Genomic DNA, 71450 nt, shown 5'->3' with positions numbered 1-71450 from the left:
CAAGGGCTGCGCTTCCCCAGAAGGGAGGGGAAAGAGGCATGTTGCAATACACCGAGAACTGTACACTGAGGTCAGATGTTTTCTGGGCTGGGCACGTGATCCCTGGATAAAAGTATAAAGAAAGATGCGGGAGAAGGGCTGCCCAACTCAGAAGTTTCTCAGACTCTGGAGAGGAGGGGAAAAGAGACAACGGATAACACAGAAACAGGAGGAGGGCAAACAGGACCATGGCAGAGAGGTAGGTGTGGGTTTGGAGAGTGAGGGGGGGATAGTGTGGGATGCTGCGGCCACCTCCTTGACAAGTGGCACCTCCAAGACGAACACTGTGGCTCAAGCATTGTGGCTCGAATATTGTGGCTCCAGCTCGCCAGATGAGATGCATCCCACAATAAAGCTTTGGGTGCAACAAATGTGCTTGTTTTTAAGCTGCCACAAGACTCTTTGTTTTGGAAATATGAATTAGGACTGGGGAAAATGGAAGAGTACCTTTTACTCTGATCTAGATGACATTATTAACACAAAGAAGTGTAATTAATTATATTAAGAGATTATTGTAAATGAAACTTAACTGAGATATAAGAATAATTAAGATCAGATCAGATCACGATGGGATAGAATACTTTATTAAGAGGCGGACGGAGGTGATGGGGAAGTCAAAAAATTTTCCTTTATTTTTTATTTTTATTAAGTACTTAAGTAATTACAACAACATTAGTTATGATTTAGACTTTCATATTACCTTCATTGTTGTTTGTTAATATGGAAAATTTATATTATAAAAACCAATAAAAATTTTCACCAAAAAAAAGACTTTGTTTTGGAGACAGAATGAGAAGTTGGTTTTGCGGAGGGGAGGGATTTGAGTTTGAAAGGAACCTTTTCCCGATTTGAGTTTGAAATGAACCTTTTCCCCCCCCGCCTGGAGTTTGGGGACATTCCGACCCCTCGCTAGGCAAGATGCTCATGTTTCCTTTCCCCCAGAGTCTTTGTTTCCACATAGACTGCCAGATTCCTCATACAGAAAAGGCACTGGAGGATGCTTCTGAGTACTGATGTGTGTTCCCACCACCTTTTCTCACCTACCCACCCCCCTCCAGAACATCTCAAGATCTGTCTGAAGCCCTGAAGGAAACCACCAAAGAGGTGCACGAACAGGCAGAGAACACACAGTTTATGAAGAGTTTCCAGAGAGGGAAGGTTTCTCTTCGGGAGTTTAAGGTACATGGGTCCTGACTTGGCCGGGGATGACTGGGAAAGGGACTGCTAATGTAAATAATTGCTGTTGGTACTAGTAAGCTGAACCAGTTTAAAATCCTCAAATGGATGCAGAAAACTGTGTGTGTGTGTGTGTGAGAAACTTTGTTGTCCATCTTCTGCAACTCCATGTATTCACTAGCTTTAATGGGGTCAGTTACACAGTGGTGTTTCATCGCCGCCGCCCCCCCCCCCCCCGCCGCCAAATTGCAGTGTATAATCCAAGACTAACTTTTCTGTATATACCTGCTTTCTGAAATGCTAAAATTGTTGATTTACTATAATTAATAATTAACAGGTTATCCTGGCAAAAATTAGCCATAGCACAAAGTATACGGTTCAGCCCTACTGTCATGCAAAATAATAACACAGCATCATCTGCATACAATAAAATTGGCCGATGATGAATATTCAATTTAGGAAGGTGAAAATTACTGTGGTTTAACTTGGGAGGGAGACCACGTAAATACAAATTAAAACGATCTGGGGCCAAAATCCAGCCCTGTCGAAATCCTTTCTTTACTGGAATTAGATAATGTGATGTTGTTGGGGCCATTTTTGTCCCACTGTCACTGACGTGATGAACTCTCCCACTGACATCAGTGGGACTGTTACCCCAATCCTAAAAATTGTTTATTTGGAATAGGTTTCACCGAGGTTTTTTTCTAAGCAAATGTACTTAGGACTGTAACCTTTAAGGGCTTAATACTAGATTGTACCCAGCAGTTGAGGGAGATATTCTGGTAAGGCACAAAGGAACCCAGGAAAGCTACATACTCCTATGAACTGTTTGCTGCTCTTAAGGGGTTTGGATCCACTGGACAATTCTGCAGACAGGAGCTGATTTTCACCAATTTCCTCCCTTTCTCACTGCAGACCTCCCCCCCCTTGATCTAGAGGGTCTCCTGTCCCAAGAAGCAGCATTGGGGGGCATTGGGGGCTGCAGCAGGAAGGTATGGGGAGAAAGCCATGTCCGTGGACAGAAATGCCTCCTGTATGCGGAAAGCACCAGTAGATCCAGTGTAGGTTTTGTAACTAATCTGAAGAATACGATTGCATAGGAAAAGTTAAAAGACTGGGAGTGGAGAAGAATAATTTAGAAAGTGCTTGGGTTATATAGCCAACACTAAAGAGGGAAACAAAATTCTGATAAAGATAAGAAAAAGATTCCCTGGCAATCTGGCCTGCTAATGCTAGTAAATGCCACAGCTCCTTGGAGGCTTGTTACACATTATGCAGCAGAAATCCAGGTTTACCTCCAAATGTGTACTTAACAGGGAGTTAAGCCAGTTCTGGTTCCCCACAAAGTTTTCCTCTATGATACCTGTATTTTCAAACACGTGTTTGTCATATTAACACATTACATTGTAAATCTACACATTATAACTCAAGTGTGCATCTTTAAAAAACCAAGCCGCATATAGCATCTTGATTTCTGTTGGATTGTTCCATCTCAGACCTTTTCCACATGGTTTGTTGTTGTTGTTTTTCTGGCCCCATACTTCTTTGGTTTATCCCCTGATTTCTACATGCATGTTTGTGCCTTTAGTTTTTACTTTGGATTTTCCCCCACCTTCACCCTGTTTTCTTCCCTGTTCTTCTGAGACCGCTTTTATCCTGATCTTTTCCTGGAAGCCGATTTTGTGTTGCCTTTTTCCTTGTGCGTAATATTTCTGTTGATTTTCTTTGTCCCGCCCACTCTCCCCACCTCCAGCCCGCTGTTTGGGGATTGGACTGTCATGATCAAACTACTCTCTCTCCTTCCCCCCACCCTGAAGATGAATGATTTTTCTTTTCTTTTTTTAAATGGCACTAAAGTATGATATATCGCTGGAGCATGTTAACAATGGGCCTGTGTGTGTGTGAAGTCGCAGCCGACTTATGGCGACCCCTTTTTGGGGGGGGGGGTTTCATGGCAAGAGACTAACAGAGGTGGTTTGCCAGTGGCTTCCTCTGCACACCAACCCTGGTATTCTTTGGTGGTCTCCCATCCAAATACTAACCAGGGCTGACCCTGCTTAGCTTCTGAGATCTGACGAGATCAGGCTAGCCTGGGCCATCCAGGTCAGGGCAACAATGGGTTTAGCAGGTTATAATTCCCAGCTTTCTTTCTTTTTTTTTAAAGTAAGTCTCTAGCCTTTTCCCTCATGGAGATATAAGGAAAAGGGCATATCTCTGCAAGGGAAGGAGATAGAGACTTAAAAAAAATGCTGGGGAATCAGAGAACTTGCTAAACCTGTTGTTCCAATGATATAATGATAATTTAGTGCCATTTTTTAAAAAGAGGGAGTGCTGTGATGCCACCAATGACGCCAGTGATGACAACAGCACCCACCCTTGAAAATCCTCATTATTGGAGGCACATGTGGAAGAAAACAAGCTGACTCCACAACCATGAAAATGCACAGGGAGGCGGGCATGCAGAAGAACCATGGCCAAACTGATTCTAATACCCTCAAGAGGGGAGGACACGACACCCCAGCCCCTTTTCTGAATTTGAGCAGATTCTGATTTGTAGAAGTGTGCCGGCACAAATTGTACAAGCTAATTAAATACATGCTAAGCAGCCAAGCATTCTCTGCCACAGTCCAGTAGAACCCGTTTGAGATAATAAATAGGTGTTGGTCTGGATGCATAATGGGGTGCTAGTAAGGACCCAGATTCAACAAAGTCAACAGGAAAAAACAGAGAGGCTATTTCAACAATGGTGAAATTCTTGAGAGACAGGTTCAGGGGACCAGTTTATCACCAACCAAATGACGTTTAATATTTCCCGAAGATTTCCGTTAAAAAAAATTAGATTAAAAAAAGCAGCCCAAATGGATGGGAGGGGAAAGCATGACAAGTGTGGCATATCATGAATGAGTTAGTAATCTATCTAACTCGAAACCAATTACAGATACTGTGGAAGCAGCATTCATTTGGCACAGTAATGAGCGAGAGGTTCAAAGGGAATATCGAATGTTGGCAAAATCTTTCAAGGAGTAAAGTGAGGTGAGGTCTCAGGGCCAAATCAGATAAGACACGGAGAGATTGATTGATTGATCTCTACAGCATTTTACAATGAATAACTGTTGTTGCAGATGGGAGTCTTGATTCAGATTTTGGGCAGTGATGCAAGAGGAGAGTAGGTTTAACCTGTGGTGTAGCTTTGCAGTTGACATTGACCCCCTGCCTTTAATGTACACATACATTCATGGGGGAGCCAGGATTGGCAGTAGCCCCATTACATGCACATTCGGTGGTAAATGTGGCAGGGAAAAAAGACAGACTCTCTCTTTGCCTATCTTTTTCCCTCTTCCAAGACTAATTCTTCCAAGACTAATAATAGCACAGGGTGGTGGATAATAGATACATTCATACACCCAAGGCATGTACGTTTTTGACTTCAGAATGCAAAACTTGCCTCTGGCCAGGTTTTTGGTTGATTTATTCATCTGTTTGTGTGTGTAAAGTGCCATCAAGTCACAGCCAACTTATGGCAACCCCACAGGGTTTTCAAGGCAGGTGAGTAAGTGCAGTTGGTTTGCCATTACCTTCCTCTGCAAAGTCTCCCATCCAAGTCCCTACCCTGCTTAGCTTCTGAGATCTGACAAGATTGGGCTATATTGTAATATTCCACAACCCTATTCATTAATTTACTGCACTTTTATCCCATTCTTCCTCCAAGGAGCTTGGGGTGGCATACATAGTTCTTCCCTCCTCCATTTCTTCCTCGCAGTAACCCTGTGAGGTAGGTTAGACTGAGAAAGAATGACTGGCCTAAGGTAACCCAGTATGGCAAGTGGGGATTTGAAACCAGATTTCCCCAGTCCTCATCTAGCACTCTAACTGTCACACAATGCAGATTTGTGTAAGTGCAGATTTGTGTGTCTGAATTTTAAACAGCTTAACCTAAGGGGCTCTAGCTCACAAACAATATATCAATCAATCATTTATTTTACGGTCATTTGACCAAAAAAAGAACAGATCTAATCAGAAGTAACAGAAATGTACAATAAAAACAGTATCAATCAGTAAAAAAATGCACAAAGTAAAATATATCAATAAAATCCCATAACTAAAAAGACAAATAAGCTATCCGGGCTGTGTAACCGTGGTCTTGGAAGACCACGGTTACACAGCCCGGATAACCTACAAGAACCAATGAACTCTGACCGTGAAAGCCTTCGACAATATTTACAAATAAGCTAGTTTCTAAAATGTTTATCAATCAGATTTTATCTATTTATAAATTGCATCCTTTCGGGCCATATATATTGCAACACAAAAATTGGCTGCACATCACGTAACAGGTGGGATGGGGTAGAGAGCACTGTACTCAAGGACAAATGGATGGGGAACCCTTTAGCTTTCTGATGGGTGCATTTCCATGTTGTAATTCGATTACTCTGCCCTCTGCCGCCAAACCCAACCAAAAGGGCTTCCAAAAGATTACCGGTTAGCAATCCTTTCCAGGGTAAAGGATATTCACAATTTGGAGCAGCCTTTATCTTTGGGTTGATATCCCTCCTCATCTCATATGGAATTAGCAACGGCACTCTTTAACACATGAAGCTGCCTCATGCTGAATCAGACCCTTGGTCCATCAAAGTCAGTATTGTCATCTCAGACCAGCAGCAGCTCTCCAGGGGCTCAGGTAGGGATCTTTCACATCACTTACTTGCCTAGTTCCTTTAACTGGAGATGTCGAGGACTGAACCTGGGACCTTCTGCATGCCAAGACTATGCTCTACCACTGAGTCACAGCCTCTCCCCACTGAGATGCTCCTCTACTACTGATTCTGAACCTCTCTTGGACAGTAGGAGATAGCATGATGAGATGTACAGGAGCTTCTTAGTTATGTTGGCACCAAGCCCTCAAAAACTTTATATGTTAACATGCACACCCAAATGCAATCTGGGAACATCAAATGGAATTGTGGGCCTGTGCTGGTAGCTGCCTGAAGGTAAACATATGAAGAAATGTAGGGTGTGACCAGATAGCTGTTTAGAATAGATGTGTCTTTAATGCGTGTCTGTATAAAAAAAGAGATTTACAACATTTCGCATAGGATGGAGAAAGTGAATAAAGAGAACTTTCCCCCACTCTCCCATAATACTAGAATTTAGGATGAAAGGAAAGTCATTAAATTCACTGCCAGTGAATATTTGGTTTGTTCTGATTTATTAGACTTATAGGCCACCCTTTCCTGGTCAAGCCAGGCTCAGAGCCGCTAACAGCATTTTATAACAAATTTAAAATAAATCTATACTTTATATAATGTAGGGATGGTCGCAAGTATAGGCAGCTTCAAAATGGGACTAGACATTCATGGAGGGCAGCTCCATCAGTGGCTACTAGCCATAGTGATTAAAGGGAATCTCCATATATAGGCAGCCAATGTTGGAATACCAGTGCTACAAAGCAACATCAGGAGAACACCTTTTTATTATTTTTTTAAAATTAGATTTATAACCCACTCTCTTCCCGGCTGAGACCGGGCTCAGAGCAGCTAACAGTCCTTGGTCAAGTCACCATTATTACCTGAAATTTCAATAGAACATAATAGAACATTGGCTTCTGTGTGCTGTTTGCTGATCTTCCAGGGGAACCCTGGTCCCTGCATGAAACAGGATACTGGACTGTCTGGACCACTAGTCTGCTCCAGCAGGACTCTTTTCATGCCTCAGCCACAAGACACTGGTTGTTTTGAGTCCTACCAATGTTTCTGTTTGCCCTATCTCTGTGCACTGAAAACACAGGTTACATTGAGCCAACATGGGATGAACAAGCATAGAACTGAAACAGTTGTGTAGTTATATAAAAGACCCCAAGCCGGAGGTTTGCAGGTACCCCCCACCTTCTTTGCACAGGCATCAAACCTAACCTATAGAAAGCTGCTATGTGGATATGCCATCAGCCACAGAATGGGAATTATGTGGACAGATGGAACTACTGGTCATGATGTATACCTATTCTCTCCAGGATCAGAGGAGCATGCCTATTATCTTGGGTGCTGTGGAACACAGGCAGGATGGTGCTGCTGCAGTCGTCTTGTTTGTGGGTTTCCTAGAGGCACCTGGTTGGCCACTGTGTGAGCAGACTGCTGGACTTGACGGGCCTTGGTCTGATCTAGCAGGGCTTTTCTTATGTTCTTATGTTAACTTTTCTGTACCCCCAAACCTAATTATAAGAGAACTTCTTTATGGTTTCCATGTAAGAACATTGTGTCTTGTCACTCTCACAATATTTTTGCCGAGGATTAGGCAGTATTCTGGACTGTCATCTTTCCTGGAACTCCCTTTAATGCTTTAAATGAATCTCTGTGTTTGCCTTGCGCAACCCAGTTTGATGACCGAAAGCACAATTATGTAAAGCAGCAGTGTAGCAATAGCTGCTATTTCCTCAGTGCAAGGAAGTGTCAATGAGTTGACAAAGTCTGATCGACTGAAAGTGTTATGCGTAATGACGTAGCTGGGGAGAAGGTTGCCAGGTGGCTGTGAGAAAAATGTCCTTTAATAGAGGTTTAATGAATGGAAATGGGCAGTTGAAGCTTTTCATGGCATGGAGCTGAATAACATCACCAGATAATAATTGCTTGCAGGTTGAAATTATATTAAAGGGACAGATAGAGGGACCCATTTAAAAGCTGGCAACCCTAGGCGCAGAGAGTCCCAGGGTGGGGGTAGATGCCACTGTCTGCTGCTCTTGTAGCAAGGACACATTTTTGCAACCATGTGTGGAAGCAGCCCCTACTGGATGGCCACATTGAATGCAGTGGTGGCAGTCCCTTGAGTTTAAATATGGAACTTCTGTCCAATTCACACAGAAGGAGGGATGGAATCCAGTTTTAAGAGCCGAGGGAACATACATCTGAAGAGTGCAGAACCGTCCCCACACACGGCTCACCTCCCTGCACCCCCCAATGCTTTTGCCTGAGCTTCTGTATCAGAGCTAAGACATTTGGAGAGAGAAATTTCCAGGAAGGTCAACTATGAACTGGGTGAGGGTCCTTCCCTCTGAATCTGCATGCTTGTTTATTGTTAAACGTGGACCTCTCTGCCAAAGTGGATGGGGCAGCTCTATGTTTGAGTTGCTCTCCCTCCTGCAGGGAAGTTTCAGGATTCAAACTCACAACCTCACAGCTACAGATCTAGAAGCACTGCAAAGTCTAACCACATGACTGAGGTTTCGTTCAAAACAAACCACCATTTTTAATAACACGAACACACCTGTATTGAAAATGCTTGATCTTATGGGCTCTCCTTACCTGCACAGCCAAGGCTGAAGGCTTTCTGGTATAAGTGAACCACAATTTGCTATGACGCCCTAATTTGGCCTCTGTAACAAAATACGGTTTGTTTCCTTCACAGTAATTGGGATTCTAAATCAAGATGAAAGCCCAATTTGTTACAGTTCTAGAATTCATATGTGGTTAGATCACACTGTGGTTAAATCAAAGAATTCCCAGATGAGAAAGCCTTCAATCTTGGCTCTGAACTTGAGGGCAGAAGGAAGGGAGTGCACAAGCCCAAGGATTTCAAGCTCAGTCATGTCAGAGACAAACTGTGGTACTGGAAAACAGCCTGATTCATGTTCTCTGGGTTATGTGGAAACTTTCAAGCATGGAATCTAGAAATGCAGGAATGAGCTCTTGGGCTTAAGAAAATACTGTGAAGCACAGGCAAAATTGGAAAAGGGTTCACTCCTGGTCATCTGCTCAGGCGACCAAAATGATAAACTGAAAAATCCTGACCGGAAAATAAAATTCCTCCATACGGCTGTTGTAGAGAACTGCCATATTCTGATTTTTTCTTGATACAGGTAAAGATACATGTCTTTTGCCTTCATGACAGCACTTTTTAAATAGCATTAAATATTCTAGAAACGTTTTCTGCTTAATCTGGAGTTTTCCAAAGACTCTTCTTCACTTCCCACTGAGTGTTACATATAATTAGATACCAGTGTAAAACAAAACAAGAATTGTCCAAGGTGTGGAGAAATGAAGGAGCACTATTCTGTGGGTAGTAATTTAAGACTGGGCAGACATCAAATACTGTCCCACTTCTTTACTTATGCTGGCAGACCAATTAAGCAAATACAGGAAAAAAACAAGGTACATAATTATAAATGATAGAGTTACATTATGAGACATCATTGTTATTATTGAATGCCATAGACAGGAATTTTGCCACTGTAAGAGTCACATCAGCTAACAATTTGGCCACAATCTCTACCTCTAGAGCTGGGGTTCATTTTTGAATGCACATTGTGATCCACTTATCTTGAGCAGTAGCATATTTGTTGCAGTCAATAAAGAAATGCCAAGTTGTTTCTAATTTTCCAGATTTGCAATCACAAAGCCTCTCAGAGAAAGGGACCCCCGCAAACCCACCTGATAGTTCCCCTAGCGGTAGCACATTTGATTTTGCTTTAGAAAAAAAATTCAGTATTTAGGGACTGTTAGGAGCTTACAATATGCAGGTAAGGTCTTTGGGATTGAAAAATACTGTCCAATACTCTGCATTATCTGGAGCTAAAGACATCTGCTAAATTAGTTCTTACATGCCTCTTCCCACCTATCATTTTAATAAAATAGTGATGGTGAAATGGTGAATGTGACAGAGTACAAACTTTGCATGTATTGCAAATGTGTTTATCATGTACACAATAAGTATACTAATAATCACAGAACCTCTCTATGTAGGGTGGCAACTCCGGGTTGGGAAATTCTTGGAGATTTGGGAGTACAGCCTGTAGAGTATGGGGTTTGGGGAGGCAAGGGAGCTCAGCAGCATATAATGCAATAGAGTCTACCCTCCAAAGCAGCCGTTTTGTCTAGGGGAACTGATCTCTGTAGTCTGGTGATAGTTGTAATTCCAGATCTTCAGGCTCCACCTGGAGGATGGCATCCTTATTCTGTGCCACACCTTCTGAATTAAGGTGGGTGGTTTCTGGAAAAGGGCTTTCTCTATGGCAGTGGCCCTTTCATGGACCTTCCTCCCCACAGAGGTGTACCTGGTGTCTAGTTAGGGTTGCCAACCTCCAGATACTAGCTAGAGCTCTCCTGCTATTACAACTGACTTCCAGCCAATAGAGATCAGTCCACCTGGAGAAAATGGCCGCTTTGGCAATTGGACTCTATGGCATTGAAGTGCCTCCCATCTCCAAACCCCACCCTCCTCAGGCTTCGCCCCAAAAATCTCCAGGTGTTTCCCAACCCAGAGCTGGCAATCCTATTTCTAGTTCATCTGATCTGAGATGCTAGGTGAAGCTATTGCTTCTTATCTAAGCTACTGTTTGACTTTGTTGTTGTTGGTTTAAATTCCATGCCAACAGTGCAAACCTAAGAAAGCTTTCCTGGGAGTAGGCGCTATTAAATAAATGTCAATAGGATGCTGAGTAGACCTGCTTAGGATTGCTCTCTATTTGCCTAATTTTCAAGGGCAGGGGGTTCACCTTTAATGCTGCTGTTAAGATATTGAATTGTAAGGCTGATTTGCTTTAAGGCAGGCTCTGTTTGATTTTTATGTGTTGTGTTACTTTTTTTTTTTTTTTGCTTTATTCTGGTTTTATGTTATTTACTGCACCGCAGTGTCAGTAGTTGTCTTGTGAACCCCTATGGGTAAGGGAGCAGCAAGTTTATGAAATAAATAAATAATGCCTTTATGCAAAATGGAAGGTTAGTCTGCATGGTTAAATGGCAACCTTGAAATTAAGGCTTTCTTCCCGTCCCCCACTCCCTTTTCAGCTGTATTTAGCATCACTGTACTACATCTATTCGGCTCTGGAGGAAGAAAGTGAAAGGAATAAGGACAATCCAGTCTACGCCCCTGTTTATTTCCCAGCTGAGCTGAATCGCAGTGCTGCTTTGGAAAAAGACTTAGAGTATTTCTATGGCCCCGCATGGAGACGGGAGATCCAGTGTCACGAGGCAACTCAGAAGTATGTAGACAGACTCCATCACGTAGGCCAGCATGAACCCGAGCTCCTGGTGGCTCATGCTTACACCCGCTATCTGGGAGATCTCTCTGGGGGCCAGATTCTGAAGAAGATTGCACAGAAGTCTCTTAATCTGCCCAAAACTGGAGAAGGCCTCTCTTTCTTCAACTTCCCCGGAGTCACCAACATCAGCAAGTTCAAGCAACTCTATCGAGCTCGGATGAACACCATCCCCATGGACGTATTGACTGAGAAGAGAATCCTTGAAGAGGCCGAGAAATCTTTCCTGCTGAATATAGAAGTGAGTAATTGCCCATCTCTGTTCTCTTACCATGCAGGTTGCAGCGGCCTTCAAAGTTGAGATGACATTTCTGTTCATGATGCTAGGAGATGGTAAAAATTCCCAAGAGCTTCACTGAGAAATTACTTCTGTAAATTGAAACAGAGAAATGATAGTTCCTTTATAACTCATAATGAAGGCATCTTTCAGGTTTCATAGAACACTTTCTAAGGTTAAATGTAAAAGACTAAGAAGAGGCAGTAGCGGATGGGGAAATTAAAAAGTCCCAGGCACAAGCCAAGCTGAGCAGTCCCTGTGGTGCAACAAGCCAGCACTGCAGGGGCCACCTGGCTCTAGGGTTGCCAACTTCCAGGTAGTGGCTGGAGATCTCTCGTCATTACAACTGATCTCCAGGCGACAGAGATCAGTTCACCTGGAGAAAATGGCTGCTTTGGAGCGTGGACTCTATGGCATTGTGCCCTGTTGCGGTCCCTCCCCAAACCCTGCCCTCCCCAGGGTCCACCCCCAAAATCTCCAGGTATTTCCCAACCCAGAGCTGGCAACCCTACCTGGCTCTGATCCCGGCTAGCAGCAAATGCTAACAATGTGTCAGCTCACTCATTGCCTCCTCCCAGACCATTGCCAACTAGTTGTAGTGCTGGAAGAGGCGACAGGTGAGCAGACACTGATCATTGTGGCTGCTGAAGGGCCCAAGCCCAGTGGCCCCCACTGTACTAGCAAAGCAACTGGGGCTTGGCACTGCTTGCTCCTGGCCACCGTCAGCCCATCAGGGAGGGGCCATGGCTCAGTGGTAGAGCATCTGCTTGGTATTCAGAAGGTCCCAAGTTCAATCCCCGGCATCTCCAGTTATAGGCAAGTAGGTGATGTGAAAGACCTCAGTCTGAGACCCTGGAGAGCTGCTGCCAGTTTGAGTAGACAATACTGACTTTGATGGACCAAGGGTCTGGTTCAATATAAGGCAGTTTCACGTGTTCATGTGTGTTCAGGGGCAAAATATGCAGGCCAATTAGGGTGGAAATGTTGGGTGATCAGGAAGACAAATCAATCACACATTACATGTAATATGTAGTTTGGGTCTCGGATACAGTGTACATACTTTAAAATACCAACTCCCCCACCCCATTGTGTACTAGCTCATTTGCAACATCTTCCTACTGTGAGTTTCAAATTCATGTTTATCTCAGTAGGAAGGCTGGGAATGTTGGAGGATTTTCTCGCTTTCCTAAAGTGGTTTTGGCGAAGTCCCATTAGATCCAGTGAAACAGGTAAAAGGACAGTTCATAGTAACAAAACTAATTTGTTTTCCATCTTCCCAGGTGTTTGAGGAATTGCAGAGGCTTTTGAATCAAGGACAGCCATCAGCAAATGGCAACGCTGTACAACCAAACCTGGAGCTCCACGCAAGAGGAATCAACAGACCACACGGTAAGAGTTTCTAAAAGGCTCCTACTCTTTCAGTTGTATTGCTTACATCTTTCTGTTTAAACTTCTAATTGATGGAAAATATGACGGCTTCCTTCGTTTTCCTTATTTTTGCCAGGGCTTTTTTGTGTGAGGGTACTGACCTGTACTGAGTACTGGCACCTGGGATGGGGGGCTCTCCAAAATCTTGAGGGGAAAATTGGGGGAAAACAGTGCAACCTTACATATGAATGCTGGCACCTTTTTGGGGGGTAACAAAAAACACTGGTTTGGGGTGATTTACATTTGTTGTCTGATACTTTGGGGATGTGCTAAGCCCGTGTTGGCGAACCTATGGCACGCGTGCCAAGTCCGGCACACCGAACCCTCTCTGTGGGCACATGCGGGGGCTTTGAAGGGAGCGCGGAGCCGTTCAAAGCCCCCCCCCCCTTCCCTGGACTCCCTGCCGCCGCCCCCCTTGCCGAGCTGGGAGGAAGCCTCAGTATTCAGGTTAAATTGCTGTGATGGCACTTTGCAATAAATAAGTGAGTTTTGGGTTGCAGTTTGGGTACTCGGTCTCTAAAAGGTTCACCATCACTGTGCTAAGCAGATGGCTTGGTGTACATCTATGCTGCAACTATAAACTGCTCTGGTACCAATTTCAAACCACTTCAGCTGTCATGGCCTCCCCCAAAAAAGAATCCAAGAAACTGTAGTTTGTTGAGTGAGTTTGGGAGCATCTGAAAAAGGCCTCTAGTCTCTTCACAAAACTATATAGTTCAGCATCCGTTGGCGGAGAGACATAATAAATGGATATGAAATTTGTATACATTTGTAGTAGAGACCAGGCGAGATTACAGATGACCAATTTGCCATGCCTCATCATTTTAGCACTTAACAGGATTATACAGAAACCCAATGATTATATGGAATTATACAGAACAGTATTATATGGAAGCCCACAGTACCTCAGGGCAGAGAGCTCACCCTGGAGTGACACAGGAAGTGAGGTCCTTTGTAAAGAGGACATATTCATACAATCATCCTCTCAAAGATTAGCCCACAGCTACAAGTGAAGGAAAACTATCTTCCGCAGGGTGGAAGGGTTCTATTTTAAGAATCAAGTTTGGGCCCTTAGTGTGACTGGCAGAGATCGATTGCACTGAAGACACAAGCCAATCTCTAATGGAAAATATTTGCTGACCTGTCCTCTGTCTGGAAAAAAAAAACCCTTTTAAAGTTCCTTATCTTTCTGATCCCTTACCTTGCCACCAGCTTCCTGGTATTTCTGTATTACACAGCTTGGTTGTGAAATGTAGCATAATCAGAACAGTCACTTTGGTGGTTGACATCTTTGGAAGCTCTTGGTTTCCAGTAATTTCCATTTTAAGGTTTTGTTTAGCGAATGAGTTTTCCATACTCTTTGTGCAGCCTCTGTTATCCAGTTGGGCTGTAATATTATCTTTCTGGATCATTATCTGATGTAGCTGCTCTTCTGGCATCCAGTGATGTTATCAGTGTCACTGGAGCATCACAAACAGGCTAGAAACAAAACCTCTTCACCTGGTTTCCAGCCTGACAAGTTTTTCATTTCTGTCGATGTAGGTCCAGTTGCCACAGTGGAAAATGACCGGACGGAGATGCGGCATAATGACATGCTACCCAGCACACCACTCCTGCGCTGGGTCCTTGCGCTTTGCTTCTTAGCAACCACAGTGGCCGTGGGCTTGTATGCTTTCTGAACAAAAAGGACCTTATGTGTTTTTCACACAGCACCTGCCTTTTCCAAAACTAACTGATCTTTCCCTTGTGGAGGAAAGGCCTGCTTAGATTCCTCGGCCTAGGGTGGTCTGAGCATGACTACTCCCCTATTACTAACAATATAGACTATTTCATAGTTTTCAAAGAATGAAAACGTTTTTGTTGGAAACATTTCTCTCAATCATCCTGAAATGCCATGATCTGGCATGCCTTCAAACAAGAAGATGCAAAGACAAAAGAACTGATGACTTGCCAGCAGAGAGAAAGCTGGTACTTTGTCCGGTGTTTCTTTTATACAAATGTCTAATGCTATGTTGCTTGCTTCTCTTGGTGTCAAGATGCAAGACATTGTTTCAACCAGTTTAAAGATTGTACGTTTCTATTTTTGAAGCACATTTGTTTCCAGTTTTATTTCAGCAATCAGCTCTGGGGGAGAAATGAAGACAGCATCTTAATAATCTTGCATTTACAATTTGTCTTTATATGCACAACCATTAAAGCAGTGTATTACAGAAATACAACCATTAAACGTTCATGGGAGTTGACTGAATGGAATTTGTCCTTTATCCGATTCTGGTGTTTTCTTTTCTTGGTGACTATGCTGATTAATGCTTGAAAGGAAATTAGTGTTCATTGCTATAATAAATTCTTTTTTACCCTTTGTATAGAAACCAGCTGTCCCTATTTCTTGTTCCTTGTTCCTAGTAAATCTCTGTAACCCTTCTTGCCCCTTAGGATTTCCTTGTTAACCTATTGTCAATGTTAAGGCCTAGTTACATGTTACATCTCCCCCCGCCCCAGTCCTCCCAGTCAGACCTATGTTGTGAGTTTATGTTAGGAACTCTATCCCCTGGCAAAAACAGGCATCTGGATAGGAACTATGGCATGTAAGAGGAAAGGGCTTCAATCTTCCCACCATGCCACTTCCCTGACCTCAAACAAGTTGAGGGGAGGGAAGCCAGTTCTCCTGCTATGGCAAAAGACCTCCTGACCCGAGACCGCTGTTACCCAACACTGCTTAGCAAGGCAGAGGGCAAAAATTGGGGGAAGGTAATTTGATGTTGCATTGATGCGCAATGTCACTTTCTGCACAAAACCAGAAGTGATATTGTCTTGGGGCAATGCTCTAGGATTCAGCCGAAATTCATGGATTCTTGTGTTTCTTCAGAGCAGGGGTGGGGAACGTCAGGCCCGGGGGCCATTTAAGGCCCGCAGAATCATTTGGTCTGGCCCTTTGTGGGTCCTGGCAGATCTCTAGCTCAGAAGGATCTAAGACTGGTGATCCGCCCCCTCCCGCAGACAGGAATAGCCTCTATTCAAGGCGGATGTGAGTTTATTTTGCCGCGAAAAGGAACCTTTTTCCCCCTTGCAGAAGAGTCGTTAGCTATGGAGCTAACCAGGTAGGCGAGTGCGCCACCGGTTGGATGCCTGCTTGCTTGCCCGTGCCCCGGGGAGGTGTCATCTGGGGCAGCTGCCTGCTTGGGGCTTGGTCGGGTAATTTTTAAGTTGATAATTTTGTATGGCCCGCAAATGATGTTGTAAATAGCCAGATGGCCCTTGGCGGAAAAAAGGTTCCCCACCCCTGCTTCAGAGCCTTTTGTTTTACTATATGAAATCATGAAGCGTACAACTTTGCCATCTCACCCACTGCGTATACCGAGCTATATTTTGGTCTCTGCTTGCACTGTATCAGACTATGATCTCTTTATTGCTATGTATCATTAACAAAAGAGCAAACAGGTTTAACTTTCAAGCCAGTGGGAGAAAGGCTACTGCACGGAAAACAAATGCAGCTTACAGAGTCTGCATGATAGAGCTGCAGAGTATTGGCAATGATTTGGGGTATGAGAATAGGGGTTCTATGAGTGTGTCCTTCATTTTGCGCTTGTACATGTTTTCACTTGTACAAGTCTGGCTCTAGGGTTGCCAACTCTAGATTGGGAAATTCCTGGAGATTTGAGAGTGGAGACTAGGGAGGGTGGGGTTTGGGGGAGGGGATCGACCTCAGCAAGATACAATTCCATAGAACCAACCCTCCAAAACAATTATTTTCTCCAGAAGAACTGATCTCTGTAGTCTGGAGATGGCTGCTGTTTTTCCTGTGAGTGACCTGGCATTTAGGAGCAGGATTTTATAGCCTGGTGGGGTGTTGATATGGTTACCAACATCACTTCAGCTGGAAGAAGGGCCAGAAATAATGGGAGTCATTCCCTTTGAAAATATAAACATCAGCAATTCATCAGAGCTCTCCCCAGCCCACTAGGTGGTTAATGTGTCAGACAGGCAATCCCCACTCATGCATGATGCTCACTAACACTGCAATCATAAACAAAAATCACACCCTTCTAATCCTATTGTTTTCAATTGACTTCAAAGCATGTAATTCTGTTTAATATTATACCAGAGGTGACACTGAGCCATATACAGTGGCTTAGATCACATGGAAATTTACTACAGGCAATAAGATTTCCACCTGCGGAGAGCAAATTTGTTACCTCTGCCCTCTGGCTGCAGCCCCAAATGCCCCTGAAATTCTGTTCCCCAGAACACCATGAGGAGGGGACTGGAGAGCAACTGCAGGAGGGGGACCAGGAACAGAATTAGTGACCCCCGCCCTTGTGTACACAGATCTGTTAGAACTAAGGTTGCCAACTTCCAGGTGGAGGCTGGAGATTCCCGCTATTACAACTGATCTCCAGGTGATAGAAATCAGTTCCCCTGGAGAAAATGGCCAGTTTGGCAATTGGTCTCTATGGCATTGAAGTCCCTCCCCTCTTCAACCCCCTCCTCCTCAACCCCCACCCCCAAAATCTTCAGGTATTTCCCAACCTGGAGCTGGAAACCCTAGTTGGAACAGAATCCAACCCTGTATCTCAGCCTAACCTACTTCACACAGGATTGTTATGAACTTAAATGGGGTGGTTGAAGAAAACCATGCACAATGTCCTAAACACATTGGAGAAAGGGTTATAGGGTATTTATTTGTAACCAATTGTCTCAGCTTTATCATAAGGCTGCTAAAAACATACAAAGCCTCCTCTAACATGGTTATATTTCCATTTTTCGACCGAGCTTAAACCGCTTGCAAGGGGGCTGAGGCACTATAGGGCTAGCATTTTGTAACAGTTCTTCCTTAGGACAGAATGTGACATGTATTTATAGATCTTTCCACAAACATTACTTGGTGACTCTGTTCCCAGATGGTTAGTCCTTATGCATGTATAATTCAGACTATTATTTTTCTCCACATTTAACAATATTTGATGAGACTGAGGCAAAGCATGTCTAGATTTTATCCAAAACATTGTTTCACAAGATATTAGCAATCCTATTTAGGACCAATATTTCTGGATCAATTATTCAAGAAGCATTTTACTTTGAGAAAAAAATCCTCAAAAATCACAGTCTCTGAACTCTAGCATGTAATTGAGCCTATGTTTTTATTCCATCAATAACAATCCAAAACTTATTAAATGCATAATGTGCCAACTGGGAAAGGACCCAATACTACCATTTCTATTAAACTCTTCATCAAAGGGCGCATTCCTAAGGGGGGGTTAGGAGCCAATGTGACCTCATGGCAGCATAAGTGCTCATTTATCCCTTGATAATGGGATAATGGGTTATGGGAAAGAGGAGGTTGCCAAAGATGGCCAGTGAGACATGTCAATGCTTGCCATCACCCCCACCTAATCCTGAGATCCTGTTTCCTCTACTTTGTCCACCGTGTTGTACAATGCCAGATTAGTGGGTTGTTATCCATCCACCTCCAACAACCCAGACAGGAGATAAGATTGATCTGGCTTGTGTTACTGAGGCCTGGCTGGAAGAAAAAGATGGGGCATATCTGTCTCAGTTAAACCTGCCTGGCTATGCAGAAAACAACCCTGAACCAGAAGACAGGGAGGCAAAGTGCCTGCCATTCTCCACAAGTTTTATGTTTTTTGCATGTTTCTGGTGCAAGTTATAGTTAGCATTGACTGTTGGGGCCCAGGGATAGATGAGGCATTCTCCTTGGTTCACCAGCTGCCTAGTTCACCAGTAGGCACCCTTCTGACCTGGTAGAAATGGTCTTGGGCTTGGTGGTGGAGACCCTTAGCTTGATTGTTCTCTGGAACTTCAAAGTTCAAGCCCAGGGCACCTTGTCTGGGTTTGCTCAGGATTTCATGGCCTTCTTGGCCACCCTGGGTTATATAATTTAGGCAGCAGAAGTATCTAGTGCACAGTCAGGTCTGTTTATGTCCATTTCAATATAGTTGCCATGGGGGATGTCTACGGGATATTGTGGGCTGTGAAGGCCACCACTTATACTTTTGGTTCTTGGTCATCCCAGTTACTGAAATCTTGTAAGGGCCAGGTTAATGAACTCTGTCCATTATAAATCAATCATTTAAGGTATTTTTCCTTAGCTGCTAAAGGAGGTACTTATCCATTACTTATAAAACCCATTGTTGTGATCAGATACCAGCCAGTATCTAATCTGCCATTTTCTAGGCAAGGTAATTGAGAGATTTCTGGCACAGCAACTCCAGGTCTTTCTGGATGGCACATTTGCTCTAGATACTTTCCAGATGGGTTTCAGGATAGGTTATGGGTCAGAGAGGGTGTTGGTGGCTTTAGTTCATGATCTCCATTTGATTGTAGACAAGGGCTATGTTTTTTGTTTTTTTTTGCTGTTGTTACTGGACATATCAACAGCCTTTGACACTGTGGACCGTGGTATCTTGTTGAGAAGTTAGAAGTAGGTATCAAGGGATGTACTTTGCAATGGCTTAATTCATTCCTAACAGATCAGGATCAGAGGGTTGCTGTTGGAGACCTGTTGTCTTTAGTGTGGGACTTGTCCTGTGGGGTTCCAAAAGGCTCAGTCTTAGCTCCCGTGCTATTTAATCTCTATGTAATACCCTTGGGAAATATCATTTGTTTTGGATCTGGTTGTTACAGTATGCTGATCACACCCAGCTCTGCATTTCTTCATCTAGACCAGACATGTCAAAGATACAGCCCGCGGGCTGGATACAGCCCTTTGGGCCCTGTTATCCGCTTCACCAAGCCACCACCACCCCAATTCCAACTACCTCTGCTCCAGGCGGCAGAGCTTGTTTGCTGCTGCAGCCGAAGAAGCCTCCCAGTAGTCTTTTTCAGGGGTTGAGTGCATATTTAGGTGGAAGTGGTGGGGCGATGACGAACTGTGCCTCCTATTGGGCCAGAGTCACTTCAGGGGAGCAAGTCAGAGAAGCGGGAGTGAAGTTCTGCAGTAGTGTGAGAAAAAAAGGACAGAAAAAAGTTAAGCAGGAAAATACTGTAAGAGTATTACTGTTGTAAGCTTGTTTGTATTTTAAGTAAAAACTAATACCTTTAATTGACTTTGCCTGTGTCTTTTATGAAGTTCATATCTCCGGTAACTGGCATTACATTTTATGGTATTTATTTGATGGGGAACACATGGCCTGGCCCGACCAAGTGACATTTATGTCATATCTGGCCCTCCTAACAAATCAGTTCGACACCTCTGATCAAGACTGTGTGATGTAGGGGTCACTGGGGGTGTGGGTGGGGAGGTAGTTGTGAATTTCCTGCATTGGGCAGGGGGTTGGAATAGATTACCCTGGTGGTCCCTTCCAACTCCATGATTCTATTATTCTAGTGCTCCACTGAATGTGTAAAATTGATTCAGGCATTACACAAACAAATTAGAAAAAAAAATTTACGCGAGAAAATGTTCATAATTTATATAATTAGAAAACAGCCAGCCTTGTTAATTTTTCAGCTTTTTTTAAAAAAAGGAGAGCAATACAAACACCTGTCATGAGCACTAGGATTATACCGTAGGTTAAAACACATATTATTTATTCAAATGTTTACAAAAATAATCTTAAAAAAAAAGGTTTAAGGCTATCGACACAAAACATTAACATCAGTTTAAAAACCCAGAAATCAAACTCTAGACACCACAATATAAGATAAAAACAATTCACACACAAAACCCCAAATCTTAGCAATTCATTAAGAGGAAGAACTTTGAAATAAAATTGTTTTATATCCCTTCCTCAAAAATATACTCAGGGAAGGTGTATCCATACCATCAATGCCAACACAGTAGAAGCTCTGGGAAAAACTTCCTCTGACTTCATACCCCAAAATGAAAGAACAGCTCCCAGAGGAAGCATAACTGCTGGATAGGATGAATATGCATTGGGAGAGTCACTCCTTCAAGTTGTAAAGGGCTTAGGTCACAATAGGCAGCCAGTGTAATAGAAATAGAAAGTGGCTCGTCCCAGGCAGCAAAAAGGATACAACATTCTGTACCCAACTGCAATTTCCACGTTGTCTTCAAGGGGAGTCTCACAAAAAGGGCACTGCAGTAATCCAGCCCCGAGGTTACTGAAGCCTAGATCAGCTAGGGGTATATCAGCTGAATCCAGAAGGGAGGGGAATCTATAAACTAATCCTGTAGAAGCACTCCTAGCAACAGCGCAATCCAATTTTCCAATAAAAAGGCCGAGTCCAAGAGAATGCCCAGACTTTTGATCACAATCAGTCCAGTGAATACAGGATTCAAAATGACACCTTTATCAGAATTAACTTCCTCTCTCTGTAAAAGGCACCCAATGCAATTTACAATGAATCACAACAACAATTATCTGCTGAGGGGAGAAGAACAGTCACAAAGTATTTAATTGCAGACTGAGTGTCATTGCTTGAGAGAAAGAGCCAACTTTCTTCAGAAAAAAAGCATTCCTGAGATTTACTTAAAAAAAAAACTTTTCAGAAAATCTGTCAAGGATGGCTACAGTCTGTCACAAGAGTGGGGTGTTCTGATCCTAAAGATTTTTTAAAAGATCTCTTTTTTTCAACACCCCCCCAAATTTAAATCTCCAAAATGGTACGAGTATGGAAGATGAGGAAAGCAAAGTGCTCATCAGTCACGTTTATTCAAGCACTCAGAGGCATTAAAAATTAGGCCAGGATTTTTTAAAAAATATTGCATTTTGCGGACTGGTCAAATATAATTCCAGTGCACACACAAAAGGCATTCTGGATACCCTACAACCCTTAGTTAACCTCTTGGAACATTCATCACATGCAAACACAAGGTCATCTCAAAAAAGACACTAACAGAACAAGGTTTCCAGCAGACACACTCAATAGTTCTTTCAGAGCTGAAATAGCTCCATCTATGGACAGCTGAACATCAAGAAAACAAAAGTAATGACTACAGGAGAATTACACCGCTTTAAGGTTGACAATGAGGAAATTGAAATTGTTCGACTTTCTATTCCTTGGATCCACCATCAACCAAAAGGGAGACTGCAGCCAAGAAATCAGGAGATTGAGACTGGGAAGGGCAACCATGAAGGAGCTAGAAAATATTTTGAAGTGTAAGGATGTGTCACTGGCCACTGAGATCTGGTTAATTCATGCCATCGTATTCCCTATTACTGTGTATGGGTGTGAAAGCTGGACAGTGAAGAAAGCTGATAGGAAGAAAATAGATTCCTTTGAAAGGCGGTGTTGGAGGAGAGGGTTACGGACTCCGTGGACTGGCAAAAAGACAAATCAGTGGGTTATCGATCAAATCAAGCCTGAACTGACCCTAGAAGTTAAGCTGGCAGAAATTCAATACACCCACCTCCCCCTATCATTGCATCCCTTCTATGGCGGGGTGGGGGGAAACCTCCACCTATGGGATTGCTGTCTTACCATGCTGTTATTAACAGCACAGACAGTCGGGGTGGTGAATAAATTGTTACAATTGTGTTACATAGGAAAGGGAGACTACGTCCGGAAGAGCAGAGACCCGCCCAGCTCCCCACGCGCTTTCCAAAGCCTCCCTTTTTAAGTCTTCCCGCCCGCGGCATAGCTTTTGGGCGCCAAACCCTCCCCCCTTCGTATGGAACGTCACTGAAGGGGCGGGATCTCGCCCTGCCTCTTCCAATCGGCTTCGACGGCACTGACGTCTCCTTTCTCAGGTCCTCGAGGGGCGGAGTGAGGCCGTTTTTACCTTTCGACCCAATCAGGAGTCTCGTTGTGAGTTCGGACCAATGGGAGCGAAGAGTACACGTCAGAGGGCGGGCAGAGAATCCTTTTTTTTTTTTTGGTTCCTTTTTTCCCGCGAAAACGACCGGCGGTGTTCTTTGCGGAAGCGGAGGAAGTTTATTTTTGGGGAGGGGGATCGAGATTGCAGGTGAGCTGGGGCCGCCAATTGCGGGGTGGTGTCTTCTTGCTGAATCGGCCGGGGGAGGGGGACGAGCAAGGCTTGGAAGGGGCTCTTCATTCTCCAGGGGGAGGCTCCCCCCGCCCCAGCACAAGACAATGTCTGAAATTGACGCGTGCTCGGGCTGAAAGCGGCCTGAAAGAAAGAAACCCAATCTCTGATCTTTATTGGTTTTCATAGAATCATAGAGTTGGAAGGGACCACCGGGGTCATCTAGTCCAACCCCCTGCACAATGCAGGAAATTCACAACTACCTCCCCCCCACACCCCCAGTGACCCCCTACTCCATGCCCAGAAGATGGCCAAGATGCCCTCCCTCCCATGAACTGCCCAAGGTAATAGAATCACCATTGCTGACAGATGGCCATCTAGCCTCTGCTTAAAAACCTCCAGGGAAGGTTTTCTGCTGATCCTTGTTGAGGATGCCCCTGTGGGTTGTTGGCAAAACGTCTCATGGACCACGCTGTCATACAAGGGCGTTTAGGAGCAGCAGGTGGGGTTGATGGCTAGGAGATACGTCACCGACAAAATAAAATACTTATTCACATAATGTGTAGTTAAGTTATGGAACTCACTGCCACAGGCTGTAGCGATTGCCACTATCGCAGATATCTGTAAAGTGGTTAGTAGAGTTTATCGGTAGCCTACCAGTTATGGTGGTGAAATGGAATTTGAAGAGGTGGCCTTAAGTGTATGCAGCTGTGGAATAAAACTGTTAAGCCTTTAGTTTTGCTGCAACAGGCTAGCACGGCTAACTCTCTGGATTTTTCCCCATATTGAGAAGCCGTATATATCTCAGTGCCAGTTGCTGGGAAGCAACAGCTGAAAGGCTTTTGTGCCTTTGGGGCATCTGCAGGAGTAGACAAATGCTTGGTCTGACCTAGCAGGAACTTGCTTATGTGCAGTGGTTTTATTAAAAACAGCAAACTGTGCCTGCAAATTTACAGTGTGAAAAAGAAATAAGGCCACAAGAAGAAGGGAAAGGATATAAAAGCAAGAGGGGAAAAAATGAAAAAGTCAGTGTATACTTTATTATTTTAAAACAGGGTTTGTCTGATATTAAAAGAGCCCAGTGGCGCAGAGTGGTAAGCTGCAGTACTGCAGTCAAAAGCTCTGCTCACGACCTGAGTTTGATCCCGACGGAAGTCGGTTTCAGGTAGCCGGCTCAAGGTTAACTCAGCCTTCCATCCTTCCAGGGTCGGTAAAATGGAGTACCCAGCTTGCTGGGGGTAAAGGGAAGATGACTGGGGCAGGCATTGGCAAAACACCCCATAAACAAAGTCTGCCTAGTAAATGTTGGGATGTGATGTCATCCCATGGGTCAGGAATGACCCAGTGCTTCCACAGGGGACTACCTTTACCTTTTTAACCTGTCTGATGATAGATGGGCAGGGACCATTTTATATATGTTCAGTTGTACGTTCTGTGATCCTGGATTATACTGAAGGGTGGCTCATCTTAAGTCTTGGTGACTAAATATACTTGGTCTGTGCCTGCTTTGCTACTCCAGACTTCTCTTTCTACAGAGTGAGTCACCATGTCTGGCTTTGACGACCCTGGCATCTTCTACAGCGACAGCTTTGGTGGAGAGCCTGCAGCGGATGAAGGGCACATCCGAAAGTCCCAGCTGCAGAAACGTTTCAAAGAGTTCCTAAGACAGTTCCGAGTGGGAACGGACCGGACTGGCTTCACCTTCAAATACAGGTGCCCGTTGACATGGCCACCCTTGGCATTTTCTGCCGCTTTTCTGTCATAAGCAGTTTTGGCATACTGTATAACTTTGTTTGTTACTAATTGGAGTCCTTGGGTGTCAGTGAACATCTGTTAGTCAGCTTGGTGCCAGCAGGCATGTACTTAGTTGCCTTACACTGAGACAGATGACCGGTCCATTGTATATCAGTACTGACTTCTCCGTCTGGCAGCAGCTTTTCAGGGTCTTTCCTGGTGCCTGTTTTGGGAGATGCTAGATGGAATTGAATCTGGAACATTCTGTATGCCAAGCATATGCTTTATCTCTGAGCCACAGGCCCGCCTGTGTGTTGCATGTATTTTATTTACGTTGGTTGTAGCCCACCTTTCTCACTAAGGCAGGGACGTTGCCTCACAGTCACCTCCACCAACTGCTTCAGGGCTTCCTTTTGATTATGCATGCCTTATCTGCTCATCAGAGGTTGCCTCGTTCTCCCCGCATGTTTTGCCCATATTTTCCAGATGCTGGCTAAAACAGCATCTGGAAAACATGGGCAAAACGCAAGGGAGAGCGAAGTGCACTCTGACAAGCGGATAAGGCATGCATAATCAAAAGGAAGCCCCAAAGCAGTCGGTGGGGGTGATCAGGGAGAAACGTCCCTGCATAAAAGGGTAAGACTCAAGGTGGATTACAAAATTTAAAATGGAATTCAGACAGAATGAGACATCCAGTGAGCCATGTAGTAGAGCTAGGATTACAGAACTAGAAAACAATGCAAAGAACTTTTGATTTTATTTGCCTATTTTTGTTTTATTTATTTTTTACATTTTTATGTTGCATCCTCTCCTGCACAGTCTCGGAGCAGTTTAGAATAAAACACTCAACAATCAAAAATTTTTACCCCACCTTTCTCCTGCAAGAGAGGCCCAAGTGAGTGTACAATAAAAATCACTTTAAACAAACTCTAGTATAAACAGCACCAAAAATTGCACATGACATGGAACAAGTGTGTCATAGCCTCTTCCCCCCAGGCAAAACTTCTTTCAGGGCCTCAGGCACAGAAGAAGGGGGTATTGAGCACCTGGTCTCCCCAGCCTTGTCTGGAGCTTTCTCCCCACTCTGGTTCCAGCTAGTGTTTATTGGGAGGAGGATGCTGTGGGCAAGGAAGGCACAGTTCCTTGAACTTATCAGACTTTACTTCTGTAGGGCAGGAAACTCAAAGCAGAACTACCATCAGATAACCTCAAACACACAGAAAGGAGTGTACAAGGGAAGGCAATCCCTAACCCTCGACTCAGAGTACTTAGGATGGTAAAGAAAGAGCAGTAGGGACTGGATGCAGAAGCCAACTAGAAGCTGGTAGACCAGTTTAAGAATTATGGCACCAAGCTACCTGCAGCTGGCACTGCTTAAGGGGTGGATATATTTTTACTATCAGAAGCATCTGAATACTTTTTCCCAGACAGCCCCTTGCAGGATACATTGCAGTAGCCCACATGAGACATCAAGCAGCCCATCGCTGTCTTTCCGCTATACACCCCCCCCAAACTTTTGCTGATTCTAAATAGCCTTTCAGCCTTTGAGAAATCTCATACAACCGCAACAAACAAAGAACTGACTTAGGCATGTTTGTGTGTGTAAAGTGCCGTCAAGTCGCAGCCGACTTATGGCGGACCCTTTTGGGGGGTTTTCATGGCAAGAGACTAACAGAGGTGGTTTGCCAGTGCCTTCCTCTGCACAGCAACCCTGGTATTCCTTGGTGGTCTCCCATCCAAATACTAACCAGGGCTGACCCTGCTTAGCTTCTGAGATCTGACGAGATCAGGCTAGGCATGACCATGCCATAATACAGCAAGTGGGTCATAAAGGCAGAAGACGGTGCAGTAAAAGGAAAGCAAAGCATAAAATATTGCAGTATTTAAACTGCGATGCCTTAGGTGTCAGCCTCTTTCCTTTATTCCTCTACCTCCTCATTGGTCCCCCGTTTCTCACTGTGTTCCAGAGATGAGCTCAAACGGCATTACAACCTGAGTGAGTACTGGATTGAGGTGGAGATGGAGGACCTGGCAAGTTTCGATGAAGACCTGGCCGACCACTTGTATAAGCAGCCGGCAGAAAACCTGCAGCTGGTACGTGTGGGCTGGGGGCGAGGGGTATCACGAGCCGCACTTGGTTCAGCTTGGGTGTCAACGATGTGTTTTCCTTCTTTAAGCTGTGTTCTTCCCTCCCTAGCTAGAAGAAGCGGCAAAAGAGATCGCTGATGAAGTTACACGTCCGCGACCAGAAGGAGACGAGACGCTTCAGGACATCCAAGTCATGTTGAAATCGGATGCCCATCCATCCAACATCCGTAGCCTCAAGGTGAGCTGGATCCACTTTGGGGAATGAGAGAGGAGAAGCTGTAATAAAGCATGTGGAGAGAATATTGGGGGACAAATGAGGCCTGCTTGATGATTAATAGCATCTGTAAACAGCGGACGAACAGCTATAGTCCTGCAAAGTATGATTCCCCCTGCCCGTCTTTTTCCCACAGTGAAGTGGTCCTGGTTGTACTATATGGGTTGTTTGGTGTTGAGGCTTGTTGTTTTGGTAGGAGGTGGGTTAGTATCTCATTTGATGACTGTATTGGCCTTGCTATAAAATGTCAAGAGCGAAATCATATCAGAATCTGCTGCTCATGTGGAGGTGGGGGAATCAAACCCGGTTCTCTAGATTAGAGTCCACCGCTCGTAACCACTATGCCACGCTGGCTCTCCTTTCTTATGTATCGTTCTAACAGGAAATGGGTGTTTTCATTTCTTTTTCTCCTTCCTCTTAGGAATTGGGAACTCAGTGTTAAGAAAAATAACGTTGGGTTTGCTGAGCCTCTTGCTTATGGGTCTAGCTGCTTGGTGTGGGAGGGTTTCTTTTTGCAGTCCCATCGCAGCTGTGATTCCCTGCTGTTCTTTTGCAGTCTGAACAGATGTCGCACCTGGTGAAGATCCCTGGGATCATTATTGCGGCAACACCCGTGAAGGCCAAAGCAACTAGGATTACCATCCAGTGCCGCACCTGCCGCAACACCATCCCTAACATCGCCCTGCGCCCCGGGCTGGAGGGATACGCCCTTCCGCGGAAGTGCAGCACGTAAGAGAAGACACTCTGGGTGCCTTTCTTTTCTTTGCCTTCTAATGGCCTGTTGCTCGTTCATCTCATCTTGTTCACCTTCTTTTCTTTATATTAACCTGCAGACTGCATACATTTAGAATATCCTAGGCTATATAAAATGATGGCATGACAGTCCCTTCAAAAATATGGCAGAATAATGTCTTCTAACTAGGCTTGTTGGTGAGCTCTACAGAAGTCCCAACACCACAAAGTTACTGCTACCCTGACCCCTAAATCTGGAACATGCAAAGTCAAAGTTCCCCTTAGTGCCTTTCCATGGAGTTAATTGAAATAATCTGCATTTATAATGTCTCTGGCGTACTTAGGCTGCCCAAAAGTTAAAAACAGCAAACACTGCAACAAATAGTATCTAATCAAAAGGGGAGCTGAGGGGATTGGCTGAAGGAACTGCAATCTGCTAACCTGTTTAGAGATCCCCATCTGTACACCCTCAGATGACGTGGGAAAAGCAGATCTAGAAGAGACCTCTGCTTGGATCCCGCTGTCTTCCAGCATCCTCTGTGTGCAGGGCAGCTGTGGTCTCCTTTTCAGTCATGCCTTTGCCTTATTATGTTAATATTTATAAAATTTGTATCCCACCTTTCTGCCACTAAGGTGGCTAACAATTTAAAACATACATGATAAAACAATATTTTTAAAGCATTCAAATCAACCCCCCCCCAAACACACATCATTAAAATGATTAAAGAACAGAGTTAAAATACGTAGAAAACATAAAAACAGCAATTGCGATGTTGGTTAGAAAGGAGGGATCATTGAAGGAATGATTGTGTTTAGATAAGGTGTTGTTGTTACCCACTACTGTCTCACCCGCATCCTTCTTTCCTCCTTTAGGGAGCAGCCTGCCCTAACCAAGTGCCCCTTGGACCCGTACTTCATCGTTCCTGACAAATGCAAGTGTGTGGACTTCCAGACACTGAAACTCCAGGAGTCACCAGACGCTGTCCCTCATGGGGAGATGCCCCGGCACATGCAGCTCTACTGTGATAGGTGGGACCTCTCTAAGTGTCCTTTTTTCCATTGTGTTTCTTGTCTTTTAGAGTGTGATAGTGGTACCCTGGTCAAGTCCCCTAGGATTGGTACAGGCATCATTTCCTGTGTGGCTGTGGAAACTCAGTTGGAGCATAAAAGCCATCTGATCTTGGGCAGCTCTTCTTCCAATAGTTGCTTTACTGATCTCTTGTGGCTCCTTACACTCGTTCTGTGAGCCAGTGAGTCATTTGATACTGGGGACATGTGAAGAAGCAAGAAGCTAGCTTGAAACTCAGGGGAACTGGATTGTCCTGTTGATTTTGGAATAGTGTTGGTTGTCATTTAACACACTTCAGCCTAAAGCTGCTTCATGAATTGGGAAGGAGTCAGACCACTGTCTTGTAGCCCAGTTCCCTGCTAGCGGGAAGTATCCCCCTGCCCATAAGCAGCGCAGTCAAGATTGCTGCAATCCCCTCTCGCATTCTGTCCCTGTTTTCCGTCTTCTGCCCCACTTCTGCAGAACTTGAGGCTTAACATCTTTGAGTCTTTAGTTTGGGAGGACACGAAAGGGAACTTGTAACATCATTAGTCTTTTCTGCTTTCCTTCCTAACTTTTAACACAATTCCTCTTCCAGGTATTTATGTGATAAGGTCGTACCCGGGAACAGGGTCACCATCATGGGCATCTACTCCATCAGGAAAGCTAGCCTGTCGAAGAACAAAGGCCGGGACAATGTTGGAGTGGGCATCCGAAGCTCCTACATCCGTGTGGTGGGCATCCAAGTAGACACCGAAGGCACAGGTAGAACTGCTCCCGGGAAGATTTGGCCCTCGTTTCTGTGATTGTCATGCCTTGTTCATTGTAACATCTATTTCCTGCTATGGTGTGCAAAGCTACATATTTATCCAGTACAACGTTGTCTGCTCTGACTGGCAGTGGCTCTCCAGTGTCTCACGCAGAGGGGCAGGTTAGGTCTTACCCAAAGTTTCCCACCTGAGGTCTTCTGCATACAAAGTATGTGCTCTACCTGTCGCGGTCCGTGCCGTTAAGGTAACCCAGCTCCTAGAATTGACCCCTTCCTAAAAAGGGATCTGTATCTATTCAGCCCGTTACCCACTAAGCAGGGATCAACACTTTCCACCTCTTGCGAGATAGACTTTCTATTGAATTGTTCCAGTAAAAATATGAAAAGAATATATGAATAAAAATACATATATTTTATAAAAATGCATATACTTTATTTCACAAAGTATATGCATGTAAATGGTTACAGAAATAAAAACTATATTAGTTAGTTCAATAGGAACAATGCAAGCAATATTAGCAATATCAACAATCTCTATGACTTTATATGAGAATTTCCAAAGTATATATTTCATTCAGGAAATAATACAATTTACAGAAATCTTGTAAAGTTGGTGCATTGAATAAGTATTCGAATTCAAATTATTTAAATATAAGACATACTTTACCCAGTCATGTCATTGCAGAGTTTCTGTAAGGATTCTATAAGTTCACTTAGAGAATACCTGAAGGAAATCTAACTATTCTAAGTATTATTCTGTTATTTCAATGCTTTTAGTAGTTGATAGGAGAGATCTCTTTGGTTCCATAGTTTCATGTTAGAGCTGATACTATAGCTCTTCCAGCAGTCTGTTTGTGACTGAAAGCATGAGACCATAGAGTCTCTATATATTTGAGGTTTATGGGTCTGAAGCCCATGTTCAGATTAGAAAAGGCTATGTGAAAGCCATCTTTGAGTATGCATTGCTGTATAGCTAAGAGCTATACTGTAATTAATCAGTATTTGAAGCTATGTGTAAAACTTAACATTATGTGTAGAGTATAAACTCTTATTTGTAATCTCTCTGGCAGTGCCAATCTTAGAGAGATACTCTGAGTATAGTTCAATTTAAGAGCTTAAGGCTCCATGGATCTCCATCCATGTATTCCAATTATATGTATTCCAATTGGAGTAATTCTATGTGTTAGCCATTGTTGGCTGTAATGCATGTTTATGTATGCATGTGTATGTCAGACAGTTCTGTGTGAGACCTCAGTCTTCGAACTGACTGCAGAGTATATTCAGTGCTTCCTCCTTGTGTAGAGAAACCCCTGGAATATGCTCTGGTAGTGGGCTTCTTAGAGAAGCTGCATTTACATCTTGTCTGTCAGAACTAGGAAGTCTATACATAAGATAGATCTTATGAGAAGACATTAGTCTTGCTAGAACAAATGGGCTCTCAATGTCACCATATTCCTTAGAGTATAAGGGCCTTCATCACATATTCAGGATGAAGCATTGTACAGATAGTTATTCCAGACAATCAGTCTTCAGAGAGACCGACTGTGTGGGATGATACCTCTCTTTGTAAGAGTTCTCCAGAAATAGAGACAAGAATAAATGAATAAATTGTTCCTAATTCACACAAGAATCGGGTTCCTAATTCACGCAAGAATTAGGCTGCCAAGGTTTTACGTCTTTGGTAGATGGAGGCAGTCCATGGATCAATAGGTTTAGACCATCAGGAACCTCTCTAACCTGTAGTCAGAGAAAGGTCTCTATTTATACCTTCTCAGAGCCTTTATCTTGTAGATGTGCTGGAATAGGTTCTAGAATCCCTTAGCTAAAGCATTCTATAAATAAACAGTATCTTGGTCAGTCAGTAGTTTCAATCAGCATTATAAACAATACTATGCACTTGACTGCCATCTGCAGTAGTTAGTAGATATGACAGTGTCTATCATTTCTTGTCAAGCAGTATGTTTTGTTTAATCAGATAAGCACACCTGCAGCTGTGACCTTTATCCGTGACAGCTGTAATAAATGAGTATAATGTAATAAATGACTATACAACATAGCAAGTAAGCCTTGAGCTTGATACTGTCACAGGTGTTCCAGTCTATGAAGTGACATCATCTTTTTAACACATTTCTATCCTTATGAGGCCTAATGGGCCATGCTTTCAGACCAAAATCCTGGTCTCATATAGTTGCCTGCGCTGAACCATCCCTGCTCCCCTGGCCTTTTGCAGAGCATCTGGTGGGCCAATGTAGGAGACAGGATGATGCGCTTCCGGTCTGATCTAGCAGGCCCCTTGCAACTTAAGAACAAGAGAAGTTGTCGGGAAAATGCTCATTTGCCTACAGTCCTGAACACAGGATAGCCCGATCTTGTCAGATCTCAGAAGCTAAGCAGCGTCGACCCTGGCAACTATTTGGATGGGAGATCTTCAAGGGTTGTGACGCAGGGTCGTGACGCAGAGGCAGGCAATGGCAGACTACCTCTGAACATCTCTTGCCTTGAAGAACCCCACCAGGGATCACCAGGATCACCAGAGGTCAGATGTGACTTGACAGCAAAAAAAAGAGAGAGAAAGAGAGAGCCCAGGTGCCAATGCGAATCCAGACTTCCAGAAATTCAGATAAGCGTAAAGGCAGAGATATTGTTAACAAGCTTTGTTGGCTTTATTCAGAGAACCATTCTAGGAAGTTGAAGAGTTATTACCCGCTTCTAGCAGGCATTTATCTCCCAAGTCAGCTTTCCAGGCTACCCAGCTGTTTGTTTCATGGGGCATAAAATGTATAATACCCGTGGTTGTTTTAAAAAGAAAACTACTTTATTAAAACAAACAAAAAAACCCCACCAAGGGTCTAAAACACAAATTACTAATTACATCAACATCAAAATATACAAGCGCGAATAAACTGCACATTCTAGACAAAAAAAAATTTAATTTTTCAAACTTTTCAGACTGTACTCAGTTTACTTATATGAATAAACTCTGTTAGCTTCTCCAGCCACTCCTCCTTCTTCAAGGTAATAATTTTATTCCAAATTTGGGTAATGGTTAACCTTGCCGATGTTACTCATTAAGCACAAATTCATGGAAGGAAGAAGACCTTGGGGAATGGTAACTCTTTCCTTATACCTTGAGAGATCACCGTAGCAATCATATTCCAGTGTTCTACCGCTCTGCTGCATTCCCACCATAAATGTATAGAACACTTCCCTTTAGCCCCTTGATAAATTTTTGCCAATTTAGAGGGTGACGGTTGCCATTGGTACAGCATTTCTAATTAATGTCCTTTGGCAGTGATGTTTACAAGAATGCTAAACCACCTCTTAACACAAATGCCCAAACCTCTAGATTTACAGGGGCTTTCAGATCTTTTGTCCAGAGCTTTGCAATTTTTTTTTCTGCCATTTGTTATCAACCTCCAATGGATAATTATAAATCTTAGCAAGTATATTCTTTTCACTGGCTAGTGCTGATTTTTCAAAACCTACCAGTTGGGTTCTTATTTCCTCTTAGTAAAATGTATAATACCTGTTTATTATGGGCATCTTTACAACTGCTTGTACTTAACTGGCGAGTCCGGCTTTAACTGAGGGGTTCCTGTTGAATATGGGTGCTTTCGCTAAGCGGCTGTGGGGGAGACAGCTTGAATTTGGGAGTTCTCTGCTCCTGTTCTGAGCTACAGTGCAAATATGTCAATACAGCTTCCTTTGAACATAGCACAAGGCACAGAATCTTTTAAAAAGATAACCACAGTCCTGAGCAATTAAAAAAAAAACACCTTGGTATTGTGAACAAGAGCAGTCGTATCATTCACATTGCAGCTTTTGAAATATTTAAAGCCTAGCGTTTGAGCTCTTAGCTTTGGAACGCAGCCTCTCTTGAGCTTAAAGTGAGTGTAAAGTATCTAAATGTTCAAAAAAGGCTAACAGTTGACAATATGCACTATCCAAGATGGGTAGCAGCAGCGAAACAATACAGGAGTCTAGTGGGGTATTAAAATGACTAAAAACATTTATTCCAGCCGAAGCGTATTCCAGAACTCACTTCATCAGATGCACTGGAGTGTAGATTCATCAGGCCAGTTTATATACACAACAGAAGGGGGGAAGTTACGAAGAAAGACTGGTTCAAAACATGATGCAATCCATAGATTAATCAGTTCACTCAGCATAGGTATGAGACAATGTAAAGCATAACGTGTGGTGTAACGCGGTAAGAACATACAACTGGAAGCTGCAGGTATATTAACAAGGTAAGGGGTGGGAAAAGATACATAATGCAGGCTGATGTGAGATTACAGCCAAAGCTGGAAATGCTTAGAAAGTCGTACCCCTCCCCCCAGTTGTGACAGCAGTCCTAACGATTCACGCTTTTGGACTCTCTTCCATCTTTAGGCCGCAGCGCCACTGGCTCCGTGACGCCGCAGGAAGAAGAGGAATTGCGGGGTCTTGCTTCCATGCCCAACATTTATGAGATGATCTCCAAGAGCATCGCTCCATCTATTTATGGCAGTAGCGATATCAAGAAAGCGATTGCGTGCATGCTCTTTGGAGGCTCCCGAAAGAGGTATGATAGGCACCGAGTGAGGAGTGAATGGGCGGAAGTGAAGTGAAATGCCTCTCTTCCTTTATCTCGCAGGAGAGCAGCCTGCCTAGGTGGTTAATTTACAGTGCAGCACTGTTTATACTTACGTCCAGATTTACACCCATGTATTTCTGTGAACTCCAAAGGGTGTAACTCCCCTTCAAGTCATGCTGTCATGTTCCTTTTTGCCTTCGGTGTGTGTTGTGATTACCAGGGAGTGTACTGAAAGGAAATGGCTATTAGTCATGTTTAATCCTGTAATTTTTTTTTTAACTTAGTTGATTGATCGTCTGGTTATTATTAACTGTTTGATGGGTTAAATTTGCATACAACTAAATCGTCCTGAAGGAAAAACCGGCATTGTTTTGTTTCATAGCATGTGTGATTGCAGAAGAGGCATTCTGTCCTCTGCTGAGAAGGAAGAGAATGCCTCTTCAGAATGCCTCTTCAGAGAGGGCACCTGCCACTCATGGATTGAACACATGAACACACATGAAACTGCCTTATACTGAAACAGACCTTTGGTCCATCAAATTCAGTATTGCCTACTCAGACCGGCAGCGGCTTTCCAGGGTCTCAGGCAGAGGTCTTTCACATCACCTACTTGCCTAGTCCCTTTAACTGGAGATGCCGGGGATTGAACCTGGGACCTTGTGCATGCCAAGCAGATGCTCTACCACTGAGCCACAGCCCCTCCCCTTGCTGCCCATTCGATTGGAGGTTTCTTAAATACGCTTTTTAGATTAATCTGCTAAATTAGCTATCGGGGTAATCTTATGCAGCATTATTCCAGTCCAAGCCCATTGATTTCAGTGCACTTGGACCAGAGGAACTCGGTATAGGATGGCGCTGCAAACGCTGCTGCTCTGCTCCTGCCTCTTCCTCACTGACGTAGAAGGGGAATGAGCACTGATCCAGCACTGCTGCCTCCCTGCTTCCCGGTGATCTGAAACTTTTGGAGGCTGCTTTTGGCAAACTGTCCATTGAAAGGCATGCTCCTTTTCTTTATTATTAAGCTCATATGACCAAAGATCTTGATCAGGAAGAATACATAAAAGATAAAAATAACATTAAAGCATGATAAAATCTTAAAGGACCTAAAGCATTACAAATATAAACAATGAAATAGATAATACCTCCAGTTAGCACATAAGAAAATAAATACATAGACCCATCCAATTCGTATATAATCAGCAATAAAATCATTTTAATGTAACTTTAAAGAAACTGCTATGGCCAGATATTTTGCAACACATCTAGTTATTTCTGGGTCAGAGTCTGCTAGCAATTGTGATATCACCCATGGCTCAACAGGAAGCCGATATCTAGATAAAATAGGAGCAATCCAGAAAGCCCTGGGTGCAATCCGTTGATCACAGAATAGAAAAAGGTGATCTATTGTCTCTATTGCCCTGATACACAAACACAGAAGTGATCTGAGAATGGAATTTTATCAAATGTCCTCTCAGTTCTGCTGTCGGCAGAACATTTAATCTGGTGAGCATAAAAGTGCATCTAGAAAGAAATGCTACTGCCAAATAATACATTGGGGGTTACCGCACTTTGTATTCCCAGAGATGTATTAAGAGTTTGAAAATGTTATAAAAAACATCACTTTAAAAGGGTTTTTGGATACCACGGTTGGAAGACGTCTTCACAGCTAAAGGGGCCAAACAAAGTGCGAACAGTATTTTTTATAACGTTTTCAAACTCTTAATACATCGCTGGGAATACAAGTGTGGTAACCCCCAGTGTCTTACCCGCTGGTGTTTGCAAATGAGATGTTAATAGAGGGAGAAATAGGACTCCCATCCTCACAGTTCCAGGCTACTAGCCCTGACACCCAGCTCTCTCCAAGACATTTCGGTGCCCTTTTGAAAGGCATGGCTTTCAAGATGAACAACTCACCTTCTTCCCTTCCTCCGACTTGCTCTCCAGACTTCCCGATGGATTGACCCGCCGAGGAGACATTAACCTGCTCATGCTGGGAGATCCTGGCACAGCTAAGTCTCAGCTCCTGAAGTTTGTGGAAAGATGCTCACCCATCGGAGTAAGTGTCTACAAAGACAGGTGGCTACTACTACCCAGGAGTTTTTTAAAATAAAGGGGTCAGACTTCTGTGTGTTTGTTTGGGTCGTCTTATTATAAGAATTTACAACATGAATGTGATGCATTTAACCATCGGCACCCCAGTCCCTTCTGTTACATTTCTCATCTCTCGCACTCACAAGAACTCCCGAGTTGCATCAGACTCCAAGGCCATCTAGTCCAGCATCCTGTCCTGTACCCTATTGTTCCGCCCAGCCAAGCTTGAAACCTTCCTCCAGCCTGAGTTGTCCTCTTCCTGTTTGTGCCATTTAAATTGGAGGAAGACCCCAAAGGTTGCTGAGTGGCTTGGAAGGAGACAGGTCCCTGTTTCCAGGAGAACCCAGGAAGCTCAGAACCAGAGTTTGAAAGACACAGGCTTCCCTTTGTTGTTAATAAAAGAGTCCTTCAAGAGAGCTTGGTAGGTAATCTTGTATCATTTGTGGCCTTTAGGAAATGGACTTCCTGAGATGATGATAATGAAATTAGAACTCTGCCTGGGCATCAGCGAGAAGGCAAAACAGCCGTTAGCATATGCTAGTTTCTCCTAAGCAGTAGGTGCATAGAGGTCAAGAGTAATGAGTAGATGAAGACAGGGAGCTTGCAAGACCTTGTTAAGAGTTTCTGCCAGGCTTTATGTTGGCCTTGCAATTAAGGTTCCCAGAATTAATGGCACACCTGCCCAGACTTATTTATGGTGGTTGGTAGTCTGAAAGAAGACACAACTACCAATTCAGTGTAACTTGCAGGCTGTCTGGAAGTTGTTAGTCACTCACCTAGGCTGAGTAGTATTTAAAAGCCTGTTTTACATGAGCGGAGTTTAGTTTGTATAAGTGATGGGAGCTCAAGTAATTTTCACACCAGTTTGTGTCCTTCAAGAGTCTTGGTACATTATGTTTCAAATGCACACAACGTTGTCAATGTAGAGGGTGGTCTGAGCATGGAATCAAACCAGAAGGTGGATTTGGGCTAGCAGGGTTTTTCTCCAAAGGCTGAACAACTTTTGTAACTCTCATGATGGCATCTCGGGCAGTAATTTTTTTCTTAAGGAATACGGTGTGCCGGGAGCTTCTGTAGCTGCGCCCACCCTATCACAAGTGTCCTTGCTAGAAACAAAAGTGACCAGCTGATTATTTTCAGACAGTTCAGTTCTATAGGGATTCTGCTGTACAATAAGGACAAATAAGGAGCAAATGAAGTAAGAGTTTTTGAGTTGGAAATCCATGGTTCTTCCCCAGCTTGCTGGATTATTTTTATTGCCACAAGTACCAGCAGTAGTCATCCTTCCTTCCTGTTAATATTTGCCCTCCCCATACATGTCCTTTGTTTTGAATTCAGTATCTCTGGATTGACTCTTTCATTGCCATAGGGCAAGTGTTAAACCTGCTTGCCTTGCTTCCTACAAATAGGGGCATTCTCTCATGACTGAAGTTGTCTTCTTGGGTGGGCTGGTCCTGTGAATGGCTCAGAATGTGTACAGGTTACAATCCGTGAAGTCCCAGGCAACTCTACCAATAGAACAGAAACCTGTCGAGCTGTCATCTAGACTTGTGTTGGACCACTCCTAAGACCAGTTCAGGCAAGAGCTTCCTTCATGCACTTGGTTACTTCCCATCTTTTCTTCCTTACTGGGCTTTGCCTGTGACATAGAGTGACCCCCATCAAGATGCAAACTGAATGTTGCTGTCTCCTCCTCTTGGGTTTTGCTGTCTGTAGTTTCAGTTGACAAAGGCACGTTATGCAGAGCTTTAGAGATCTCCTGCGGCTGCCAAGCAGGCCAAGTGTGAGTTGCTCTGTCAGTATGCTTTCCTTGGCTTGTCTGCAATGCGTGACCTGCTTTTCCCCTTCTTCCATCTCTCAGGTGTACACCTCTGGGAAAGGCAGCAGCGCAGCTGGTCTGACAGCCTCCGTGATCAGAGACCCGTCTTCACGCAGCTTCTTCATGGAAGGCGGAGCTATGGTCTTGGCCGACGGGGGTGTGGTTTGCATTGATGAGTTTGACAAGGTACGGGCAGCGTGAATTGCTATGGGCAGCCAGTGTTGCAGAGGAGCAAAGGTGGAGGTCGCCTTCCCCATTTGCCTGAGGATAGCATAAAATTATCTTAGTAGGAGAAGGGCAGTGTATTGCTTTAATGATACTGCTCATACAGCCAATTCAGCTCTGAACACTGTCCTACTAAGACTAAAAGAAAGGAAAATATATTTATATTTATCTGCATAAACAGTAGAGAATTAGTCATTTTTAAACTTAATCAGCTCGGGGAAAGGGCAGTGTATTAATATCAGGTGTAAAGAAACGAGCATTGGAGTATCTTAGACAAACCAGTTAGTTATGGGGCAAGTGCTTTAACAGGCAATGGTTGACTTTGTGAGCTGTTCAGTGTATCTAAACTGTACAGAGCATTTGCATTGTATGCAGAAGGTCCCAGGTTCAATCCTTGGCATTCTTGGCTAAAAGGATCACGTAGTGGGCTCTTCCTAAGACCCTGGGGAGCTCCTCCAGTCAACAGTGATCTTGATAGACCAATGATCTAATTTATTATATGGCAGCTTCATCTGTTCATGAAGTGGTTAGAGAAGAAAGATAGTTAAGTGTAAGTATCCATGGGGTGAAAACCATGTTATCAAGATTAGTTGCATTTTGTTCTGAATGCCACCTTGACAACTGTAATACTAAACATGTTTGTGAGCACAGCACACAACTTCTTTGGCTCTTCCCCTCCCAGACTGTTTCCATCAGCAGCCTGGCTGCATGGGAGTGGGGGGAGGTGAAATGACCAGTCCTCCTCCATTAGCCTGCCTAGGTCCATTTGGCCCCTCCCTGCCAGAACTCTCTCCTTCCTAGTCAACAGTGATGAACTTCAGATTCAGACTGAAGCATCAGTCTCACTGCTGACAACGGCATTCTGTTGAGACGGCTAAGCTTTCTGCTATGGAACGTCAGTCTCACAAGTTCTAGATGTGGGAGAATGGTGTGTGTGGGGGGGCTGTTTTTGTCACTGGCTGGCTGCAGGGTTTGTGGGGGGGTTAGTAGGGGGTCATCATCCAATACCAGTTTCCTGTTTTTGAGAAAACAGGCAACAACAAACATTGTTTGGTATTGGTTCTTGTAGGTTATCCGGGCTGTGTAACCGTGGTCTTGGAATTTTCTTTCCTGACGTTTCGCCAGCAACTGTGGCAGGCATCTTCAGAGTAGTAACACTGAAGGACAGTGTCTCTCGAGAGACACTGCTATGTGTCTCGTGAGAGACACTGTCCTTCAGTGTTACTACTCTGAAGATGCCTGCCACAGTTGCTGGCGAAACGTCAGGAAAGAAAATTCCAAGACCACGGTTACACAGCCCGGATAACCTACAAGAACCAATAAACTCTGACCGTGAAAGCCTTCGACATTATATTGTTTGGTATTCTTCTCTACTTTCATTCCCATTCCCCCCATGTGAAACCTGGCGCTCTCATGGTTGAATTCCTTCTTTCTTTCTCTTTTAAAAGATGCGAGAGGATGATAGAGTAGCTATCCATGAAGCAATGGAGCAGCAGACCATCTCCATAGCCAAGGTGAGCTCTTGGAGCCTGTTGAGTTGGGCTTACTGCTTCCTTGTGTGAGTATCTTCAGTGCGTAGGGCAAACTCGCTGGTTTCTGGCTTGGGTCGACAACTTCTTGTCTGCTAGCTTTCAATGCTTTGTAAGGATGGAGTCACTGGCAAGTACCCTACCTTAGGCTGGAGCATGTTAAGTTGGAGGAAGACTCCTTAGACTGGAACTTCCACATGCCCAAATGGCTCTTCCTGGCATGTAGAGAGACATGGTAGGCTTCCACATGAGCATCTTATTCGGTAGGCCCATTCTCCATACAACAAGGGTTCAGAGAAGGCTTCATGTGTCAAGTCACTAACCTGCCTATCTTGCTGTCCCATAACACTTAACCTTCTCCTGACACGAGCATCTTCTCATCCTCGTGCTTATGCAGGCTGGCATCACAACCACCCTAAACTCTCGCTGCTCCGTGTTGGCAGCTGCCAACTCTGTCTTCGGACGCTGGGATGAAACAAAAGGGGATGAGAACATCGACTTCATGCCAACAATCCTGTCCCGCTTTGACATGATCTTCATTGTCAAGGATGAGCACAACGAGGAGAGAGACATGGTAGGTGGGCTGGGCTGTGCAGCTCGGTATGGAAGGGAGGCATCGGGGAGTGCCGCACCATCTCCCGCAGGACAAGTTGACGTATAATAATAATGGCAGAGGAAAGAGTCTGCCCTGCCTCCAGCTGGGTGAGAAACTTGGGTGGTTTTGTCTGTCTTCAGCATGGTTCTGCTTTCCATCTGTTCGCTACAGTATGGGGAAGAATAAGTCCGCTGGCCTTTAAGAGCGCGTGTTTTCTGATTTAACAGGTCTCATAAACAGTGTTGCTTCCTTGGAGTGTGAGATTCAGAGCCGTTAGTCTGCATGATCCACTGGTTAGGTAGTTGCACTTGGATCTGGGCAGCCTTGGATGAGTTGTCTGGGGAATATTACAAGCCTCCTGCACAGGCTGGTTTTAAAGATCTCATGATTTTAAAGATTGCAAAAGCACCTTGCATATAAAAATCACTGCTTAAACGTTAAATAGTAGGTATTGAGCACAAGAAGGAGACTCATGCGAATCATTTAAAATTAGCACTCTGAGACACCCCAGGTTCTCTCGAAAGTTTAAAAGAGAAAGTGGGCTTACTATCTATATGTACATATTTTTACCCTCTTGCTCTGTGACACCCCCAGACTCTGGCTAAGCATGTGATGTCACTGCACGTGAATGCCTTGACCCAGACCCAAGCTGTGGAGGGAGAGATTGAGTTGAACAAGCTGAAGAAGCTGATTGCCTACTGCCGAGCGTGAGTCTGTTGGGTGATGGTGGTGTGGGAAATGTCTCGGAATTCAAGCAGCAAGTTGCTACATAGACTGAAAACCAAGCTTGATGCAGTATGCAGTTGCATCAACCTTTCTCCTGCCTTCAGATTACACCAAAACTAGTCTCAAGAGGCTGAGATTTTGAGCAACAACAGTTGGGGTACTGCTGTAACATTCTTGAACAAACAAGGCTGCTGTACACTGCATCAGACCTCTGGTCTATCAAGGGGAATATTGCCTTCTCTGGCTGGCAGCAGCTCTGCAGGGTCTTAAGCAGAAGTATTTCATGTCACCTATTACCTGATCAGTTTGTTTGTTTTTTTAACTGGAGGTACCAGGGATTGAACCAGGACCTTCTGCATGCCAAGCAGATGCTTTGCTTCAGAGCCTCTTTTTTTTCTGGCCGGTTTCCACTCAAAATCCCCCCTCTCCGAATTGCTGTACTGTGGGCAAAGAAAAAGATACTCCCGCTGTCTCTCCTTCCTGCAGAAGAAAAAGTTCTGTGCGGGCAGGTTGGGGGAGGTTTGAGGTAGACAAATGACTGAGGGAAGGCATCCCTCAACCTCAGTCCTTCTGCTCAAAGTTCACAATTCCCCAAGACCACTTTTGGTTTAAAATGAATGACATCAGGGGAAAGAGGAACACAATTGAGTGCCATGTCTATTTAGGGCTTCCTAATAATTGTCAGGTTGGGAGTTGCAATGGCACTTGTGTGGTACTGCTTTGTGGTGTAGCAGTTAAGAGCTGTGGGCTCTAATCTGGAGAACGAGGTTCAATTCCCAACTCCACATGAAGTCTGACCTTGGGCCAGTCACAGTTCTCTCAGAACTCTCTCAGTCTCACCTACTCAGAAGGTGTCTATTTGTGGGGAGGGGAAGGGAAGGTGATTGTAAGGTGCTTTGAGACTCCTTAAAGTTAGAGAAAAGTGAGGTATAAAAACCAACTCTTCTTCTTGAGACAATGTTCAATTGCCGAATTCTATCAAGAAACAAATGGGGGGTAGCTTTCATGCTGGTAACAACTAGAAAAGAAATGATAAAGGAGAACAGTGGTGTTTTCCATCTGCTGTGGAAACCGATCTCTCTCTTCTTGCTGATGCTAATAAGGTTACACTTCTAGGACAGAGATCGCTTTTCACAGCGGATGGAAACAACAGTGTTGCATTAGAGCGTTGGGCCTTTAGAATTGTGTGGAAGAGGATGTGGACGCGGCATCCAAGACACTTAGCTGCACGGTATCGAAGATCCTTGTCTCACCATCTGCAAGAGCTTGGATCTCTTTGAGGAAAGTTGAAGTTATGTTTGCAACTTTCTCAGCTTGTGAAGTGTCTGTTTCACTTGGCTCTTTGGCCTCCCTCAGAGCAACACCAGAGCAGACTGCATATTGTACTTTTTTTGTTGTTGACATGACAGAAGTAACTGAATTCTCTGTGAGACTTTGTTAGCTGATTGTATCTACGGTTAGGAATTATGGCAGATTCTGCTGAAATTTTACCAGTGTAATGCATTTATACGCCATCTTTCGGTCAAGGCACCCAAGGCAGTTTACACTTTAAAAGACAAAACAATAAATGATGGGGACTGTCTCTGGCCTTTGGTTCTTTCGGGAGCAGAGCTCGCCGGGCCAGGCTTCTTCTCACCACCCTTTAGTTGATTACTAGACTGACATTGTGAATGCTTCTCTCAGCCTTCCCCCCACCCCTTTACTGTGCGTTAGTCTATTGTGGCACCTTAAAAAATTAGCAGTGGTACCGTGGTGTAAGTTTTTATGGGCCAGACCCAATGTGGTTGAGTTCATGGAGCGGACTCCAGTGAGACAGGTGGGACTTCAGCATTGCCTTTCTGTAGCTGTGAGTCAAGTGGGATGAGCCACAGAATAAATCTTTACACTGACCCCTTGGCTCACTTCTACCCTTGTTTCACCAAATGACTCCACCATTCACACTTCGAAGTATTGCTTTTTCACAATCCTACCCAGCAAAGCACAGCCCAGTCACCTGAAATTCCCTGAAGGTAGCCCATTAACTTGCATAAAAGCCATGTTTGTGGGAGGTGGCTTTGCCAGTTAGCCGAACTGGGTAGCGTGGAGCTCGATTTTGTGATGACATCTTCCTTGCCAGTGATGCTGCAGACAATTGGCCTGAAAGCATGAGGCTGATTCCCCCCACCCCCACCCCATGGCTCATAAGGATCCTGCAGTTTTCCCATATTTTACAAGTTCTATGGAGTGGAGAAGCCTCTGGTATCCGACTTACTGAACTCTCCGATGCCTCCTCTAGGAAATGTGGTCCCCGTCTTTCTGCTGAGGCTGCAGAGAAGCTAAAGAACCGCTACATCTTGATGCGCAGCGGTGCCCGCCAGCACGAAAGGGAAAGTGACCATCGGTCCAACATTCCTATAACCGTCAGGTGAGGGGCCAGTATGTGGTTTTGGGTTCAGAACAAGGACAATGCCGCGGAATGGTTATTAGGAGACCTGGGGCTATGACCGGCTCCTTTAAGTGAGTCTCAGCCAGCTTGCAGGTTCATCACGACAGTGGCTTTGCTTCAGAACAGTTGTGGAAGCACTGGGAGCTCTGATCCATCGGGAAGGTGGAAGTCCCCTGAACGGCGCTTGACTAGCAGATTGCATTTGACCTGGCTCAGCGAGGAGAAAGATCCTCCACAGCACTGTGTACCAGGGAGGGGAAGGGGGCTTTGCTTTGTGAGGCGTTGGCTGTGTGCAGACCCGTGTCCGGGCTGTACCACTTCAGGCTGCAAGGGGGAGGCTCGCTCGATTAAATGCTCCTGCAGACAAGAAAGCTTGCCGCATGTGGAAGTGTATGCATAAAGAAAAACAGCACGGTGGCCAACAGAACTATTATAATCATGCACTGTTACTATTCATATAAATATAATTCATGTGTACACTATATTCAGTTATCAAGAGTATGACACAAAAACAAACACAATAAAGAATTACAGTAACTCCCCATCAAGAGGAGTGATTTCAGTCTTTGAGAATTGTAGCCGATCAACAACAGCGCTGGAATTAGAAGTATGACACTAAGGTAAGTGCAATGAGGGAATACAATGACTCCTCCACTTCAAACAAGTATTAATTTCTGTCCTTGAATCAGAACTGATCAGCAACAGCACTGGGATGTGAAAAGGGGGTCTGGTACAAAGTCCCTTTTCATGTAAGCCTTCTTTCTGTTGCACGTGTGTGTTTGTGCTGGAGTGAAATTGACCAGTGTCGGAGCTTTGTGATCCTTTAACAAGATCCTGAGAGATTCTTCCTTGGGCACTTTATGCCTCAATCTAGCTTGGGGGAGGGGGAGACTAGGTGAGAGCCCTTCTCCCTGACACTCTCCCATGCAATCCTGTGCGGAGCTACTCTAAGACCATTGATATAAGTGGGCGTAGACTGGAGTTAACTCTGAGTACAATTGTAATGTTAGTTTTCTTAAGATTTTCTTCTGCGTGGCCAGGGGAGCTCTCTCTGGCATACTGCGCCAGGCCAGAAATGGGTTGCCACCTCAGTGAGACCTAGACCTGAGTCTGGACAGAAACAACTCTTCTTGGTTCTTGCGCTGGCTCATTCTCTGCCCAGGAAGAAGGGTGCTCTGACAAACTACCTCCTTGGCTTCAAGGGGGTTGAGGACGGCTCTTTGCTGGGCTGGGCCTAAAGCAGGTGAAGCCACGGAGTCTGATCCTGTGTTCTAGCCAAGGTGGCCGCCGTTATGCTCCAGCAGGTCTCCTTGCAAGCCGGTCAGTCTCCTGTCCTCCAGATTGTCCAGTTGCTATCGTGTCCTTCCCTTGGTATGGCATTTGCCCTTCCTGTGGGTCTGCTTACTCGTGGTTTTAGCATTGCCCTGGGAGCCAGTCTTGTTCCTCTTATCTGCTGAAGTTTTGGTTTAAGGGTTCCTTGATTTATGTCACGCAGGCAGCTGGAGGCCATTGTGCGAATTGCGGAGTCCCTCAGCAAGATGAAACTTAAGCCTTTTGCCACGGAAGCAGATGTGGAGGAGGCCTTGCGTCTTTTCCAGGTGTCGACGCTGGATGCTGCCATGTCAGGCAACCTTTCAGGTGAAAAAGCCCCCCCAAAAACCCAGGGGGAATGAAGGCACTAAATTTGTCAATTAGATACACTGTAGTCAAATAGTGCCTCCTAAAATGGAATATTGCAACATTAATAGATTATAAACATAAAATCTTTTAAAATTTCAACAAAAGTAGGTTATGACTCACCATAAGATATACATCAAAAATTATTTCAACACAACTAATATACAGACTTATATAAGTGGATATTGTATGTTATATCCACAATTTATAACAGTAAAAGGAAGTCTTACAGGTATATATTCAACAGGTGATTCAATTCAATGTCAATTCCAATTGTTGACTCAGCAGGTAGTGTTCCAACAAGTCGTAATTAACAGGTCTAATAGTGTAAATTAAGAGTTAACAAATGATATAGTCCTATTGGAGCAAATTGGTGGTTCAACAGGTAGTGTTCCAACAGGTAGTGTTGAGACAAATTCCCGGGTGTAAGCTTGTTTCATGTTAATACTTCCTCAGTTATATTTCTCCTGTTATTTTTCTCTTTGCACCAAAGGGAGTGATACTGAATGGATAAACATGCCACTCTCCAAGGAAGAGATGGCAAGCTTTTTTGAGATTTCAGCTGTTCTTGTAGTGTGACGATGGTAGGTTTCTTTTGTATGAATGCTAAGCTGAATACCTATGACTTGGACCTGAGCAAACTAGTTCCAAGGTCCAAATCTTGCCTCTTGTGTAAGCATGCCTTAGGCAAACCACTGTCTTGCATCCACCCCCTGTGCAATGTAGTAATAATCCTACTGGCTTCCCTTAGAGGGCTGCTGCAAAGACAGATATTGAGATGGTATATGTGCAGTGCATTGCACACTCTAAAAAATGATACAAATGCCCATTACTGAGCAAAATCTGGCTCATTTAGAGAAAATACATAATGAGAGAGAGCTTGCACTTGCTAGCTTCCCCCTTTCCGGAGAGGTGCTAAGTTGTTTTCTGTTGCCCCAGAAGGTCGGACCAGAACCAACAGGTTGAAATTAAATCAGAAGTGTTTCCATCTAGACATTAGAAAGAACTTTCTAACAGTTAGAGCTGTTCCTCAGTGGAACAGGCTTCCTCAGGAGGTGGTGAGCTCTCCTTCCCTGGAGGTTTTAAAGCAGAGGTTAGGTGGCCATCTGTCAGCAATGTTGATTCTATTACCTTAGGCAGATCATGAGAGGGAGAGCATCTTGGCCATATGGGCATGGCGTAGGGGTCACTGGGCATGTGGGGGTGGGAGATAGTTGTGAATTTCCTGCATTGTGCAGGGAATTGGACTACATGAACCTGGTTGTCCCTTCCAACTCTATGATTCTATTCTATGAGGTTGCGGCTCACTGGGCAATCCCATGATTCACATGCAGAAGGTCCTGGGTTCAATCCTTAATTACCCCAATTTTAAGGATCGCATTCCTATTTTTATCCTTCCCTGTTACTAAGGAGATCCAGGCAGTGTGTTTGGTTCTCCCATTCTCCATTTTGTCCACCCAAAGGTAGATTCGGCCAGGAGATAGTTGCCCCAAGCTCATCCAACAAGCTTCATGGTTGAGTGGAGATGTGAACCCAGGTTTCCTTAGTTCTTGTCTGATATTCTAACTATTGCTGGCTCTCTTAACCATTGCTGGCTGTCAGATGGCAACTGCTGGGGTGGCTCTTTTTCCACCAGAGACCCTGGAGAGCTGCTGCCAGTCAGAGTAGCAATATTGAACTTGGGTGTACCACATGAACACATGAAGCTGCCTTATACTGAATCACACCATGGGTCCATCAAAGTCAGTACTGTCTACTCAGACTGGCGGCATCTCTCCAGGGTTTCAAGAAGAGGTCTCTTACAACATCTACTACCTGGTGCTACTACTTGGGACCTTCTGCATGCCAACCAGTGCTCAACCACCGAGCCACGGCCCTTCCTCAAAGGGGGCCGTTCACATGGGGCTGATTCTCATATCAGGGAAGTTAGCAGTTTGTTTTCATCCAGGAATGGCCTGGCAGTTTTTTTTTTCCTGACGATTGTAGCTTGCTCACTTATTCGTTTGGAGAATTTCTATCCTGCCTCTCTAGAGAACTTGCTCGAAGCATATTACAAAATAACACACAATAGCGTCTTAACACATAAAAGGCATTAAGAAATGCACATCCATTAAAAAAAATCCAGCCATAACATAAAAGCAGCATAAAGCATTTAGCTGCCTAGAATAATTATGAAAACGCTCCTCAGGCTAAAAGCAGGCTGTAAAAACAAGATCTTTGAAAGAGCAGCCCCCGTAATTTAAAAGCCTGGGTTAAAAACGTGTTTTTAGCTGGGCACCTAGAAGGGTTAGGTGTGCAGTAGGCAGGCCTCAGTGGGAAGGCCAGTCGGCTTAGGAATTTAACCAGGGTAAATTAACAATGAAGGGTGACTACTCAAGCAATGGGCAGGATAAATGATGGGGTGTTTCCACATTCAGAAAAACATAGGGTTGTGCAAAAAAAAATATTGGTAAATTTCAGGTTTGGGTTTATTGGGCCCGATTTTTTTTTCAGGAAACCTGAAATAAGCTGAATATCCATACCAGTAAATATGGGCATTCATCTTATTTTGGGGTTTCCCGAAGAAAAGTGGCCCGGGGTGGGTCATTTTTTGAAGTAGAACCACCAAATTCACAGTGTAGTTTGAAGGGACTCTCCTTACATGAACCCCAAATTTTGGTGAAGATTGGGTCAGAGGGTCCGATTTTATGGGGTTTGGAAAGGGTCGCCCCCCCTCCTCAATAGAGAAATATTGCAAAGTGTGCAATGTTTCTCTATGGGGGGGTGATCCATTCCAGACCACATAAAATCGGACCCCCTGGCCCAATCTTTACCAAACTTTGGGGTTTGAGCAAGGATCCTGTCAAGCTATGCTGTGAATTTGGGAGCTCTACCTCGAAAGGTGCCCCCCCCTCAGGACCCGAAAATGCAGAATAATTATTCAGCTTTTTCCAGAATTGCCTATTCGGCTTTAGCTTTCTCTCCAGATCTGTGCATTCGGTAAACCTGAAATGGAAATTTACCAAAATGGCAAATTTCAGGTTTATTTTCGGTTCGGGTTTATCTCTATGCACAAGCCTAGAGAAACAGCAGCTGTCCCTTTGGAGACAGTAGTTTGCAAGTGCAGGTTCCAATGAAAGCCAGAACTGCTTGGGAACACGCAAAACGTCCTTTGTGAGCTGGGAGGTGCGGTGGAGCCCAGAAAGGAGAGGAGCGCCTCTAAAGTGCAGCATCTCCCCTCTAGGAGTGGAAGGCTTCACTACCCAAGAGGACCAGGAGATGCTGTCCCGCATTGAGAAACAGCTCAAGCGCCGCTTTGCCATTGGCTCCCAGGTGTCTGAGCACAGCATCATCCAGGATTTTGTCAAACAGGTAAGTTGGGTGGGGGGAGCCTGGAACAGCTCTTGCAAAACTCATGACTCAGCAAGCCAGATGCAGCTCACTGGCCACGTGTGGCCGTTTGTCAGGGGTTCAATCCCAAGCAGGCTAGAGAAAGGGAAGATTCACTGAGCCCCTGACATCCACATTCATTTGGTTTTGTGCGTAAAGTTCGTCCAGACCTTCCACTGTCAGAACAGCTTTTAGTGCTCAGCTAAGTTTCTGGTTTACTTTTGCTCAAAAGGAAAAGATGACGTAGAAATGATCGAAAGCCTTTTTTTTTTTTGCTTTCATTTTTTTAAAGGGATTTTTCTAGTGAATTCATTTCAGCACATGTTTTTGCAGTTAGAAGTGCGCAGGGTTTCAGCTTTTGCCACAACAGTTCTGAGCACCCTTTGGGATGCTCTGTCTGTTTGTTGACTGTTGGAGGTCAGGGTAACCTAAGTGTCATCCACAAATGGTCATGTAAGCCAAGATGCCATGGATGAGCCTCTTCCTGTCTGGAAGGCTCTTTGCATACCTTCACCGTTCTTCTGACCCTGGTTAGTCAGAGACAAGTTAGGGGAGACATGAAAGAGGTCTATAAAAGTATGCATAGTATGGAGAGAATGGACAGGGAGAAGCTTTTCTCCCTCTCTCATACTAGAACGTGGGGTCATCTGCTGGAGGGCGAGGGAATCAAAACGGATAAAGGAAGTATTTATTCACATAACACATAAATTGTGGAACTCCCTGCCCCAGGATGTGGTGATGGCTGCCAACTTGGAGGGCTTTAAGAGGGGAGTGGACGTGTTCATGGAGGAGAGGGCTGTTCATGGCTACTAGTCAAAATGGATACTAGTCATGATGCATACCTATTCTCTCCAGGATCAGAAGAGCATGCCTGTTATATTAGGTGCTTTGGAACACAGGCAGGATAATGCTGCTGCAGTTGCCTTGCTTGTGGGCTTTCTAGAGGTACCTGGTTGGCCACTGTGTGAACAGACTGCTGGCTTAAAGCATTCATGGAGATGAAATTTCCAGTTGGGGAAATGGTACCAGGGTAGAAAGGAGATTTAGACACCCCCACTCCCCAGCGGCTGCTTTTTGCAGCTTTAAATACACATCTGGTCATCTGTTCTTGGATCCCCAGCATCATGTCTAGTGTGGCCCTAGCAGGCAAAGCTACTCTGTAGTGTAGTCGGTTCTTGTAGGTTATCCGGGCTGTGTGACCGTGGTCTTGGTATTTTCTTTCCTGACGTTTCGCTAGCAGCTGTGGCAGGCATCTTCAGAGGGATAACACTGAAGGACTACTACTCTGTAGTGTTTAAACAAGACTTTGCACTCTGCGCTGTAAACTAGACCCAGCAGTTGTCAAGCTTACAATTCCTGCCCTTTGTTGTTGAGCTGTTGCTTTTTCACATAATGGGCTTCACGGAATCTCCCCTGCCTCTTGCTTTTCTCCCAGAAATACCCCGAGCATGCCGTCTACAAGGTGCTGCAGCTCATGATGCGCCGTGGCGAGATCCAGCACCGCATGCAACGCAAGGTCCTTTTCCGCATCAAGTGAGACTCTGGCTTCTCCTGTGACTCTGGAAGTGCCATTCCCCACAGCGGGCCCCAAAGTGCAGGGAGTCCTCTTGGGCCACCTGCTTCCCACCCCCAATTTCCTGCAGTGAAGTCTTGCAGAGTGAAGAGGGAGAAGAACTGGTATCACCTATTTCCCCCCTCCATGCAAAAACTCTTCCTGATGTGGAGAGTCAATCGAGGCCAGGGAGAGAGTGCTTGTTTCGTTTTGTTTGTATGTTTGCTTCCTTCAACTTTCCCATTAAAGTGTTGCCTTGATGTTTTGCTAGAATATTAAAAGGCTTTTAGTTGCATTAAAACTCAAAAAACAAAATATCTGCTTGTAACAGGAGGCTGTTGTTGCACCATGGGTGAGGTAGGGAAGAGTGGGTGGCTGCACGGGCTGAGGAAAAATTGACCCATCTTCGGCTTGTGCCTCTGCTCGGTCCTTCCCCTTTACGCAGTCTGGAAGATCAGCTGTGAGGCGTAGTCAGCTAAAGCCTGGTTCCAGGAGGCATACATTGAGGTCACCGATCTAGCCTCAAAAGTAAAAGAGTTTGTTTTCTACAAAGATCCTTCCCTTGGGAGGTGTGAACTCCAAAGCCTGCTGGCAACCTGACTCTTGCATAAGGCAACAACCTGTCAATAAGTAATTAGCTGGTAATCAGCAAAGTAATTGGCGTGTGTCTTTCTAGTGGCGGCACCAGGAGATCACATGTGCTAATGCTTGCGGGATACTGAAGTCCGTATTTGCTTTTGTTTTAGTGTTCCTAGTTGTGGACTGAAGACAGTGCTGTTTCCCTGGATGGAAATACACTGGCCTGGAGAGAAAGCTTTGCTGTGATTCTTCAGTATTTTCTAGCCAACTAGCAAATGGTCACGGGCCAAGGCAGAATGTGCACACATGCACATGCTTTATGCAATTTTATTAAATGTGTTTATACTTCAGGGTTAGCAAAGAACAGTAATGTTAGAAGCTGCCTGTAGTGATGTCTCTTAAGATGCAAACGGCCCTTTTCCTCAGAAAGGACTTTTATTAATCTTATTTTATATGCTGCTTTTCCACAGGGATGCACAAAGCCTTAACCAGTAACATAAACGGCAAAGGCCATTTCTGCACAGTGCCTGATGTGTAAGCACAAAAATGTGGTTGTGTTTCAACTGATAATCCAACTGCTTTTGCAACAGGGGCATTTTTGTCTGTGGCATTTGGAAATAACCGTTTGGAGCCCTAGCCCCTGCTTATGCTTTGGTCCTTAAGACAGGATACTCTTACAAAATCTGTCATTTTTCTCAAGTTACTTGTCTGTGTCTCCTAAAAATAATGTAGAAAATGATCCCAACTGCCGTGCCCATAAATGGAGCCTGAGGTGACTTGCATTTTACATACTCGTGGCCAGAAGAGGGTGCTAGCCATTTGGGAACAAAAAGTATTGGGAGCGTGACAAGCCGTGAACTGCATTGAGCGAAGGGGAAAGATAAATCGGCTTGTGATCACAGTGGGGCATTTTTCACGGTAGATTTTGCTTCTCTTTTGCCACGGACCAATAAAAAACCCAATTTAAATGTTTTTTTCATGGCGGCGATTTATCCCCGTCAATTATCTGTAGTTTTGGTTTTTCATGGGAACAAAACACGCTATATTTGACAACGGTTTGGTCTGTCCCTTTTGCAGGAGGCCTCCCCTTCCAACAAGCTCATTGTTTATACCTGCCCCCAACTCCGCCCAGCAGATTACCTCCTGCGGTTCACCAGCCCCAGCGCAAAAAACAACCACCAGTCCCTCTGGTCTCCTCTATTTTTCTTCCACCCTCGCTCTGTTCTGCTTTTGGAACAGTCAGATTCCAAATTTGGGGGTGGGGGGCAAGGCAGCGCTTTCCTCAAAGCTTCCCTCTATTTTCTAAAGGTGTGGAACCCATTGCCCTTTAATGAAAGACAGGATTGGGGGGCGGGGAGGAATTGCATCCATGTGCCAAGAGGTGTGCCTTGGATCCAAGGTGTGCCTTGGATTTGCCGCTCTCTAGATGCACATTTTCCCAATCCTAATTCCCAAAACTCTTCTTGGGGGATGATTGTTGAGTTTTGAGAATTTGGATGGGAAAAGGGTGCATCTAGAGAGCAGCAAATCCAAGGAAAAACCTCCCATGCATAAATGGCCACTGTAAACCTCTTGCATTAAAGCCAGTGCATTGTGAGAGAGAGGAGGGCTCCTGGCTTGCTCACCGACCCCAATCCAGCCAGTGTGCATGGCAGGCGGGGAGAGGAAAGAAGGCCCCTGGCTTGCGCGCCGGCCATGATCCGGCCCCAGTGCATTGTGAGAGAGAGGAGGGCTCCTGGCTTGCTCGCCAGCCCCAATCCAGCCAGTGTGCATGGCGGGGGGGAGAGGAAAGAAGGCCCTTGGCTTGCGTGCTGGCCATGATCCGGCCCCAGTGCATCGTGAGAGAGAGGAGGGCTCCTGGCTTGCGCGCCGGCCCCGATCCAGCCAGTGTGCATGGCGGGGGGCGGGGAGAGGAAAGAAGGCCCCTGGCTTGCGCGCCGGCCCTGATCCGGCCCCAGTGCATCGAGAGAGAGGAGGGAGACCCAGAGCAGACTGACTGCCCCTCTTCAGAAGAGTGATAGGACAGAGTTTTGCCTTGGGTTTTCCGCTCTCAGGATGCACATTTTTCCTATCCGAATTCTCAAAAATCCCCCCTCCCCACTGGGGTAGAGGGGCCAACAGCCCCTTCCCTTGAACATCCCCCCCACGGGTCCGGCTGCCCTAGACCGAGCTGCCACCACCACCAGTGCGAGGCGCACATGGCGTGGCCCCGCCGGTCTCCCCCTGGAGCCGTCCGTCCAACGCCCCCCTGGGCTTGGAGGTGTAGGCCCAGCTCCAAGGCCCATCCCGGGCAAGGGGCAGGGAAGGCTCCGGGACGGAGGGAGAGAAGTGCCAGGACTCTAGGCAGGCAGCAAAAGGGGCGCTACTCTTGTCCAAGCACGAAACTCCCCCAGCCAGTCACTGTTCTTGGGGGAGGAGAAAGGAGACGTCACGGGCAGGGGCAGCGGAACTGAAGCAAACAATTCTTCATGGGCCTCTGAGCCAAAAAACACGCGCCAACAGGAAAGGATGGTTTGAAAGTGGTTTCAGTTGCCTCCGTTATAACGCGGCTTTTATTGCTCATTCTGGGGAAATGCGGACCTACAATGAATAACCAAAAATTTGCATCGACACAAATCAGATTTGAAAGCGCAGCAAATCTCCGTGAAAAATTCCCCAGTGTGACTAACCCCAAACCTCTGCTGCCCCCCACTGCTAGGCTACTTGGCTCTTGGTCGCTTGGCAACTAACTGTTTACGTGGATCTGCCCCAAAGTCATTCACCATGATAAAAGCTTTGCAGGCTTGATGGAAAAACTGGGATGCGGTTGCCTCTCTGGGTTGAAGCCAGCTGCTCTTGCTAAAACTTCGTGTTAAGAATTGGGATGATTACAGATGAAATGTTTCCACCCACATCTCTGCCTGCTGCTGTCAATTGCAAGGAAAACTAAATCGAATTAGTAGAAAAGAGCAAGCATCTAAGAGCACCATAAAGACTAACAAAACTTGCAGGGTGGGAGCTTTCGTATGAGCTCACGAAAGCTCATACCCTGCCAGAAATTTTGCTACTCTTAAGGTGCTACAGTTCTCTTGCTCTTTTCTGCCGCTACAGACAGATCCGCACGGCTACCCATTATGATGTAAATCGAATTGGCACACTGACTATTCAGTCCCCTTTGTTTCCCTCGCAAGCTCAGGTAGCTTCCCATCCTTTTCCTTTCCTACACTCTGATTTAGAAAGTATCCCTTTTCAAAAATAGACTGTTACAGACTGAACAAACCTCTCCAGGAGTCCACTGGTGTTTTGTATTGCTTTCAATCTGTTCACTGGACAAAGCTCCTTCCCATGTCTTGCTGTGAGTCAAGCTTTTTTGCCAGACAGAAGTGCATTTGGCTTGATCATAATGCCCAGGCTTTGCCGGGATAACAGGTGCCCAGTGCAGTTATGGCTGTACAACAGCACTTGACATTTGTGTTTTTTAAAAAATGTCCTTTCGGCGAGTGCTGTGATCTCTGACGTCTGTGTATGTAGGAAAATAAAAATACCCCAATAAGAAATGCCAGCGATTTAAAAACCTGGGTGGTGTGTTATTAACCATCTAAAATATTTGTGGCCTGGAGAGCTACTTAACAGCCACTTTTAAAGGCTTTATGAGCAGGGGCAGGGAGAGGCTCCATCTACCCAAATGCTGACGCACCTGGGATTCTCTAAATAAGAAGGATTGGTTTTTATATGCCGACTTTCTCTACCACTTAAGGAAGAATCAAACCGGCTTACAATCACCTTCCCTTCCTCTCCGCACAGCAGACACCCTGTGAGGTAGGTGAGGCTGAGAGAGTGTGACTAGCCCAAGGTCACCCAGCTGGCTTCATGTGGAGGAGCGGGGAAACAAATCCAGCTCACCAGATCAGAGTCTACCGCTCCAAACCACCACTCTTAACCACTACAACATGCTGGCTCCCCTGATCTGGGCAAGTCCTGCATGACAACCCTTGTGTGCATATTTAGAATCTGGCATGTAGTGACCTAAACACAGAACCTGAGGTTAAGACGGTAGTACGGGGAAAGAGCCAGCATGGTGTAGTGCAGTGTTTGCGAACATATGGCACGCGTGCCGCAAGCAGCACGCCGAGCCCTCTGTGGCCACAGCTCAGCTGTTTGTCGGCCGCAGCTCAGCTGTTTGTTGGGCCCCCACCTATCTTCAGTTTGGACGGGGAGGCTGTGGAGCACCTTGCCACGCCCCCCCTCTCAGCTGAGCTGCCGGGCAGCTCAGCTGTTTGTTGGGGCCCCGCCTGTCTTCAGTTTGGGGGCCCTGCCCGTCTTCAGTTTCTTCCATTCTGCTTTCCTAGGTAGGTATTACTACATTGATTGCTCTGCTTTTTTTCGTTTTATCCCTGCTTACTCTGTCAGCTTCTCATCATCCCTTACCATCCAACTGACTCTCTTCACCCCATTCCAACTGCCTTTTCAAACATCAACATTGTTTTTCCCCCTTAAATAATGTTAAGCGCCGTGCTGACTTACCTATATATCTAATTCTGAACTTGGTCCCAGGGTGCAGCTGTTTTAAAAAGGGCCTTTACAGAGACAACAAGGTACTAACTTCTCAGCTGAACCCTCCCCTCCACACCAGGTACAATTATCTCCTAGCAAGGAAAGAAGACAGAAAAAGATTTGTCTACCAGGAACAATAGCCACCCAGTTGGGGAGGACATTTTTAATGGGGAAAATGATGAAAGTTAATATCCTCCCAGCCCAGTGTGGTCTATCCCTTTTGCTGCATTTTAGGGTGAAAAAGCCATGTGGAGATCTAGTAATGGATCTTCAACCTAATGTGTGGTTTGGCCTTTAGAACTCTTGGTTTCAGTCTGAAGCTAAATAGAAGAAAATACTTTTCTCCCCTTGAAATCTATGGAATTCAGAAGTACTTGAGGAGCTGGGGGTGGGGGACATGGTTCAACGGTAGAACACCTGCTTTGCAGTGAGTAGACAGTACTGACCTTGATAGACAAAGGTCCATGAAGCTTCAGGAGTCCCATGTGGCTGGAACTACAGTGGCTTTGTTCTCAGACGTGGGCCATATCTTTGACCCTCCTGTCATGCCAGGATGTATCTCTGTCTACCTAGCTTCCCCCAAGCCTCATTTCTAGAAGAAATTTCCAACTCTTTCTAGAACAAATCATCTGACAGCTGCCAGTTTTCAAATTTCACTGTGCATAGCAAAACATGGTAAGCCCCTCTCTGATGGGGATATTATCAAAACAGCCATGTTGTCTGGGAATAATTCCCTTTTTCATGATTTCCCAAACAAGGATAAAATTATTCAACGCATCTCTGGGATGTCACTTAGCAGAAATACTGTTAAAGATCGAGTCCAGCGCATGGCAAGTGATGTTAGTCAGCAGCTCACCACTGACTTACAAAAGGCAGCCTGTTGCTCCATGTGCTTGGATGAAAGCACAGTTATAAATAATCATGCAAGGCTAGCAGTAATTTTGCGTTATGCTGTTGGTGACATCATGAGAGAAGAACTGGTGAAACTGGTGTCTTTGCCTAAAAGAACACAAGGGATAGATATCTACAATGCTGTGATGGAGACTTTTTTGTCACAAGACATAAGACCAGAAAAAGTGGTTTCAATTACTAGTGATGGGGCACCTTCTATGGTGGGGGCAACATCCGGTTTCATACAATTCTTTGTTAAAGAAACAAAACATCAAGTCATTCAGTTCCATTGCATTATACATCAAGAAGCTCTTTGTGCCAGGGACAGCAGCAAAAAATTTGATGATGTCCTCAAAGATGTCACAAAAATGGTGAATTACATCATGGCCCGTGCTCTGAATTGTCGACAGTTTCAAGCACTTCTTGAGGAGGTTCAGGCACAGTATAATTGTCTACTTATGTACAATAATGTCTGGTGGCTGAGCAGAGGACGAGTCCTGGAGAGATTTGTAGCCTGCTTGGATGAAATTAGGCTGTTTGTGAATGAAAAAGGGCAGGAATATCCACAGCTCACTGATATGGCCTGGCTTACCAACCTCATGTTTTTTTACAGATTTTACACAACACTTCAATATACTGAACAAACAACTACAAGGCGTAGGGAAAACAGCAGAAAGGATGTTTTGTGATATCAAAACATTTGAGAGAAAACTGCAGGTTTTTGAAAGAGATCTTGAAAGTGGGCAGCTGAAATATTTTCAAAAACTAAAAATGCATTTAGAAAATTCTACAACATTTGCAGACAATCCTACAAGCCATCAGGAAATCTACAAGGAATTTTCTAGTATTGTAGCAGTTGCACAGGTGAATTTTGTGAGTGTGTGTTAAGTGCCGTCAAGTCGCTTCCGACTCACGGCGACCCTATGAATGAAAGTCCTCCAAAATGTCCTATCTTTGACAGCCCTGCTCAGATCCTGCAAATTGAAGGCCGTGGCTTCCTTTATTGAGTCAATAAAGGTGAATTTTAGCAACAGATTTTTACAGTTCCGTAAGATGGAGACAACCCTGTGTTTTCTTGCTTCTCCAGATAAAGCCACATTTGAAGAACTTGATCTTTCCTGCCTACACTGGTTAGATTTAGAAAATCTGGAAATAGAGCTTTCTTGAAATTCTATTAGCTCCATCGGGAAAAATAAATTCTATGACCTGCGTGAAACACTTGAGAAGATAGAAGGGATGACAAATGATAGCACAGTTAGTTCTGAAAATGAAATCCTTAAAGTGTGGAATTCTCTGCCAAATAATTTTAAGTCAATGAAAGCACTTGGGATTGCTTTCCTTACTTTGTTTGGATCATCTTATGCTTGTGAGCAGCTGTTTTCAGCTTTGAATTATATCAAATCTGACACCAGAAACAGACTAACAGATTACCTGAGTGCTGCATGTGTTGCTCTCAAATTTACAAAGTATGAGCCAAGGGTGGACAAATTATCAGCATGCACACAACAGCAAAAATCACATTAATTGTTCAAAAGCATGCCAAATGCAAACTTTTACCTTTCAATAAAAAGTTGTTTGTGTCATTGAAAGCTCTGTTATTGTGTTTTTCTTTTACGGCAAAAGATGTTAACGTATGAGTTTTTTTTCTAAACTAAAACCTCAGTTGGTTCTTGTAGGTTATCCAGGCTGTGTGACCGTGGTCTTGGTATTTTCTTTCCTGACGTTTCGCCAGCAGCTGTGGCAGGCATCTTCAGAGGAGTAACACTGAAGGACAGTGTCTCTCAGTGTCAAGTGTGTAGGAAGAGTAATATATAGTCAGAAAGGGGTTGGGTTGAGCTGAATCATTGTCCTGCAAAAAGCATCAAAGGTAATGTGCTAATCATTGTCCTGTAAGTATCAAGATAATGTGCTAATGAGGGTGTGGTATGTTAATATGGAACCATTGTATCCTGAAGTGATCTGTTAATGTGTGAAATCCAAAGCTAATCCGCATGGCTATTGTGGACTGTAGTCTTTGTTAGTCTGGAGGTTTACAGGACAGGAAGCCAAGCCATATTCATTCTTAAACTCTCTTCTGTTAAAGTTGTGCTGATGTTTATGAATTTCAATGGCTTCTCTGTGCAATCTGACAAAATAGTTGGTAGAATTGTCCAGTCTTTCAGTGTCTTGGAATAAGACCCTGTGTCCTGTTTGTGTCAGTCCATGTTCAGCCACTGCTGATTTCTCAGGTTGGCCAAGTCTGCAGTATCTTTCATTTTTTTTTATCCTTGTTTGTATGCTGCGTTTTGTGGTCCCGATGTAAACTTGTCCACAACTGCAAGGTATACGATATACTCCTGCAGAGGTGAGGGGGTCTCTTTTGTCTTTTGCTGATCGTAGCATCTGTTGTATTTTCTTGGTGGGTTTAAACACTGTTTGTAGGTTATGTTTTTCCAAAAGTTTCTCCATCCTATCATAACTCCTTTAATAAATGGCAAGAATACCTTTCCTATGGGAGACTGTTTTTCCTGAGTTTTCTGATTTTTGTTTGGTTTAATGGCCCTTCTGATTTCGTTTCTGGAATAGCCGTTTGCTAGCCGTGCATGATTTAGATGATTAATTTCTTCCTTGAGAAACAGATCAGTCTTGCATGGTCCATTAATGTTTTGATTATTCCTCTTCTCTGTCGGGGCGGGGTTTTTGGAGTTTTTGTGTAAGTTGCGATCTGTGTGAGTTGGCTTCCGGTAGACCTTGTGACCTAACTGAAAGTTTGTTTTACGGATGACAAGGATATCAAGAAATGGGAGTGTACCCTCAATTTCCTTTTCCATGGTAAACTGAATGTTTGGATAGATATTATTGAGATGGTTTAGAAAGTCCATTAATTTTTCTTCATCATGGCTCCAAATAGTAAATGTATCATCTACGAACCTGAACCAGACTGTAGGTTTGTAAGGTGCCGATTCTAATGCTGTCTTTTCAAAATATTCCATGTAAATATTTGCTGTTACTGGACTGAGAGGACTTCCCATAGCTACTCCATCAATCTGTTCATAAAATTCTTTATCCCATAGGAAATAACTTGTTGTCAAACAATGGTGAAATAAGGCTGTTATAAAACCTCAGTATTCTGGTTAAATTGTCGTATTGGAACTTGGCGATAAATAAGTGGGTTTTGGGTTGCAGTTTGGGCACTCGGTCTCTAAAATGTTCGCCATCACTGGTGTAGTGGTTAAGAACGATGGATTCTAATCTGGAGAACTGGGTTCAATTCCCCACTCCTCCACATGAAGCCTGCTGGGTGACCTTGGGCCAGTCACAGTTCTCTCAGAACTCTCAGCCCCACTTACCTCATAAAGTGCTTGTTATAGGGCAGAGAAGGGAAGGTGATTGTAAGCCGCTTTGAGACTCCTTAAAGGTAGAGAAAGGCGGAGTGTAAAAACCAACTCTTCTTAAACAACAATGGCAGAGGCTTGAAAAGGGAAAACTAAGGTACTGGTATATAGTCACGCCCTGACCTGGATGGGCCAGGCTAGCCCGATCTCATCAGATCTCAGAAGCTAAGCAGGATCAGCCCTGGTTAGTATTTGGATGGGAGACCACCAAGGAATACCAGGGTTGCTGTGCAGAGGAAGGCACTGGCAAACCACCTCTGTTAGTCTCTTGCCATGAAAACCCCAAAAAAGGGTTGCCATAAGTCGGCTGCGACTTGGCAGCACTTTACACACACACATATAGTCACAGCTGGTGGCAGAGGCTAGTGGCATGTGAAGGCTAGAGCCTGCCACCTGAGGCCCAGTGGCTGTCGTTTCTCCCCTTGCCCATTAGGCAGACTGGCTTAGGTTCCTGGCCCAGAGAGTGAACTCCACAGCTGCTGCTATGTTCCAAGGTCAGTTAGGGCTCCCTTTGTCAACATGAACAGGTGAGGCTCAAAGATGTGGTGGTGGAGATCCATAGTCATATCCTCAAATGTGTAACTGAACTTTAAAAAGCAGCTAGGGGAGGGGGGAAACAGTCTCCATCTGAGCCTTGGTTCCCAGAAAGGGAACATTTAATTTTCCCTGCTGTGGCCACTCTTTCCCCCCCCCCTCTCACAGATTGCTCCCCTGAGCTGCTTTTAACCCTGATATAGAAGACGGCAAATTGTCACGCCTGTGTTTAGATAGGGGGAAACAGGGCTAACAGCAACCTGTAAGGGGGAAGGTGGGTTTCTAATTGAGGAGATGTTATGGGGCAGTATTAACCCTTCTACAGTAAAATGTTGCAGTTAAATGGTGTATCTGGGGACCTAGGTCTGGATCCTCAGCATCTTCTGTCGTTTGGCCTTCAGCCTCCTCTGGTCCATTCCCGAAACACAGCCGTTCACTTTTCCCTCACCCACTACTACCAGTTATTTCAGCTCTTCTGCCTGAAAGGAAGGGCCAGGTTGCCCGATGGCTTCTTAAAATCTGGAGCTCACCTTGCTTACCTTGTCTTGTTAGAACCTGTGCTCCCATTGTAAACTGCTTTCCCTCTTCTCTGGGGGTGGGGGTGGGAATTAGCCCAGGTGTACATTGAGTACCCAGCTTGCTGGGGGTAAAGGGAAGATGACTGGGGAAGGCACTGGCAAACCACCCCGTAAACAAAGTCTGCCTAGGAAACGTCGGGATGTGACGTCATCCCATGGGTCAGGAAAGACCCGGTGCTTACACAGGGCACCTTTACCTTTTACCTTTACATTGTTGTCTTCAGCTAGCCAGTCTGGAGAATCTGTTGGTTAATCAGGCTTAGCCACGATAATGGCTATTAGCTGACCAGTATTTCCCCAGAGGCCTTTTGGGAATAGCTAGTTTGCCCTTCCATAATAAAACAACATAACTAAATTCTAAGAGAAAATACAAGATGTTACAACTCACATGTCCAGCATGAATTCTTATTACACTTTAGTTTCTACCTTTTGCTGCTGAGATTTGACTTTTGTGTGCTTTGACTTTTGTGTGCTTCTCATATAATATGGGTCTTCTTGTCCCACTGTTGTGGACATAGGAAAGGGTGTTCTTTTAAAGCTTCTGGATCTGCACAATTGCACACATTTACGAATACACTTTTATGTTCACCCAGTACATTCGATGTAGTGTGCCAGGGAGGGCCTTTAGGCAGGATTGTCAAGTAGTGAGGTTTAGCTTTTGCTAAAAGAGAACTTAATGAATGAGCACAAGAGTGAAAACAATGAACAGGTATATTAATATTCAACACTTTTTAAAGAAAATGGTGTTTAGAATGTGAATGCAGATGAACTTTTGAAATTGATACACTGTAACTTGCAAAAAAATACATTTTAATTAGAAAACTTGGTGGGGGGAAAGCAACGAGAACAGATGAGGAGAAATGGAACAAGGACTGGGGAAAAGAAAAGCCTGTTGGAGAAAGGTTGTTCTCCTTTAAGGAGCTATTAGCACATGTACACAAAACCGTAAGAAGTGATAGTGACAAACCCCGGGATGTCGTGTGAAAGACGTCATACCCTTTGAAAAAAATGCCAGCCTGCAGGCACCCTGCAATGCAGATGACTGCAGAAAGGGGAAAGTAGGAGTAAGTCAGTATAGTCTGCAAAAGGCCTATTAATTTAATGGGGTTTGCTAACATGGTGTGGTCTTGCCACCAGGGCACGTGGCATCGTTTCTCCCCTGATAACTTTGGAGGCGGCTGGCATGCTGTTTCGCCCAATTACACATGCTCAAGCCTTCTTGACATTTCCCAAATGGCAGCCTGCATCTCTTAGGTTCTCTGGAAGGAAAAAAGACACTATTAATTGGCCTGACATTCACAAGTGTGTGTGTGTGTGTGTAAATGATACAATTAAAGAGTCTACAGCTTTTCTTCTCCCATTCCATACCACGACCAGAGGTCAAGTGTTGTCAAAGCGAGGGCCCAGCTTGCGTCAGTTTGCTTTTCCTGAGATAAAGACTACAAATGCACTTGCATAGGAGAAAACGTGCTGTGATAGCAGGTATAGAGAAAAACAGAGTCAGTGTGATGTTGAGGAGGGGGATGACATATTGCAGTTGGTCTTCCAGGCAACTCTGCTGGCTAGGCTAGAGAGACTGCATTTTTCCCTTTTTGCTTTCTCTTTCCAAACTGTAGGATTGAGAGCCGATTTAATATTTCAGAAACAGCAGGTTGAATCCAACCAATTGTCCTGCTGGTGAAAAAAGGAGAGGTCCCTTTGGCCACCTGCACGGACACATGGGATTTGTGCAGGTGCAAACCATGTAGGACTGGGGCTGTAGAAGGGAGGGGAAGTGGATGAAAAAAGCTGTCTGGATCCAACCCAGCCTCTGGTACATCCTCCTGGGTCTATACTACTCTGGAATATAGGGTTGGGGGAAATGATTTGTTTTGTCAAATCTCCTAGCTTATGCAAATCTAGAATGTCAAACTGAAGGATTCTAATTTTACATTTCCCAGATGTACTAGCTTGGTGTAGTGGTTAACAGCGGTGGTTTGGAATGGTAGACTCTGATCTGGTGAACTGGGTTTGATTCCCTACTCCTCCACATGAGCGGCAGAGGCTAATCTGGTGAACTGGATTTGTTTCCCCACTCCTACACATGAAGCCAGCTGGGTGACCTTTCTTAAGTGGTAGAGAAAGTCGGCATATAAAATCCAACTCTTTTTCTTTCTTTGTACCAGGAGTTTGTTTTTAAAAGATAATGGCAAGGAATTTAAAGCTGTCTTCCACCTGCCCTCTAAATCGGTACAGTCATGGAATGTCTGTAAAATCTGTTTTTATGAATGTTTAATTTGGCCCCATCCACTGTGTTGTGGAGACAGCATCTCTTATAACGTATCAGAATTGTTCCACTGGGTCAGGAAGGCCATTATTTCCTGCCCCTTGTCTTATCACCATTCCTTTGGAAAAATTCATCAGTGTCACAGCTAGAGACAGGGGACAGAATCCAAAGTGCCTCACAACTTAGTTCCACACATTCAAGGAAACTTTGGACTTCTAGGGTTTCTTGAATGAACCCCTTCTCAATGAGACATGCCAAACGGCACTAAAACTGAGGGCAGTTCGTGACTTATTTATTAACTTTAAAATAAGTTTGTTTTACTTTCTGACTAATAAAATCCATAAAGCAGGATTAGCACATATTGTTCTTTGGATTGTGGCCAGGGTCTCAGATGTATAAAGTAGTGTCCCAACAAGATCTCCTCAGAACAGACTTTGTAAATGGGTATTGTATACAGCTCACTATTAAACTATGTGAAAAATTCCCACTGGTAAAACCCGTGTAGGTTGACTGAGGAAACCTGGGTTCAAATCTTTGCTTGGCCATGAAACTCACAGGATGACCTTGGACCGGTTATGCTCTCTCGGTCTAACCTTCCTCACAGAGTTCTTGCGAGCAGAACGTGAGAAGGGGATTTCCAATGAATCCAGAAATCACGTTACTGGGGATAGCACCAGAAAACTTGGAAAACAACCATAGAGAACTATTTGGTTATCTGACGACGACGGCACGATTAGTGCTGGCAACATCATGGAAACAAGAAACTACCCCAGATCTAGAAAAGTGGCAACAAAAAATGGAAGAATTTGCGGTGATGGATAGACTAACCAACATGCTAAAAGAAAGAATGATTGAAGATTCACAGAAGAAATGGGAATGTTATTTTGAATATGTTAACTGGAAAATGTAGATTAAAACTTAATAGAGAAAGGGGAAAAAATTAATTGCAAGACATATTTAGAGCAAAATAGATATCATATTAACTGAGTAATGTTTAAGATATAAACTGACCCCTGAAGTAAGTGTAAATGGTAAAGATGTGAGCGTATGTATATGTTTGTTTGTTATCTTTTTGTTTGAAAATGTTAATAAAATATTCTTTAAAAAGGGGGGGGGAACGGTTGTTTGCTGCCCTGCGCTTAATGAAGGAAAGGTGGGACAAAAATGTATTAAAATGTCAGTGGTATGGGAGGTGGTTTTCCCTCTGGTTTAGATGGCTTCCTTCATTTACCTGTTTGTTTGGCAAGCACACATCTGTGTAGGCCAGGGCTTTTAAATTATTTATTCAGATATTAGATAGGGGAACAGACTCTGCCAAAAAGACACTGCCAAAAAATGCAGAAGACAACATCATCATCTTCTCTGTTTTATCTTTACAACAACTCTTTGAAGTAAGTTAGGCTGACAGTGAGTGAGTGGCCCAAAATCAGGGCATGAGCTTCCATGGCTGAGTGGGGGTTCAAACCTGGGTCTTCCAGATCTTAGTCCAAAACACTAACTACTACACCATGCTGGCTCTGTCTACCCTCATGGACCTTTTTTCATGCCAATTTGCCTGATAAGGAAGCCCAATATATCTGCCATATACAACCCCAGCAAGCTGCAGATTTGGGGACAAGTTCTAGGGAGCACATTCAATTCCTGCAGGGCACCAGCCAGATTTCTCAAATGCCACCATCACTTTATAGGAATGGAGTGTGAACTCTAGAATATAGCCATCACTCTGCTACAGCTTGCGGAGGAAAATTACTAATGGTAGGAAAGCTAATGTGGCGTAGTAGTTAAAGACCATGAATTGGGAGACCCGAGTTCAACCCCTTGCTCTGCCATAGAAGCTTCCTGGGTAACCTTGGGCCAGGCACACACTCTCAGCCTAACCTACCTCACAGGGATGTTGTGAAGATAAAATGGGGAGGATAGAGCCATGTTGCCCTGAGCTCCTTGGAGGAAAGGTGCTCTAAAAATGTGACAGGCAGGTCTTTGGAGTATCTTTTGACTTTAAGGTCCTCTGAAGTCAGCTAGCAACATTCACGAGCCATCTACAGACAGTAGGGTTGACAACCAAGGTGGCTGAAGGACTCCTGCTATTACAATTGATCTCCAGCCGAAATAGATCAGTTCACCTGGAGAAAATAGCCGCTTTGGCAATTGGACTCTATGGCATTGAAGTCCCTCCCCTCTCCAAACCCTGCCCCCTCAGGCTCCGCCCCCAACATCTCCAGGTATTTTCCCAACCTGGAGCTGGCAACCCTAACAGACAGACATAACTAGCATTTCTCCTTGGGCTGAATGGGTTGTGAATATAGAAGAGAATAGCCTCTTCTAGCGAGCTGCACGTGCAGAAGAATGACAAGACTCCATACAGGGATGGGAGTTCAAGCATACAATAGAGCTCAATGCCAATTCAGCAGTTGCCATGGCAGCCTTTGGCTCCTTCCCTGTAGCATTCTCTCCTTTCCTTTATTGTCAAACTTCAGATGCTGCCGAGTCTTCTGAGTAGCCTATTCCATTCTTTGGGTACTTTGAACTATTTGTTCCCCCTTTTCAAAGCTGTCTCATTTCAATTTCTCAAAACAGGCTACATCAGGGCAAAGTGTGCAAAAAACCTTAGTCATTATTTTTTAAAATGGGGAATTGCCATTCTGATGGTAGTTTACAAAACAAGGAAGGCTTAGCTTTACTCCAGCCAATTTTGTTGGTGTTCTTTAAAAAAAAAAAAAAAAAAAACGAACTTTGAGAAAAAGGGACAGGAACAATGGAAACGTGCAGCTGGCCATGATGTAACAGCAGAAAGAGAAGATCGGAGAACCAGAAAGAAAATTCAGGTGATTTGTCGGGTCCTTAATGAGCCAATCTAATGGAAGCCGGTGTGGCACGATAGCTAAGAGACTGAGCTGGGAACCAGGATGAGCTAGGATTGAATTAGGCCTCTTCTGATCTCATCAGATCTTAGAAGCTAAGCCGGGTCAGCCCTGGTTAGTAATTGGATGGGCAACCTCCAAGGAATACCAGCTTCATGCAAAGGGAGGCAATGGCAAACCACCTCTGTTAGTCTCTTTTCTTGAAAACCCTACAGGGTTGCCATAAGTCGGCTGCAACTTGACGGCACTTTATACACACGAGCTAACTAGGTAGCCTTAGCCAAGCCACTCAGGCTCAGCACTGCCCCCTGTAAATATGGGGACAACAAACTCATCTACCTTGGTGGTGGAAAGTGCTATCAAGTCGCATCTGACGTATGACAACCCCCATAGGGTTTTCAAGGCAAGAGACGGTCAGAGGTGGTTTGCCATTGCCTGCATTACAAGGTTATGTTGAAGAATGCAGATAACGTGCACTCAATTTACTGTGAAGTTCCTTTAAACAGCAGTGTAGGTGGATCCAGGAGCCCCGTGGCGCAGAGTGGTAAGCTGCAGTATTGCAGTCCAAGCTCTGCTCACGACCTGAGTTTGATTCCAACGAAAGTTGGTTTCAGGTAGCTGGCTCAAGGTTGACTCAGCCTTCCATCCTTCTGAGGTCGGTAAAATGAGTAGCCAGCTTGCTGGGGGTGAAGGGGAGATGACTGGGGGCGGCACTGGCAAACCACCCTGTAAACAAAAGTCTGCCTAGTAAACGTTGGGATGTGATGTCACCCCATGGGTTAGGTGCTTGCACAGGGGACTTTCCCCCACCTTTTTTTTTTTTTTAGGTGGATCCACCTTGCATGTAGGAGATGGGAGCATTTGCACAGATTCTGGGGAATTAAACTCTAGATTGTGGTCTTCTATCCTATCCACTCTCCACATTTTTAGTCCTCCATTAACGGCCCAAAGATGCATCATTCACTCCCAGTTTTACAGTTAACACGAGACCTCTCGGACAGAGAGGAAGCAAGAATGTTTAGTTCAGCCGTAAATGGATTTGCAGATGATAGGGTGTTTCACTATTATAATAAGTCACCTCCTGGATTTCCCTGTGCAGATGGGGGTGGGGGGAGCACAATATTCTGTGATGTGTAGATCCTATGTTGATCCAGCATTCAGCTTGCATACTTGTAAGCAAAGGTTCCTGCACTTACCGGGAGCCTGATTTGCTGGGACGGGCAGAAGGGAGGCGCCGGGTCAGGCAAGCTGTGAGCCGCGTGTGTGATCGGCAGCAAGATTGTTGCTGCCATTCCGGTCCCTGGCCGTTGCCTCGTGCTCTGCCCGGGGCTGGCCAATTAGCTCTCACCCCTTTGATTTAAAGGGGCCAAGGGTGAGCAGCTGGTGCTTGGGGGGCAGGCTGGGAAGGACTGGGAGGGAGTTTTCCCTCCGGTCCGTTTTCCCAGCATTTAAAGGGAACTGGCATGGCCAGAGGCTTCAGTCCATCTTCGGAGTTCGTCCCACCTGCCCACCATCTTTTCTTATTATTTTGTACTGTTTCATCACAACTTATGCGGGGTGAGCATTGGGCTGGATTCATTTTGGGAGGAAAGCGGTCTGCGATCCCCTTTCCTCTGCCTTGGGGGGATCCCAATAAGGGATTTGGGAAGAGGCACAGGGGTAAGAGACACTCAGGTCAGGAGCAGTCTGAGTTGCCTCTTCTCAGGTGGCAGGGGAACCACCAAGTGGCTCACGTCCAGGTGATTCCCGGCACTGCCATCCCTTGTTACTCTCTGTGAGACCACTGGGAGTTGGTATGCACATCTAGCCGCATTGGGGTCGGCTGATGTTCCACAAATCCAGCCCATATGCTGCGCCAATGCTTTACAGCTGTTGGAAAATTAATAAATAAGTTGTGGCCATTTTACCTCCACTAAAAAATATTTTCTTCTACAAAATTGGGTTGAGTGTGTTATTTGTAGTGTTAATGTTTTAATTGAAACAGACGCCTCCCCTTCTACTAAGCCCTGTACTAGCAAGCGCAAGTTGCACAGTCAGGTTTGCCCAGCAGGTGAAGAAGAACCTATTGTGACTGCTGTAAGCATATGAATCAATGACACTTAGTTTTGCTGTACTACATTAGCCTTAGTTAGCCTTACTTACTTAGTTAGACTTGCTGTTTCAACTGGAGAAGTTAACTCCATGTCAAGCAAAGAAAACACAAAGTTTATAGGATCACTGGTGGGCTGTATGAGGTTTAATGAGCCAGAGGTTGTACAGGGCCACTGTGAGGTAACAGAGGCCTGCAAACTGTTGGATTGTCACAACAGTGAGCCATTTCATAGTCCTGAAACAATAGTACCCTGCAGATCTTCCATGTTTACACACCTAGCAAAAGAGCATGTCTCACCTATGTGCTGATAACTTCAAGGACATGTTCTTATCAGGTCAAGACTCTGTCTTCTGTCAGCTGAAGAAGCGAACATAACCCTCAATTCACCCCTTGCAAACACCTCTCTCCCATTTCCGGAGGTTGCTCAGCAGTCTAGATGTGTTTTCAAATCTGAACTCCTGTTTGCACCTTCACGTACTGCCTCTGGTAGCCCAGTCCTGCTGTTGACAGCCTTCTGCGGAAGGGAGCACAAAGAGAAGCAGGCAAGTGTGCCACGTACGGATCGACTGCTGACGCGGGCTTGATGGTGTTCTATGAACATCGCCTTTCATCTTTGCAAGGGCTCCGTCAGGGCAAGGTGAGGAGGGAAGGCTCAACGCAATATATTGCTTGGCTCTCCTGCCAATTTCACTGGGTATTAAGACAACGAGCAGCGCAGCAATATATCCTTTGCTAGAAGAAGCCAACTGTTTCTTCTCCTTATTTCCCCCAAAGGCTATTGCTTTTACAGCATGGCTGGTGACGTCAGGACTCTTTGAAGGGGAAAAGAAGAACTAATAATTGGAGGAATGGAAGCAGCATCTGAAATTGGCATTGCTGAAGTAACCGTTACACTCATTATGCTTTTGCAGGGCTTTTGCTCTCCCCATCTCCCTAAGCAGTAGGGCTTCCAGAGGACTTTCATAGAAATTGTAAGGACAGAGTACTGGAGACCCTCCCCAGTCACTGCCTCATAGATTCATGGAGTTGGAAGGGACCACCAGGGTCATCTAGTCCAACCCCCGGCACAATGCAGGAAATTCACAATTTCCCCCCGCACACACACACCTCCAGTGACCCCTACTCCATGCCCAGAAGATGTTGGGGGGAACCCTCCAAGATCCCTGGCCAATCTGTGGGGTTGCCAGATTCCTCTTCGCCATTGGCGGGAGGTTTTTGGGGCGGAGTCTGAGGAGGGCGGGGTTTGGGAACGGGAGAAAATGGCTGCTTTGGCAATTGGACTCTATGGCATTGAAGTCCCTCCCCTCCCCAAATCCCACCCTCCTCAGGCTCCATCCCCAAAACCTCCCACCGGTTTCAAAGAGGGACCTGGCAACCCTATGTTTCCCCCTCAGGGCCTGTATAGAAGAGGCCTCAGTTGGGTGAGTGGGGTGTTGTAGACTTTCAGTGTTTATACATGTTCTCCATTAGAAAGTGTTCTCTCCCAGTTGGAAGCAACGAAGAGTCTTCCTGTTGAAGATACAAGAATCTTTTGGCTGTGAGAGAAGTTCCTGGGCCGGGGTGTGTGTGTGGTCACAAGGAAGTCTGGACTGGGAGGACTTGCAGGGGAAACAAGAGGGTGTACAGTGACTTAGTTAAGCCAGCCGATTAAATAAAAGTTCTGTCCGCCTTTCTGTTCCTGGCAAGTGTTTGGCGTCTCTTAACAAAGGGTACCTAATTTACATTAGGAAGAACTGTCAAACGAAGTGGTTCCTCAGTGGAACAGGCTTCCTCAGGAGGTGATGAGCTCTCCTTCCCTGGAGGTTTTTAAGCAGAGGCTAGATGGCCATCTGTCAGCAATGCTGGTTCTATGACCTTAGGCAAATCATGAGAGGGAAGGGCGTCTTGGCCATCTTCTGGGCGTGGAGTAGGGATCACTGGGGTGTGTGTGTGTGGGGGTAGTTGTGAATTTCCTGCATTGTGCAGGGGGTGGACTAGATGACCCTGGTGGTCCCTTCCAACTCTATGATTCTATACTCAGCTGACAACACATTGGCATCAGAGCAGGACTGAAGCCAAGAGAGGTAAGCTCGCTTCTACCCACTTCACCTTAGAGGATGCAATTAGTCATACCTATTTCTCTTCAAGCCATCATACCTCAGATAGCTGGCTAAGTGGGCCCGTTCTCAACAAACAAATGTAAATGTTACTACAAATGCTTCTGCTTAACTATGCCCCTGTTGAGGGAAGTTGGCATGGGATAGCCCAACAATGCTGGATGAATAGGGTTGCCAACCTCCAGGTACTTATTATGGAAGTATAGTACTAAGCTCAAACAAAAAGATACAATAATACTCAAGCAAACTATGCAAACATATATTGTGAAAGACGTGTAACATCTACAAACAAGTGAAAACAACTATAAATATATATACAAGTGAGATCAAAGTAGAAAGTCTTTTTTTCTTTTTTCAAGGTAAGTGAATGTCTTATCTTAAGGTTGTTTTCAACACGAGGAAAGCTGGATGAGGATGGAACAGTAACGCGGTCCGGATGCTCTTCAAGCGTTTTCACTGCAAAACTGCAGCTTCATCAGCTGAAGTCTTCATAAATATTGTATAATTATTCTTTGTAGATGCAATAGTAGCAATCTAATACAGAAATAGGTATTCAGTCTTGCTGCGCCAATGGCAGCAAGACTGAATACCTATTTCTGTATTAGATTGCTACTATTGCATCTACAAAGAATAATTATACAATATTTATGAAGACTTCAGCTGATGAAGCTGCAGTTTTGCAGTGAAAACGCTTGAAGAGCATCCGGACCGCGTTACTGTTCCATCCTCATCCAGCTTTCCTCGTGTTGAAAACAACCTTAAGATAAGACATTCACTTACCTTGAAAAAAGAAAAAAAGACTTTCTACTTTGATCTCCCTTGTATATATATTTATAGTTGTTTTCACTTGTTTGTAGATGTTACACGTCTTTCACAATATATGTTTGCATAGTTTGCTTGAGTATTATTGTATCTTTTTGTTTGAGCTTAGTACTATACTTCCATAATTATCCCTGTAGTACTTGTGCATATCTTCTCCAGAACCTCCAGGTACTAGCTGGAGATCTCCCGCTATTACAACTGATCTCCAGCCGATAGAGATCAGTTCACCTGGAGAAAATGGCCACTTTGGCCTTGAAGTCTATGGCCTTGAAGTCCCTCCCTAAACCCCGCCCTCCTCAGGCTCTACCCCAAAAACCTCCCGCTGGTGGCGAAGAGGAACCTGGCAACCCTATGGATGAAATATTGTTCAACTGAGTGGCTGCAAAATAGCAGCTGTGATAATCAAATATTAGCAAACAGCACTTCCCTTCCAGTCTGGATAGATCTCACTGCCAGGCACTTCTGGGCATTTCCTGAATAACCATGGGTCCTTTGCAGTTCTATTTATGGTGTGTTGCACCAATGCCAAGAGTGTCTCATGTGTTCTGGCTATTCTCAAAGGTTTTTTTCTGTCTAGAATTAGTTCCTCCGTGAATAGTTTTTTTTCTGTATGTCTTTTGATCCCATAAAAATTCTGGCCTTGTCATTCTGGTCTGTTTGTTTGATTGTTTAAAACATTTATTAGCTCCTTTCTCCATAGTGGCACTCAGGGCAGCTTACAATATAAATAAAACAATTATAAAA

At 44.7% G+C, this 71450-nt stretch overlaps 2 protein-coding genes across 2 annotated transcripts; both read left to right on the top strand.

The window, feature by feature from the left end:
• The first annotated feature begins 201 nt into the window (after positions 1-201).
• HMOX1 (heme oxygenase 1) lies at positions 202-14769 on the top strand. Its single transcript, XM_056847013.1, has 5 exons — positions 202-238; positions 1098-1218; positions 10989-11480; positions 12797-12905; positions 14487-14769. Exons 1-5 carry the CDS (start codon positions 228-230, stop codon positions 14621-14623), a joined length of 870 nt encoding a protein of 289 aa, XP_056702991.1. The 5' UTR covers positions 202-227; the 3' UTR covers positions 14624-14769.
• A 9620-nt stretch (positions 14770-24389) lies between these two features.
• MCM5 (minichromosome maintenance complex component 5) lies at positions 24390-50103 on the top strand. The gene is made up of 16 exons (XM_056847250.1): positions 24390-24564; positions 26553-26679; positions 26783-26911; positions 27504-27676; positions 28553-28708; positions 29326-29492; positions 33889-34060; positions 36017-36128; positions 38025-38168; positions 39656-39721; positions 40134-40310; positions 40926-41038; positions 43333-43461; positions 44978-45120; positions 48383-48510; positions 49964-50103. Exons 1-16 carry the CDS (start codon positions 24398-24400, stop codon positions 50063-50065), a joined length of 2205 nt encoding a protein of 734 aa, XP_056703228.1. The 5' UTR covers positions 24390-24397; the 3' UTR covers positions 50066-50103.
• The last annotated feature ends 21347 nt before the right edge of the window (positions 50104-71450 follow it).

The sequence above is a fragment of the Euleptes europaea genome, chromosome 3 (assembly GCF_029931775.1).
Source record: "Euleptes europaea isolate rEulEur1 chromosome 3, rEulEur1.hap1, whole genome shotgun sequence".
NCBI lineage: Eukaryota > Metazoa > Chordata > Lepidosauria > Squamata > Sphaerodactylidae > Euleptes > Euleptes europaea.
This window is presented reverse-complemented; position numbering and strand designations above follow the sequence as displayed.

Bases quoted from the DNA above. Each gene is read 5' to 3' on its own strand.
- HMOX1 (XM_056847013.1), top strand. The intron at 1,219-10,988 runs GTACATGGGTCC...CTCCCTTTTCAG, and splicing joins TTTCTCTTCGGGAGTTTAAG to CTGTATTTAGCATCACTGTA. The intron at 11,481-12,796 runs GTGAGTAATTGC...CCATCTTCCCAG, and splicing joins CTTTCCTGCTGAATATAGAA to GTGTTTGAGGAATTGCAGAG.
- MCM5 (XM_056847250.1), top strand. From the start codon at position 24,398: ATGTCTGGCTTTGACGACCCTGGCATCTTCTACAGCGACAGCTTTGGT. The intron at 26,912-27,503 runs GTGAGCTGGATC...GTTCTTTTGCAG, and splicing joins CCAACATCCGTAGCCTCAAG to TCTGAACAGATGTCGCACCT. The intron at 39,722-40,133 runs GTGAGCTCTTGG...GTGCTTATGCAG, and splicing joins AGACCATCTCCATAGCCAAG to GCTGGCATCACAACCACCCT.